This window comes from Gallinula chloropus (assembly GCF_964237585.1).
Source record: "Gallinula chloropus genome assembly, chromosome: 1".
Lineage (NCBI taxonomy): Eukaryota > Metazoa > Chordata > Aves > Gruiformes > Rallidae > Gallinula > Gallinula chloropus.
Genome location: NC_140085.1, coordinates 184,950,313 through 185,001,495, shown reverse-complemented (window position 1 = coordinate 185,001,495; position 51,183 = coordinate 184,950,313). Strand labels below are relative to the sequence as shown.

At 41.0% G+C, this 51,183-nt stretch overlaps 3 protein-coding genes across 3 annotated transcripts; 2 read left to right on the top strand and 1 right to left on the bottom strand.

Moving 5' to 3' along the window:
* Window positions 1-4,123: 4,123 nt before the first annotated feature.
* Window positions 4,124-15,903, top strand: NEK3 (NIMA related kinase 3; the record flags this gene model as incomplete). Its single annotated transcript, XM_084277027.1, has 14 exons — window positions 4,124-4,240; window positions 4,836-4,929; window positions 5,149-5,246; window positions 6,964-7,031; window positions 7,135-7,221; window positions 8,314-8,368; window positions 10,433-10,633; window positions 10,979-11,048; window positions 11,652-11,698; window positions 12,600-12,702; window positions 13,100-13,246; window positions 14,260-14,394; window positions 14,667-14,793; window positions 15,748-15,903. The coding sequence occupies 14 exons, from the start codon at window positions 4,124-4,126 to the stop codon at window positions 15,812-15,814; spliced, it is 1,416 nt and encodes a 471-aa protein (XP_084133153.1). The 3' UTR covers window positions 15,815-15,903.
* A 2,281-nt stretch (window positions 15,904-18,184) lies between these two features.
* NEK5 (NIMA related kinase 5) lies at window positions 18,185-43,231 on the top strand (the record flags this gene model as incomplete). The annotated part of the gene is made up of 22 exons (XM_084280393.1): window positions 18,185-18,301; window positions 20,224-20,320; window positions 21,316-21,413; window positions 23,337-23,420; window positions 23,528-23,598; window positions 24,177-24,263; window positions 25,093-25,147; window positions 26,695-26,895; window positions 26,983-27,064; window positions 28,262-28,398; window positions 30,740-30,939; window positions 33,207-33,273; window positions 33,597-33,716; window positions 34,967-35,050; window positions 35,169-35,270; window positions 36,951-37,031; window positions 37,443-37,511; window positions 38,262-38,385; window positions 38,576-38,707; window positions 39,718-39,855; window positions 42,484-42,598; window positions 42,991-43,231. 22 exons carry the CDS (start codon window positions 18,185-18,187, stop codon window positions 43,229-43,231), a joined length of 2,502 nt encoding a protein of 833 aa, XP_084136519.1.
* A 1,452-nt stretch (window positions 43,232-44,683) lies between these two features.
* ALG11 (ALG11 alpha-1,2-mannosyltransferase) lies at window positions 44,684-50,618 on the bottom strand (the record flags this gene model as incomplete). The annotated part of the gene is made up of 4 exons (XM_084279167.1): window positions 44,684-45,005; window positions 47,037-47,968; window positions 49,342-49,575; window positions 50,581-50,618. 4 exons carry the CDS (start codon window positions 50,616-50,618, stop codon window positions 44,734-44,736), a joined length of 1,476 nt encoding a protein of 491 aa, XP_084135293.1. The 3' UTR covers window positions 44,684-44,733.
* Between the last annotated feature and the right edge of the window lie 565 nt (window positions 50,619-51,183).

Below are 51,183 nucleotides of genomic sequence, written 5' to 3'. Positions count from 1 at the left end.
GTGTCATATTAAAATGATTTAAATGTTGCCTTAAGGACTAGGTTTAACACTTCATATAACAGTTTGTAGTATATTGCTAATATCTTCTGGTTTGCTGTTGCAATTTCTATAAATTCTTTAGAATTGCATGATTAATTTTTCATTTAAGAAGCAAAAATAACATAGGCATTCCAATAGTGTAGTATCTACTAATGCAACACTTTGGTTTGAAAACTGAAACCAGCTACTAAGATGTACACTAAGATTACGATTAAACTGTTGTATTCATTTTTCGGGGGTATTTCAATGAAACTGAATTTAATCCCTTTACTTGCTGGGATTATTAATCGTCATCACCCATAGATGAGGTATGCTACACTAATTGCTATGTGACTTTTCTAATGTTGATTTGCATTAGTCTATAATATGGTAAACTTTCAATTAAACTAATCAGTTGACTTGTATGTGGTCTTCATTTATAGGCTTTAGGCTAGAAACTAATTGTGGAATGTGACTATGGGCCCGAGACTGAAATGCTGAAATGAATTTTAGTTTGTTGGAAGTGAAGTGTCAGAGCAGAACATTGTAAATCTTTCACATTGAGCAGAAGCTGAGTGTTTCTGATACCTTTAGTATGCAGAGTTTACATCAGCTGTGACTAGCTAAGCACTCAGGTTTCAGTGTTAAATAGATCTTGATCCTTAGGGTTAGCTAGAATCTTCTGCTTCCAGCAGGCCTGTACTCCTTGCATGTAACAATATGAATCTAAGAATAAACCAAACTTGTGTACTATAGTGTTATGTTTTCTCCAGAGAACTCTCCTGAGGGGTGATGAGCAAGGTCAAGCATACGCTTGCAGCAGAGTAACTGCTGGTAGAGCAGGTGGAGTTCCCAGGACTGCATCCATTAAGCAATCACTTACACTACCTATGGATAATACTGGCCCTGTGCACAGTTATGTTCGCGCAAATCCAGAGCTGGATTAAGTTAAGGAAGTTAAACTTTCTTTTGCTGTGCACTGCTGTAACCAAAGGCAGAATTTTGTCCACAGTGTCTTGATCTATGGGACATGGTCTAAAATTAAACTGGGAAAGTTCTTACATCTTTCCACCATCCAAATGAAGCAATCAGTTTGCAGGGCTGCAATGAAACTTTGAGTGGTTTGCTTCAGGATTCACGGAGTGGTGAACTGGGAGTAACCTAGGCTCAAACCTGTCCTAGTCCAGACCTTGGCTGGGCAGGTGCTTCTGCTTCCCAGTTGTGGAGGATTTAACTCAGCTGCATCTCCCACTTCACATGCTGACCTGTGTCCTGACAGTTCTTTGCTGGGACAATGCTCCTGGTGCTATGCTCTGGCACAGTTAGTATCTTGCTAGAGAAACTCATTGTGAAGCATAACAGGCGTTGTACCCTGACTTGTGCAACGTGAGACTCTAAAATTACATTATTAACAAGCTTTGCACTGTGGTGCATGAGCATAGGCGGTGGGTGTGTTTCTTAATATAAGCCCGTTTCCTTGTTCTGAGGACGAAAGCGGTAGAGCCGCTTTAACGATGAACACTGCCGTGCTTGCTCGCGGCGCTGCCTCAGAAGCTGAGGGGGCGGGACGTCCGCCCGGCCTCTCAAGCAGCACCGCCTTTTCCTGGTCCTCCATCCTGAAGCTGGCCGTGCTTTTCGGCCCAGCTGTAGAGCGCCCACCGGGCTTGCCAGAGGAATCTTCCTCAGGTGCGGGAGGGGAGGCCCGGGCTCTGAGGTGAGTACCGCATCCGGGCCTCGCGCGTTGAGGGCCGGGCTCGGGGCGGCTTCGGCTTCCCCTGTTGAGGCAAACAGCCGTAGTTACCAGGTGTAACTGCTGTTAACGTGAAGCATGCACTGAGTGTGCCCGTTCCTCTGAAAAAAACATCATCTTTAGTCATTACCTCGGTGCTTTAAGAGTTTCCAAGCAAGTTAGTTAATGTTTATTTTACAGCCTCAGAGTCAATTGGCATTTTTATCCTTTCAGAAACAATGAAGCCATGCGGTGCTTTCTAAAACCAATTTGTCAGTCCACTGAAACACCATGTGCACACAGGTATATGCATAAAGCGATGTCTGACTTGCGGATAACTAACTTAAAAGTACAAACTTTGCAAAGAAAGCACACAGTCTGTAAATCCAGTGATAGGAATGGGAATGGTTCAAAGCTGCGCCAAGGGAAGCTTGGATTGGATGTTAGGAAGCATTTCTTCACCAAGAGGGTGGTCAAACACTGGAACAGGCTTCCTAGAGAGGTGGTCGATGCCCCAAGCCTGCCAGTGTTTAAGAGGAATTTGGACAGTGTCCTTAATAACACACTTTAACATCTGGTCAGCTCTGAATGGGTCAGGCAGTTGGACTAGATCATTGTATCGTCCCTTCTAACAACTATTCTATTCTAAATATGCCAGTAATTGAGGTCTTTGTGCATGAACATGGGTAACTTTACCATTTTGATCTTGCTTCTGCTGCTCAAGGTGAGAATTGTCACTGGAAGCTTGAAGTACTTTGTTCTTACTGTTGTGCCAGTGAGTTTTGTTTAGTACTATGAAACCACTTGCAGAAGTGCAGGTAACAAAAAGATTGGTCTTAGGTGTGGTGGTTTGACCCTGGCTGGAGTCCAGATGCCCACCAAAGTTGGTCTGTCACTCCCCTTTTCAGTTGGACAGGTGAGAAAATATATATTGAGAGGCTTAGGAATCAAGGTAAGGACAGGGAGAGATCATCCTGTAATCAACATGGGCAAAACAGACTCAACACAGAGTGAAGGAAAGAAAACGCTCTAATTTATTACACTGCATTACACACACAGTGAAACCAGAGTTGGATAATGAGAAGCGTGGCCAGATCTTAAAGAAGCAGGGAGGCACTGCTGGGATTTGAACCCAGGATCTCCTGTTTACCAAAATCCTCACACCACTTCTGACTAATTTTATAAGAAAACACAGAAGGAGCCCGTGTGTCTCTGTGTTGCCCAGGCTATGCTGCAGTGGCTATTCACAGGCGTGATCACGCTACTGACCAGCACAGGAGCTTTGGCCTGCTCCGTCTGTGACCTGGGCCTGTTCACCCCTCCTTAGTCAACCTGGTGTTCCCTGGGCTCCCTGGTGCTTCACCATATGATGCCGGCCTCAGAGTGGACACCCGCTCAGCATAGCACACTGCAGCCCAGAACTCCTGGGCTCAAGTGATCCGGCGGGCTTGGCCTCCCGAGTAGCTGGGACTACAGACGTGTGCCACAATGTGGAGGAAGAAGGGAGCGAGATCATGACTAAAGGGAAGTCTGCTAAGAATGGAGGGATGGGGAGAAGGTGCTACTGAGAACCCCATTTCCACAGTCCCTGCCCCCCCTCCCCCGTGACACAACGGTGGGGAAGAAGGGAGAAAAATCATGACTAAAGTAAAGTCTTTCTCTCTCCCCCTCCCTCCATAGGCTGCAGGTCCTGCCAGGAGTTTACTCCAACATGGGTCACAGTGTCTTCCATACATTTCTACTCACTCCAGCGTGGGGTCTCTCCACAGGCTGCAGGTGGGACCTCTAGTCCCTGTCATCTTCCATGGGCTGCAGGGGGACAATCTGCTACACCATGGTCTTCTCCATGGGCTCCAGGAGCGTCCTCTCTAGTGCCTGGAGCACCTCCTCCCTTTCTTCACTGACTTTGGTGTTTGCAGTTTCTTACATCTTCTCACTTCCTTCTCTGATGGCAAAATGCATCCACTTGTGGTTTTTTGCTCTCAAATATGATTCCCAGAGGCACTGTGACAATCGCTGATGAGCTCAGTCTTGGTCAGCAGCATTTCTGGCCTTGAGCCTGCAGAGAGCTTCTAGCTGCTTCTTGAAGAAGCCACCCCAGCAGCCAGAACCTTGCCACATAAAACCACAACAATGATATTTTAGGCTACTTTAAGATACTTTAAGTACAGCAGTTGGAAGTTCTATTTATGGTGATGTTGAACATTTGTAGGTACCTACATTTGTTACCCATTTTTGTTATTTTGTGGGGTTTTTTTCTCATGCAGATTATAGTAACAACACACTTCATGAAATGAATCCAGGTAATGACAAAGTTTAGATCATCCTGTAAAAGAGAGTGTTTGGAAAGAAGTGCTGGACCTAGGCCTACAAAGCATGGAAGAATACAAAGTGCTGAAAGTACTAGGAGAGGGATCCTTTGGCAGAGCTCTCCTAGTTCATCATACAAGCAGTGACCAGAAGTATGCGATGAAGGAAATAAGACTTCCTATGGTAAGTATGTCACGTACAAAACCTCATCCACTGCTTAAAAAAACCCAATGTAATCCTGGATATATTTTTGAAACACTGAACACTTGTGCTGAGAGTTTTGTGTGTTGGTTGCATGGTATGACTACTACCTGTCTGTTGTTGACAAGTCAGATTATGCTACTTTACTTAATGTTTCAGAAAGTGTGTGGTTGCATTTTGGGAAGTGGAGCAGGTAGAATGCAGATTTCATCTGCAATACCTAATGAAGAAATCAGCCTCATATTACTCCTGGTAATCACATCTTCAGGTTTCTTTCAATACCTGGGCACTTGGCTTTATACCAAGTTCCTGCAGCATAGACTGTCAGCTGTTCCAAAGCCTGTGTGTGCTGCTTTGTTACATAGTTCTGCATTTTTAAAATAGAAAAAGTCATTAGCTGATGTAGAAAAATATCCTCTCAAATTTAAAAGAACCTGAAGAAGCCATCAGCTAGTAATAAGTCATAGGAAAAAAATGAGCAATTTAAAAAAAATACTTCCCTTTGGGAAGGAGAGGTGGATTGTGTATATATGAAAATGTGATGTGACATTTATATAAGCAGACTTACATTTTTCAGTCTTCATCAGATGTAGAGAACTCTAGGAAGGAAGCGGTTCTTTTGGCTAAAATGAAACATCCAAATATCGTTGCCTACAAAGAGTCGTTTGAAGGTAAATATAAAATCTTAAAACAACTCCATTTGTTTAAGGTTGCATTCTCCTGAGGGATCAAGGTTAGATTCTTGTTGCAGTTTTAGTACATGTTATAAACAAAACCCATGTTTATTGTAATATATAATACATAGCATGGAGTCAGAGCTTTATAGTAAAAATAATATACTTACTCTGCTAACCAAAATACTAATTATTCTTATATTACCTAAAATATAGCTGATGGACACCTGTATATAGTGATGGAATATTGTGATGGTGGAGATCTAATGCAAAAGATTAAACACCAAAGAGGAAAGTTATTCCCTGAAGATACGGTAAGAAAAGACAGCAGTTTGAACTAAGGACCCAGGAAGCCTTTTTCATGTAAATTGGAACACAAATTACAGATATGCAAACGCCTTGAAGTACCTCCAATGAAATAGAGACACTTAAAGATACTATAGAAGCATTAATTCTTTGATAATTTTCAGTAGAACAAGATGAGAATTGGACTGTGGGGAATAAAAAAAAATAAATTGCTGTCTGTATCTAAGAATTGTGCAGGCACTGTGAAAAACAGAGTCAGGTTTGCATGCATAAATTTATGCAATTAAGTAAGAATTCAACACAAACTTCAGCCAGAATTTAAAACACAGTAAGGGGTACTGACAATGAAAAGTAAATAAAGCACTCTAGTAAGATAAATGAAACCAGCCAGGAGACTAAATGTTTGCATGTTATGTAGCAATTAAATGTTTAAGCCGTTCAGCAAGCATTAATTCCTTTTATCATGGAGGCTAGGAGAAGGTCCACACTAGTTCCTGCCACAGTTAGAAGCATCATCTTAGTTAAAATGAAAAGACCAGACTCAACTAATAGAGTATTTAGATTTGTCAAGCATCTCTTAACAACTGTCCTTTTAGAAACAGTATGTTAACTTGGTGTGGATTTTTTTGGGTTTTTAATTTGATAATTTACAATGAAATTGTAATTGACACGTTTATACAATGACCATGAGGTAAAAGTGCCATGTAGTGACTCCCTATCTTCCTTCCTGTTACGTGTTACTAGGATTCTTCAGACATGGCTAGCAGACATTCACTCTGCTGTATTAAAATATACTGTACCTTAAACAGTTCAGTCTTCTGTGCTGACAGGAGGCCATTATGCTAGAGTTAACTTTTAACTCCCATATATTCCGAACATGCTTTTTATTTATCTATTTTTTGAGTTTCTCTTTTAAATCAATTAGTAAATTATTCATTATATACAACATTGAGCCGTTATAACTCTTCATTACTCTTTTTAGATCCTTCACTGGTTTGTGCAGATGTGCCTGGGTGTAAAGCACGTTCATGATAAACGTGTGTTGCACAGGGATATCAAATCCAAGGTGAACAGAGCAAATTTTGTTGCCATTAATAAACTCTTGTCTGCATGCAGAACTTCAGCTCCCTCTTCTGCAGTTTCCTCTTACATCTGCATGCTGTGCTTTTCATCGAGGCTGAAGAATATTACATAAATGATATTGTTGAGTGTATGGGATGATGTAATATTCTGGGCATAAAAATCATGCAAGTATAGCTGTACCCTTCGTATCCACACTGCTGGTAGTGCCAATTGTGGGTGACAGGTCACTTCCAACTTAAAGCACTAACACAAGTAGAAAATACACTTGGAGGATGCAGCTTGTAATTATCTTGTCTCTCATTTCTTCTCTTTTACACTTTGCTAGCAGAAAGGCAGGAATTGAGGAGAAAGTGTGATTTCAGTGGTTTGGGTACAACATAGAGATTGAGGCATGTCAGAGCTCTGGTTCTTCCTCTGCTACTGACACTGGGGCTTTAGGGCTGTATAGCCTTTCCACCTCCCTTTAGACACAACATAGTTCTTAACTATTTTTTTGGTAGAAGTATTAGGAAAAGCAAGTAAAAGGAACTACAAAGATAAAATATCAGAAGTGATTGTCACTGTGTTTTCCATATATACAAACTACAGAAATGTTTCCTAGAAGGATATTTAAGTATGTAAATCTGTCCTCTTGACACACAGAATGTCTTCCTCACTCAAAATGGAAAAGTCAAATTGGGAGATTTTGGATCTGCATGCCTTCTTGCACAGTATGTAGATATCTCCACTGATCTCAGTGATCTAATGTTTTATTTTACAGATCTCTTAAATAATTACTTTTCATCTGGTCTTTCTTTTTTGTCATTTCAATAGTCCAGTGTCATATGCTTGCACATATGTGGGAACTCCTTATTACGTACCCCCAGAAATATGGGAAAGCATGCCATACAACAACAAAAGGTATTTGGGTTTTCAGTGGTCACAAACAATGCCTGACTGATGTGTGTCTTTTTATTGTTGTCTCCCTCTGGGTATGTGAGTTATCTGTGTTTAGTTTGGGGAAGACATTGAGGTGAGGATTATTTAGAAAGAGGTAATTGCAGGGTTTTTAAGATTAAAAGGCCCAAGTTCCTCTTTACTTAGGTATAACAACTTTACTCTTAAAAGCTGGAAAACTGATGCACCGACTTCTCTGTGCATTTGGGGGACTAAATATATACATTTAGCACACACGTGTGTGTATGCCTGTATATATGTGTTTGTGTCTTTGGGCTGAGTCATTTCTTGGGCTGGTTTTACTTCTGCCAGTCCTGATAATGTAGGAATGGATAATGGCTACAGAACCGATGACATAAATTCATAAAGCCCGGTTATTCTGGTTGTTATGCCAGAACTTCTGAGAGCATCATGATAGTATAGTGTTCACAGCTTGCTCCCAGACTCCAAAACATCGAGTCATTTTCTATCCTCCCCCTGTTAGATCTGTCCTGTTACCCTTACTGTACCTGAACCGAATGGGTTCATGGTTACACAGGAGAGAAGAGACCTTCCAGCACTTAAGATTTTTCTGCTCCTTGTACAAGACAGATATTCAGTTGCTTCTAGTGCAGGTGGCAGTACTCACTTTGGGGGGAAGATGATGGTTTTTTTCTCTGTAGCAGAATTCTCACTGGCAAGGCCAGAATTTAGCTCTCCGAATTAGGATAGTGGGGCTGCCATCTAATGTTAAGGGCCATGGAATACAACAGCTTTGAGATGTGGAACGATAAATATTGTTGCAGCAAATTGCTTAGGAGACGTTCTGTGAATAAAAAGCTAACTACAGCTGTATGGCAATCATCTTTTTTATGTCAGACTGGGATAAAATAAGGAAGATCTTTTCCACTGGAGAGGTTAAACACAGAATTGTATTGTCTTTTACGGTTACTCTTATTTATTTTTAGTGTATTCAGTTCAGTTATGTACACCTAATGAATTCAACTTTTTTTTCAGGCAGGATATTAAATTGTAGATTTTTGGCTCAAAATTTTGTATCTTTTTCTGTACCTACAGTGACATATGGTCCCTGGGATGTATTCTATATGAGCTGTGCACTCTTAGGCATCCAGTAAGTATAGCTTTATTGCCACCACATGATACTTGGAATTCCTTAAAATTTAATTTGCAGTTTGTTGTAGTTTGATGGATTCACAGCCAATTATATATTTGACTGATGTGTTTGATGCTGCTGCTTCTGAAAGAGGGAAGTATTGCTCCACACTTCCCACCCCTCCTCCATTATATGCCTTCTGTTTTTCAGCAGCTCTTGGGACCTATTGGACCCGTCTCTAAAACATTCAACTTTATACATTGTTAGAAAACACATATTTTTTTCTTTCTTAGTTAATTTTCCTCAATATCAGTGAGGTGACCTGGGGCTTATTAAGGAATCTGGCAGGTGCCAGGCTGGTTCCAGATAAATGCAGTGGTGTTGCACTGAGCGTTGTGTTTAATGAGAATATATTGTGTGCAAGCAGAGCAAAGTGTAATAAGCAATAAGCATTTTTGTACCTTGCGTCAGTGATATACCTGTTGAAAGCTGGAAAGGGACTATTTACAAGGACATGTAGTGATAACACAAAGGGCAATGATTTTAAACTAAAATGGGTAGATTTAGGTCATATATTAGGAAGAAATTCTTCAATCTGAGGGTGGTGAGGCCCTGGCACAGGCTGCCCAGAGAAGCTGTGGCTGCCCCCTCACTGGCAGTGTTCAAGGCCAGGTTGGATGGAGCTTTGGGAACCCTGGTCCCTGTGAATGGTGTCGCTGCCCATGGCAGGGGGTTGGAACTAGATAATCTTTGAGGTGCTTTCCAACCCAAACCGGCCTGTGATTCTGTATTGGGTTTGTGTGGTGAGGTTTTGGTTGCAGGGAGGCTACAGGGGTGGCTCTTGTGAGAAGCTGCTAATTGTTTCCCCTGAATATGTGAGAGGAACAACTCTGCAGATAACCAAGTCAGTGAAGATGGAGGATAAAGAGGTGCTTCAGGTGCCAGAGCAGAGATTCCCCAGCAGCCTGTGGAGGTTAACGGTGGGGCAGATACCCACCTGCAGCCCATGAAGAACCCCATGCTGGAGCAGGTAGACACACCTGAAGGAGGCTGCAACCCTGTGAGAAGCCCATGTTGGAGCAGGCTCTTAGCAGGACCTGTGCTCCTGTGGAGAGAGGAGACCACTCTGGAGCAGGTTTGCTGGTAGGACTGGTCACCCTGTGGGAGACCCAGGTTGGAGCAGTCTGGTCTGGAAGGCCTGTGCTGTATGAAAGGGACCCACATAGGAGCAGTAGGTGAAGAGCTGCAGCCCATGGGAAGGACTCACGTAAGAGAAGCTGGTGGAGGACTGTCTCCCATGGGAAGGACCCCACGCTGGAGCAGGGCAAGAGTGTAAGAAGTCCTCCCCTGAGGAGGAAGGAGCAGCAGAGACAACGTGTGATGAGCTGACCTCAACTCCCATTCCCTGTCCTCCTGTGCTGCTGGTGGGGAGAAGGGAGAGAACCCAGGAGTGAAGTTAAGCCTATCAAGAAGGGAGGGGTAGAGGGAGGCACTTTTAAGATTTGCTTTTATTTCTCATTACTCAATTCTGATTTGGTTGGTACCAAATTCATTTTCTCAAGTTGAGTCTGTTCTGTCCACGATGGTTATCAGTGAGCGATCTCTCTCTGTCTTTACCTTGACTCAGGAGCCTTTCATTGTATTTCTTCCCACCTGCCCAGCTGAGGATGGACAGTAATAGAGCAGCTTTGGGGGGCACCTGGCCTCCAGCTTCTAGTTGTACAAGCTACTGTTTACAATGCCCATGATGATCTGGTTTAAGTTAAACTTTGTGTGCAAACTGTGATGTTTTCATTCTCAGCAACTCATATTTCTGTCATTAACATAAATGCCTATCTAATAGCCCTACAAAATGTGAAGCAAAGTTACTGATGTGTTCACTCAGGGTCATTATTCCAGACCTCTGAATTAGAGCCCTGTAACTGTCAGTCTGGGAGCCAAATCATTATGGCAGCAGGGAGTCTATGTAGATATATACCATGCATTTTAATAGATTAAATGTTAAACTTGCTCTTTAGTTATGTCAGCTTTATAGTTCATGCTTAAACCCCGTGCTCTAATGTTCATTTATTTCTATTGCAGTTTCAAGCCAACAGCTGGAAACATCTTATCCTTAAGATATGCAAAGGGTTCTACAATCCACTACCATCTCACTATTCCTATGAACTTCATTACTTAATAAAACAGATGTTTAAGAGAAATCCCAAGAACCGTCCATCAGCCAGTACTATTCTTGCAAGAGGCTGCTTAACAAAACTTATAAAAAATTGTTTGCCTTCTGAGGTACAGTCTATTCTTTCTCTTAAGGAACAGAATCAACATTACAGATACTACATCAGTTTCTTTTGTCCTTTGTTAATGCATAACAAATGAAATGTCGTGTTGCATAAGTCCTACTCTAGAAGCTACAAATACCATTGTAGTCTTCTCAGAAGCCTGAGTTTTTAGAAGGGTTTGTTTTGAAAATAAGAGTTGAATATTGACATGGTGACCCTAAAATTAGATATGGTTAGCGGTTGGCTGTACAAGGTTTCTGTATAGTAAGTCTATTTTTGACAAATAGCATATACAATAATTTGGGAAAGGTTAAAATGGTACAGTACTGGCATCTCTTCATACACATTCCAGGTGACAAATGAGTTTGAGCAGGTATTAAAGGAAACCAAGAAACACGAAGGCACTGCAGCAAAGCCAAAGGGTAAGTCAACAACATTTGTCTTGACATAAGGAATGGCAAATGACTAGGAACTGTAAGTTCTTAAATACAACTATAACACATTAGTATTACATGTTCAAATCTACTTTATTTCAAAATGTAATATTATTGCATTTGTATGGGAAAATGCTTGAAGGCTGTAAATTACATCCCAGCATGAGAAGTACAGTGCAAAACTACAATACATACATGCATTGTAAGTCTTAAGACTTGTGCTAGACTTAAAAATTTCACTTTTAAAATGAGCAAAACTTTCGTCCTTTGCATAGATTTTAAATATGACAGGGCTTCTGTTCCCAGGATATGGTGATGCAAGTTATTTTCATGACTTAATTTTTAGAGAGACAGTTGGATTTTTGTTTCTTCTGCATAGATTTAGCTACACCCAAATTTGTACACATTCGGAACCGAATAGTAGAGGGGCTCCCTGTTGAGAGTGAGCTACACTGACGGAAGTGTGAAGAAGCTTTCACATACTTCTCATTGCTTGGCTCAGTGGTGTTGCTGTCATACCTCTGGAAGACCACTTCACCACAAATGTTTGCCAAGGATACTAACTCTTGAACCTGTTCCTTAACGTATCAGGTAACGTCATGGCTGGCGGAAGCTCAAAGAATAAGAAAGAAAATAGGGTAAGTATTAAAATATAAGTATAATATTTGTATCTTAGTAACTTAGAATGTTCTGTATTATAGAAAAGTTCACCTGGAAAATTATTAGTATGCTAAACCATAGATCAGCCTACTAGGTCAGCTGTCAACTTGGAGAGTTTTCCTGTGCATTTCCCACCTCTGCAAGTTTTTGATGCTTCCTAAGATTAGTTTAGTTCCAAGGTGCATTTCCTTCTAGCCCTGTCAGTATGATGATGATGATGACATTGTTATCATCACAAATAAACCCCCTCTCCTGTTTTTGGTAAGTTTTGGGATACTGCAAACTTTGATGCATTTTCTTTGCTTTAGGGACACATTTTTAACAGGCTGCTATGGAAACAGTCTAGTCTGGACATAATTCTCCCTAGGTTTTAGGGCCCGTGTGAGATTTCAGGAGGGGAGAATTAAGCCACAGGTGCCCAAGAAATCACCTGTGGGTAGATCATAGCAAAGCCTGGCTCAGCAATATTGTGTATATATTCAAGACATGTTGCCAGTAGGGGTCTGTTTTTTTCTATAGACATGTCAGTCTGAAAAGCTCAATAGTTGGGTGTTTCTTGTTCTTCCTGGGAATACGACTCATTTAACTTTATATGGCTACAGTTCTTAAATGTACAAAGTAAAACCACAGATTGCATCAAGCAACTATGTATGTGCTTAGCTTCAAAAACTCAGATTGTCTCACATTGTGAAATGTAGTCCAATGATCGATGCAGTGCAATTGCAGTTGGCATCATGGTCTCACTGGTTTAGTTTTCAGGTCTTTAGGCCAGATGTTTGTCTTTCAGCAAAACTGAAAGAATTGTCATGTTAATATTACTTTTTTGGGTTTTTTTGGATAACAAGGCTAATGATTAATACAGTCTTTGTTGTTTTAAAGCCAAGTAAAGATGAAGGTAGCGAGCACAGCCCTTTAGAAAGGAAAAATGTTACTGAGGATTTGAATGAAAGCACAAAGGAGCATATAGAATCTGATGCAGAGGGTAAGTTTTACAGTTCTAAGGCTGGTGCATTTCCTTCTATGTAGCAATATATAAATGTCAATGATCCAGCCATGTAAATATTTACAGCATACAAGTTTGAATCTACAGAAGGCCATGATGGTGTCTGTTCTGTAATTACATAGATTCTTAAAATTTATCTGAGATTTAAAAAAAACCCAAACATTCCTGGCCAAATTATTAAAAAATAACTCTCTGAAAACATCTGTTATGGAATTAATGTATGGGGAACATTTTTACCAAGTTCAGACTTGTACCCATAGCATCAAACATCGTTATTAATTAAGTGCTGTATGCTTAGTACTACCTTACGTGGACAGAGAATAGAATTAGATGCTGTTCATAATCTTTTTTTTCTTCTTTGTTGTTGCAATTATAGCAGAAACTTCTGACATCCTCCCAGGAATTACTGATTTGTCCCATCCCCACAGGAGGCAATGGGAAAAGAGGATATCCAATACTGTAGTGGATATCCTGGAAAACGCATCCTTGCTTTCTTCCAGCTTTACATCTGAAGAGAGTAAAAGTAAGATTTAATTAAATTTGGTTTCAGTTCAAGTGATACCAGTGGTTCTTTTAAAAGTCAAAACTTTACAGGACGTAGTCAAAATTCTGTAAATATAATTTTAAAGTATTTTATTAACACTCAAAAAGCCCACTGTGGTGAGAATTTTTTAGAGGTCTTGTATGACAGGAGGATTGTAAAGAGTGATGCCACAGATAACCTTAGCAACCCTAACATTATAATCATTGCTAAGAAATTATCCTACCAATCCTCCTCTTAATATACTATTGTGGGGGTAACGCTGAGGAATTCATTTCATGCAAAATGCAGCTGCCTGTCAAGTACAGCAGACTGTTGGGAACATACAACATCTGTACCTCTGCTTCTTGTACCATTTGAAGTACAGATGATGTTGATGACAAGAAATAGTAATGATATACCTCAGATGTGAGGCAAAGATTCTTCCCTTCTTCAGCATTAACAGCCTTTAATTCTTACATTTAACACGGGTGTTCTTCTGAAAAAAGTGTCAATTTTAAAATGCCCCACACTGTCTGTGATTGTTAGAGTTACTTCAGGTGATTATGGATATGTATTCTAAGTAAAAGTGAACAGATGCTACTGATAGTAGTAGTGCGGAAATTCCTGAGCTGTGGTAGGAAAGCTACGTGATAATTAGTTGGAAGGGGACAGAAAAACACCTGAATTTAGGCGTTCTGCTATTAAAAGGCACAAAAATGGACACAGGCTCCATTTTTGAGACTTACAGAGCCACCAAAGAACCTTGCAGAGCCTCTGGCTCCTCAGACATATTTTGCTGGCTCCCTGCTACCAGAGGGCTCCACTGTATCCCTCTGTCCTTCTCTTTCCTATCACTTGTAGTGACAACCTCAGCGTGTTGAGAGGTCAGCAGTGCGACAGATAGAAACCTCGGGACTCTTCTTCCTCTATTTCTCTCTTGAATGTGATCTTTGTAATCCACCCTGCTAACTCAATTTTGTCCAAGTAGTTTATGTTCATGATCTTACACCTAGGTGGCTGTGTAATAAACTACAGTGAAAATCAGCCACGTAAGCAGTGGAACAAGGAAACTCCTCAGACCCTGATGGACCTTCTCAGTAATGCAGATGTCAGCTTGGCCTTCAAAACGTACACCATTCACAAACCAGGTACCGCCGCAGCCTGCGGGCGCTTCTGCAGACAGGTTTCTTAATAAAGGCTTCATTGCCCCTGTGTGTAGAGATTGTGCACTTGGATTCATGTCACAACAAACTGTTCTTTTGGGTTGGTTTTTTTTTTCAAGTTGACTGACTGAAACGTTGAATTAAAAAAAGCCAGGACCTGAGGGCAAACTAGACAGACTATTGTATTTGTATTGTTAATAATTTTCTTTTTTAAATTGAAGGATTCTGATGACATTTTCATTTTTATACTTTCAAAGCTTCTGAAAACGTACTAAGAGGTCCGCTCTCTGATGAAACTGAAGCATCTGATGAAGCAGATGGTGCATGTGAAGCTATTGTCATAGATCCTGAGAGACTTGAGCCTCGATCAGATGACGATGACACGTATGTCCACATTACATCCTTGTATTTGTTTTCTTTGGTTCCTTAAAGTGATTTTTCCAGAAAGACATTTCCATGGGGGGAAAAAAACCCACAAACAACAAAAAACCAAAAACCCAGTATTTTTCTCAGCATCTTAAATCCATCCCACTTTTACACAGCATTAAAATTTAGTAGCGTTTGATATCTTCCAGGTTTTGCTATATTTATAGTTATTGATGGTGTTGAGACTAAACAGGTCACTTGTTAGCAGATAGGCCAGTAACTTGCTGATGACTTTACAAAAGTGGCAGGATGAGATGAAATTAGATATAAAGTGCAAAACCTTCTTGCATGGAACATCTTTATACTCTGACCTTGTAATCAGATAACCAGTGGTAAAACCACTTGTCTAGTGGTATGTTTGTTGTAGTTGTGTCTTATTCTTCCTGCTCTTTCACACATAGTGCAGTAAAATCACTTTGGTACCTAATAATCAAGGTTTTTTTGAGAAACGGTCTTAACTTCTATGTTCTGTTAGTGACCCACTTCGGTTTTTCAAAGAGTAGAGTGTACATCAACACAGCTTGAATAGAAATACTATATTTATAGAAGTGTGTATGTTTTGGGGTGTTTCTTTGATTCTCAGCATCTCAGTTTGTCATTGCTTCCTTTGTGGCACTTGGGCCTGTATTACTGCAGCTCAGCTGCAAGCTGTTTCTATCAACATTTTTGCCCTCTCTCAGTACATGCACTTGGGGTTGCTTTTGATAAAACTTAACTTGGGGGAATTCAAAGGAGAATATCTGTTGGCTTCTTAATCGCAGTTGTGCAGGAAGTGAGTTGTGATATTTTAACATAATTTCTCCTATTTGTAGGGTAGTTTGTTGGGGTTTTTTTGGGGGGGGGGAAAGGCAAATAAAGGTTTATAAAGTTGTATTTTGCTTTGCAAAATAACATTTTGGTATGTATTTTTAGGGACTTCGAGGAAGATGACCCAGACTGGGTGTCGGGACTGAAAATGGTACTGCAACACAGTGACTGAAAACTTGATTTTACCTACAGTAACTGAAAACCTGCCAGTATTTATAATCCAAGTCATTGCTGTGAATAGTTGTAGCTCTTAATAAAAATATTTCAGTAAAATAAATCTGAGTAGGCACGTCTTCTGTATCACAAAACTGAAGGTGAAGACATTACAAGCTTTTTTAGCTAGAATGCTTGCAAATAACTGAAGTCGATATTAAATCTATTTGGAGTTGGTAGTAGCTTTGCAGAAACATTCAGTCAGAAGCATTACTGCTAATAGTGTTGTTCAAATTGCGCCCTTGTCGTATCTCAAAGAGGTGGTGCAAAGCTATGAGAATGTGTAGAGTTTTTCTTCCTGATCACATAAGGAAATACTACATCCTAGGAATAACTGATCTTCACTGGAGGGATATTACGGAAAGCATTTAACCATGCTGAGTATTTGATGCTTTAGTTCATACAGTTATTAATCCTCTGGAAACTTCTGAAGCTGAGTTTTGTATCTTCATGTATCAGTGAAGTGTTTTATAGATGCCACTGCTTATGTGGAAAGAAGCTAATGTCATAAATAAGGATAAACTTCCCAATTTTGACTAGGAGAAAGCTACAGAAAGCATTATGGGCAATGTCACATTTGAGGGGTGTGTGCTGGTGCCTTGATACTAGTAGTTTCTATTGGAGAAGCACGGCAGGGGGGTGCAGGAATACTCTCGGCAGAGCTGGGGGAAGCCGTGCCTGACCATCTCCATGTAAAATTACTGTAGAATAAGAAAACCTGAGGGAAATCTGTACCTTTGGCCGTTTCCTGCCGCCCCTCCGTGTTGCACGCAGGCTGCAGCTCCAGGCTCTGGAGTCACGCAGTGGAGGCAGCCAAGATTTCCCTTCGGGCCGCACAACTTCCCTCGCAGGCGCCCGGCGCAGGAGGAAGGCGTAAGGGAAACTAGGAAGGCTCCTGGCCCTCCCGCCGGGGGCGAGGGCCGGGCTCCCCGCCCTTCAGGCCCCGCCCCGGGCCCGGCTGCGGGCGGTGCCATCACACCACTCCAAACGCTACACCTCCGGCAGAGGGGCTCGGAGTCCGGGGAAGGTTTCTCCTCCGGGCCGTGGGGGCTTCGGGAGGCTGCTGGGTGCCCGCAGGTATCGCGTACCCCGGCGGTGTTCCGGGCCGTGTCTGCCCAAGCCAAACCGGGCTGGGCCCAGGGAAGAGTGGCGCCGTCAAGGGCTGCCTGGCTGGCTTGCCCCGTCGTCATGGCGACGGCACCACAGCCTGGACGGGAAGGGCGATGGAGAACGATCCCCCAGCGCGGCGCGTACGGCGGCGCGCCGCCGGCTTCCCTTCTCCGCGCCCGCTGAAGTGCCCAGCCTCGGAGCAGGAGGTTGTAAATCCCCCCGTGGCTTTCTGCGTGCCCTGTTGCCAGGTGGTGGAGACCCACTGCCCTGCCCGAGGTCTGTCCCTGCCGCCCTCACCTCCCCAGCGCCCCACTTCTGCGCGCAGAGGGAGGCCTGGGTGCATCGCACCCGGGTGGGTGAGGCAGCTGGCGGGCAGTGCACCCCTGCCTGGGGGCAGCCTGTCATGCCTGTAGGTGAGGGACCATAGACAGAAGCTAGCTTCGACCCAAAAACCTAAGTTACAAATGCCTGGAGGTCGCCCTGCCTGCGCTGTCAAGCCATCCTCAGAACCCTCTTGGCGCAAGCTCGCCCAGGCTCCTGAGGTAGTCCACTGGCGACTTACTGTGTCCCTTCTGACAGGGAAAGGCTAGTACTTCAGTAAATCTCCCTTGCTAAAACTCAGGCCAACTAGTATCAATAGTATGCTAGTGTCTGCTCCTGTTCAGCCGTGTGAGTTTGCGTGTGGGTACATTGATAGTACCCAGTGACCTTACTGTTTCTGCCACAGGTTTCCAGATGCTGGTCAGTGCCTGACCATGCACTTGTCTGTGGTGTCCTACAAAATGCGGTGGCATTAGATTGCACTAGTGTAAACCAAATCAGCATCAAAGACATTATTTTTTCCATCAAAATAGCGAGTCTGCCATACTGTTAAGGAAATAATGAGTCAGACTTTCCAAAATCGTATTATGATCTTACATAGTACTTTCTCTTGCCTTCTCATGTTTTAACTTTTGGGTACACTAGGACTAAGGTTCAGGCTTTTCTTTATGAGCCACTCATTGGCGTTTATTGAAAGTTCAGATCCACAAGAGTTTGCAGACTTCCAGGTGGGGACATTTTGAGGAAGAATGAGCTGCAATTAAAAAAATGTGGAAAAATGGCAGTTTTAAAAGGTAGTGTTGTACTGGGTTTGTAGTACAAACTCACATTATGTATTGGGTGCAATATTAATATGATGACTTCTTTATTTTAGACACTGCCTTAAGACCAAGACATAATGGATAAATATGAAATAATTAAAAAAATTGGAGAAGGATCTTTTGGCAAAATATTCTTGGCAAAAGGAAAAGTGGATAATGAGCAGTGTGTTATCAAAGAGATCAATTTAACGGAGGTAAAATGACAAAACCTGGATGATAACAGCAGTAATTTACTTGATTGTGCTAACTGGGTTTAACTAGGGCATGAACTTGTGTTATGTTTTATCTCCTCTGTAGTTCCATCTTGATTATGCAGAGTTCAACTTTCTGAAGACTGGACTCTTTGCTAATTTAGTGATTTTTACAATCGTAGACAAAATACATATTTTGATATTAACAGTGTTTGCTTTCAATTCTTGTTCTCTTCAAAACTTACACCTACGATGTGTGACACTACCTAATTCAGACTGTAGATGATTCAACTACATCAAAACTATTGCCCCCTGAAATAACAAGTCACAATTTTGTGATACATTTCTCTAAACTTTTTAATTTCCTTTTTTTCCCCATGTCCGTATTTTCACACACGAGTAATTCCCAACAGTCTTTCCCGTTACCATGGGTATCTATGGCAGTTTGATTCATCTAATCTAATTTTACATTTCCATTCTTGTAGCTGTTAGCACACCTGAGCTGCTTGGCTAGGCTCCCTTTGTAGGAGAAAAGAGAAATACGTATTTTTAGGAAGCTGTGGATCATGTGTGCATTTTAGACTTCTGGTTTAGAATGAGCTGAATCAGGCCATAAAAGCACTCTCTTTCTTTCTTCTGACTGCAGAGGCACATTAGGGTCACTAGCTCAGGGACGGGGGGGAATACCACTCCTATTTCTAGTTCCAGAAAGGCAATTAAACTCCCATCTGGTTTCAATATGGGGTTTTCAACAGTCAATTTCCATGAGTACCTATAAACTCCTGACAGGTCTTTTGCTAATCAGGGCCACACTGGTGAATTTCTAGTAGAAAATTATAGAGGAATGAATTTGTATGCATCATTTCTAGAGCAAGCTGTGTACCTTACAGATTGAAACCCAGAAAAACTGGTATGCTAGTAATGACAGCTAAATAAAAAATAGTTTTTCTCTATGCTCATGGCCAATAAAAAAATTTATTGGATTTTGATGCACACAAAATACAAAAAATGGAAGTGGATAAAATACTGTTGTGGATCCCACTTGTTCAAAATCAGGATGTAGATACAGAAAAATACTACTTTGAAGTCCTAAAATACATTTTTTATATGGTAGAATGTGATTCATTCACTTTCTGATCGCTGAATCTTTCAGGATTATATGTCAAAATTATTTCTTAAAAATGAGGGTGAGAAACTGTCCTGGTTCCAGCTGAGACAATTTTCTTTCTAGTAGCCAGTGTAGTGCTGTGTTTTGGATTTAGGGTGAGAACACTGTTGACAACACCCTGCTGCATTTAGCTGTTGGTAGGTAGCTGTAGTGACTACACCAAGCCAAGGACTTTCCAGCTTCCCGGGCAGCTGGGCGAGCACAGCCAGGACAGCTGACCCAGCCCAGCCAAAGGGATGTTCCCACCATCAAACATCCTGCTCCAGGTGGAACTGGGGAAGCAGTGGGAGGTGGGATCCGTGCTCGGAAACAGACCAGGTATCAGGGCTTGGAGGAGTGTTCTGTATGTGGTGAGCCATTTCTTTTGTGCATGACTGCCACTTATGACGATGATGATGATGACCTTTTATTATCTTATTAAACTGTTTTTATCTCAACCCACAAATTGGGTGGTTTTTTTCTTATTTTCCTCCTCATCCCCTTGGTGTGGGGAGGGATGGGCAAGGGGCTGCATGGTCTGCAGTTAAACCACAACAGAACCATTTTATAAGAGGACATTTTGATGGATGGATACTCAGAAACATGATTTTTAAAGATACAATACTGATGAAAGTGTGATCACAATGAGCCAAATAAAAGTTTTCCATTTAATGCAACAGGGCAGAGTTTTTGCAGGAATGATTTGATGTTTTTGAAAATATTTTGGAAAAGAGTTAAATATGTAACTTCTAGCACACAGTTTCTTAATTCTTTGTAGATGCCCATAAAAGAAAAAGAAGCCTCTCAGGAAGAAGTCATTCTTCTGGCCAAGATGAAGCATGCCAATATCGTAACCTTCTATGCTGCATTGCAAGGTTTGTTTGTTTGTTTTATTTGTGATTATGGGACTGGAAGGCAGCCAAACTTACCTTGATAATATTGCCCAACCTGGAGCCTGTCCCCAAACCCCTTATTTACCCGTGGGCACAGGACTCAAATCTTTAAATGAACATGAGGTATCAGATTCAGTCAGCACTTGCCCTTTTTTGTGTGGGTGGGAGCTAAGGTGTTGTGTTATGAGTGCTAGATCTTGGGGTGTCTGCATTGCTCAAGTTGATCTTCAGTGAGTCTGGAGTTTAATGCGACTTTTCTAGGAGTTTTAGTAGAAGAGAGCTTTTGAGTATAGCAAGAAGTAGATCCTGATAGTCTTTTGTCTTGAACCACGTTTTGAGATATCAGTCAAAGATTCAGACTGAGAGAGATGGAAGGAAGTCTGTTCTCCATAAAAGCTTGCTCCCTGTATTTATTTTTCCTGCTGACATCTGTCATAAGCAGCGCCTTATGTAATGAATGCTGTAGTTACAGCTCGTGTTCAGTGGTTTCTGTGATCAGGATTGTGAATGTTTTAAGGGGCATGTAGATCTGGTAGCCTTCTGGACCCCAGAGAAGTAAGAATAGAGTGAGTTTCTGTATTAAGTAGCCCATGCTGTTTATTTCTACTGTTTGGACACTCTGCTTTTAATGTTTTCCTGAAGCTCAACTGTATATTTAGTTATTACTGGGGAACAGTCCCAACTATGAAAGATTCTGCCAAGCATTGCCTGTAAGAACATCTGTCTTTTAGCATGGTCTCTTGAGGGTTTTCTCATGTACCTAATGTTTTGGTGAATCTCTATTTAAATACATTTTCACATCTTAGTTTTGCATCAAGTTTCACTGGAAGCATCCATTTTTTTCTGTTACTCTTTGAAAAGGAGGAGTAGGATTAACTGCTCCCTTTGGAAAGAAAGGCCATACAAAATGGAAAGGATTTATTGCTTTGTTAATGAGTAATAAAGAAAGAGAGGAAAACTCCCACTTGTCTTTTCAGAAAAGAGCAAGCTATATATTGTGATGGAATACTGTGACGGTGGAGATCTAATGAAGCGGATAAATAGGCAGCATGGAGTACTGTTTGATGAGGACCAGGTGAGAGAAGTTATCCTTAGAGAAAAGAACATGCTGTGTAAAACACGTGGTTTGAATTATCCAGTTTCTTTCCCGACCTGTTAAAATAATTGAACATTTAAAAGAAACTTTGGTGATTTTCATGGGAGTTCAGAGTTTGCCTTTTACACTGCTTTAAGATCTTAAATCAATCCATTAACAGTATTTTGATGCCATTTCTATTCCTCCCCCAGCCCCTTGCTCCTTCCATTGTGGATGCACCTTTTCTTTGTATTACTAGTATACCTACTAAGTCAGAAAGACGTTCTTAATTGGTGTTTTAGAATTATTTGGATATGTATTATATACAAGTTTTTACTTGTTTATGCTGTTTTCATCATGCTTTATACTGAAGCCAGTGGTAAATCATTCATTTATTTTGTGTCAAGACTTCTCTGATGCCATTTAAATTGTTAAACCAGCACAGAGAAGTAAGCTCAGAATTCTGACTGCTTATGGAACAGGCTCACATGTATTTTATTTTGTTAATAGATGAGTATGATAGGTATTGCAATTCACAGAATCAGAATTTGCCAGTACTCCTTAAGTACTCCTTTATTTTTTTACTAACATTTAGCTTTATGAAGGAGATTTTCTCTTATATATTGGACTTTCTGTACTGAACTCTTGAGTTTTTTAAGTCATGGATAGTCTTCCACTTTTGCAGGTACAATGAAAATTTACCTAAACCCTAGCTAGACAGTATCAAACCTGCTAATAGAAATAGACTCTAAAGCATGAAAGTGGGGAAAAAAAAGAAGTGTTTCAACTTTTCTTTTTGCTTTAGTAATAAAAGAGGAACTCCTTAGTGTAGAATTCAGTTGGAAGTAAATTCCTGGTTCAGTAATCATGAATTTTAAGATCCTATTGGGAAACATACTAGCAGCAGAGAGAACATGAGAGAAAATAATGAGGGGATGAAACCACAGATGAAAACACAAGAGAGAGAACCAGTGCACACAAACCCCCTGACAACGAGATGGAATAATACATATCCAAAGAAAGGCAAAGGAAGTACAGATAGAAAAATGGATTATAGAACCTGAAGGTACATCTGCCAATCATGAGAGGACAGCAAAGGGCCCAATTTAATATAACATTGTTAAAATATCTTTATCTTTTCAAACATATGCCTAAGAAAGCCTCATCTGTGGCATCAGCCCTATTCAGGAAATAATCTGCTTAATGTGAAGCACTGCAAAATAGAAGATTGTCACTTGAATCAAAGTCTTTCATGACCATTAATCTTCCTAAATAGAGATGCATATAAGCACATTGCACTTTTGTTTCCAAACTAAGTCCAAAACCCCTTATTCAATAAAACACACATATATTTGAACTTAAGTATATATTCAAGAGCTGTACTGAGTCAAGGATGAAGTATAAACCAGTGTGCTTCCTGACTTTCTTCATAGCTTCCTTCTTTCACTGCCTTTCAGTCCTTCATCCCTTTCTGATTTTTTTCTGGACCACATTCAATAAGTCTACAAATACTGTAACTGTATGGTGTGACTTCCACTACTGAGGGTTAAGAAGACACTTCTCAATTTTGTCTTAGTTGTTCTTCAAACTCACTTGTTGCTAAATAAAGGGCTAGTAATTGTGCTGTTGTTTGACATGATTCTTCAGTCCTTGTTCAAGTGCTCATCCTGTCACAGTCAGTGAAAACGTGGTGGGGAAAGTACTGCAGGTATCTATTTCCATTTAGTTTTGTGGTAGCACTAAAAAAAAAAGGAAAATTCTATGACATTAATTTAAAAATATTATTTCTTACTATTTTATGTTGTATAAGATCTACATATTTTAGATTTTGTTGTTGACTTTATATATTTCAGTAAGATGCCCCATTGGACATTAGAGTCTCAAAAATTGATAGATACCTGTTCCCTTTAACTTTCCCTGCAGATTCTGAGTTGGTTTGTGCAGATCTCCTTGGCCTTGAAGCATATTCATGACAAGAAGATTTTACATAGAGATGTAAAAGCACAGGTAGTAAAAGCAGTACCCGGGGAGGGGATGATTTTGTCTCATAAAAATATGCTTAAGAAGCTCTGCCATCTTTCATTGTCGCCTACCAGTTTTGTTTTTATTTGCAGAACATTTTTCTTAGCAATAATGGAAAGGTAGCAAAGCTTGGGGACTTTGGCATAGCGAGACAGTTGAACAGGTAAGAACCTTGTTTAGTTACTCTCTGACCTACACCAAGTCGGTCTGTTTATAAATGGTTGGAATGCAACATGAACATGCAAATTGGGGATTGTGCTTGTTCAAGAGGTCTGGAATACAAAGGGTCTGATACCACATTTTTTTCTGTTATCCTACAACTACCATTGTGCAATGAAACCCCAGATACATCTTGCCTAGTAGCTGGGCTTCTGTTATATGTAGGACAGAGGGTGGGGAAGCCCCAGTCTTCCCATAATCTCTGCAGAGCTGACAGAAAGTGATTCTAGAGGCAGAGCTCCTGCTTTTACATTCCTGGTGCCTCATAAAAAAGGAAGTGAAGAGCATTAAAAACTTAGAGTAAGTTTTAGGATAAGTGCAGACACTCTCCACTAATAAATTGTTGGTCATTTTTACACAGAACTTCAGTTTTTCTTGGGGTGTTCAATTATTCAACTATTTGTTGAATACATCAACATAATATGATCAACAAAATAACCTCCCTCACGGCCTTTTCATCTAGTTCACTCACTTGTAAAGTTTGCCAGTGTGTAAGCTGTTTTGTTCATTGTGTTTCATTAGCACTATGGATTTTGCCCATACCTGTGTAGGGACCCCCTATTATCTGTCACCTGAGATCTGTGAAAATCGACCCTATAACAACAAAACGTAAGTCCCAGTCTTTCCTTCATACGCTTATGCATGAGGGTGTGCAGGCACAAGAGAACTTACTTTAGTAATATCATGGTTTAAATCAGTATTTCTGCAGAGCACCAAGAGTTTCACGTGTTGCTCTTTGTGAGATTTTGTATTATTGTGTAGAATAATTAGATGCATCAGTCATACAAGAACTGTTACACTACACAGCGCTGTTGGTTGTATTTTGACTCTCAGTGTCCAGAGCGTAGCAATCACAAATTCATTGGGATTCATCTACAAGCTTAACATAATTATGCTTTTTGGTTTTGTAAAGTATTTTATACTTTAAATTTTAATGTTTAATGTCTTTCTCTTTTAATACTCCTTTTTAGTAGTGGTGTGAAATGTAAAATGGAATTTTTTCCCTTTTGCCGTATCCCTCTTCCCTGTGTGTAGGGTATGACAAGCACCAAGTGCTCTGGACCCCAGACTAGTATCTCAGCTCTAAGGTGTTATTCACACAGTTCCTTATTGACTCCTTAACCACCAAGTCAGCCAGAGGTAGCTTTGCCTTTCATCCTGCTAGAAATATTAGGCAAGCGTTCTTTATATCATACACCTTTTCCAATGATAATGATGACACCTAGTTAGGTATCATAGAAACATTGGTACCACAACTATAAGAAATTTCTAATTGTTTTTCTTTTCAATGCATCTTAAGAAAATGCTAAGGTTGCATCAATATTAATCTGTGGTGGAATAATGGTGATAAAATTGAGAGCTGAGAAGGGGTTACTGAGTATATGTCTGAAAAGATTATAGTCTTTTCCCTGTAACTTTAATTACTTTTTATTCACAGGGATATTTGGTCTCTTGGCTGTGTGCTTTATGAGCTATGTGCACTAAAGCATCCTGTAAGTACCATAGAACCGGATCATTATCTTACTTTTAAATAAGATAGTGGACAGCCTGGAAAAACTGTAGTAATAACAGTATGCATAGTGGGCTGCTAGAATTATTTTCAGCTTATTTATTAATATTAAAGAGTCAGTGCTAGTGTTTAATTTTTCATATTAAGTGCATACTAAAATGCTATGGTTTATGTTGTATTGTTACAACTTAGATACATGTGAGTTTGTGTATATGTGCTTCAAACATATAGTTTATTCTTTAATAAATAATAAACTTTTTCAAAAGGCAGATGAACAATGGAAAGAATTAAAGCCAAACTTCAAGGTTAGACCTCAGGCATATAAATTGACTCACTTATATTTAAAAATTTGCATCTATACTTCATGAAGAGTTTGAAGCACATATTTCCCCAGAAAGCAGTTTGGGTCCCCAGAAAGCAGTTTGGGTCCCCAGAAGCATTTTCCTAAAGGTTTTGTTTTGTTTGGAAGCACATTCATGTTGGAAAATAACTGAGATAGCATCTTCAGGAAGCTATGTTGTCCTCAGCTTGATCTGAGCCTCAGATAACCCTCAGCCGGTGAGTATTATGTGGAGAAGAGAACACAGCAGAGACTAATCCTGACAACAGGAAAGGACCTGATTCCTGCATCCAGAAAAAGTTCACTTTGTGCTTATGTTGGATGTGGGGAAAGGCAGAACAGCATTGATACTAATTGTGCAGCATTGATACCAATTGTGCTGAGAGAAAGGGTATACTACTGAGGAGAACCTCGTATTTCACAAAGTGAGAAAATAATATTGTTTCTTATGAATATTAGCGGGTTTATTGCATATTGCTGCTCATTTTTTAAATTTGAAGTTAGGGACTTGATGGTGATGTAGGTAGTAAATACAAGTGAAGCTAAGTAAAATTTTGGTTACACCACCTTCAAAATAGCCATGTAAATAAAGTAATAAATAAAAATAAAATTAATAACTCGCTTCCAAAATTATTTTTACCTCTCTGTGGCCCTAAAAGTTGTATTGATGCTGACCTGTTGAAGACACTGCTGAATTGAGAGGGCTGATTTATCTGAGTGGCATCGGTTGTTCAAAATCAAGATTATATCCTGATTCCTGAGAGAACATGGAAGGAAAAGGTCAAGTTTTGTGGAGTGAGGTTTTGAACATGAACACTGTGAAGACAGTGTGTATTCAGGTCTCTGTTAAACAGCTTTTGGAATATAAATCATAGTTTCACTCTGGAAAAATTGCATCTCTGCCACCATGTGACAGCAGAGTATGAATAAAACTCTTCCAGGTACAAAAGCTGTCAGACCTCCTAAGTCATGCAACTGAAACAAGGAGAAAGTAATCAGAAAATGCAGTCAGAGAGGGGTCATACTTATTTTCCACAGGAAATGATGGTTAGCATGAAAGGATTTGTGAAGAGACTGCATAGCTTCTGTGTAAAAGAGGAAAAAAGTGTCTTTTTTCAAGTTCGGGTGTCTAGTCTGTCATTACCAAGCAGCAGTATTTACAGCCCACTTTTTCCTGTTTTCATTGATAGTTTGAAGGCAATAGTTTGCACCAGGTGATGCTGAAGATCTGCAGAGGATATTTTTACCCAGTGTCTCCCAACTATTCCTATGATTTGAGAATATTAGTTTCCCAGTTGTTGAAAATCTCTCCAAGAGATCGACCATCCATCAATTCTATTCTAAGGAAGCCCTTCTTGCAGAAGCTGGTTCTCAGGTATTTGCCCCCTGAGGTAAGTGCCTGCACTGCTGCTTGCTGAGAGGAAAACATGTATCAGAGTAGAATAAACAGTTCTATCAGATACCTTTTATTCTTTTAGATAACAGAGGAAGAATTCAGTCACACTGTGATGCATAGAAAAAGGCCTTCACCATCGGAGTCTGGAGCCAAGCAGATACAAGGTGATGATAATACTATTTAACATTAGTTTTACGCTCACATTTCTTAGTTATGACATACATGATGGTTCTTAATTTTCTCCACTCTTTGCTGCCTATTTGGGAGTTTCACACAGGTTAAAAATAATAAGAAGAGGGAACTGCAGCAGCATAGACATTCACCCTAGATAGTGCACCACTGTCCTGTTCAGGAAAAGACAGCTTTAAGACCAGCTTGTTAGTGATGTTCAGCTAGAAAAGTTGCCATAGGAAAGTGCTGAAACATTAATCTTAATTCTTTTAAGCACAGAATTTACAAAACTGAGAGGCTTTGGTCTAGATGCAGTTTAGGTCTGTCACATGAAAAACATCCTTCCTTAATTTTGCCCATCTGTGTGGTAAAATGCAAAAATCTTGCAAAACACAGTCCATCATATTTAACAAAATAACATAAATAAAATGTATTTTAAAAATATTATAAGTGAAATATATTTGTGAGAGACAGTAAGAGACTTGGTTTTGTAGCTCATGATAGATCAGATTGTGTACAGATTCTTAGAAAACATCAATAAGACTAAATGGTGATTCTGTATGAATGGCTGAATATCTGGCATATTTCTGGGAGCATAACCTTTCCCTGATTCTACAATCTTTGGTATATCATAATTATTCCTTAAATTTATATTTGGAAGTATTAAAGTGGTTCAAACAGATTTGTGAGAATAGTTACTGGACTACACTGTGGACTTTTTTTTTTAAAAAAAGTCTTCAGTAGTTTAGGAACCCAGGTTATTTTGGAAATGACTTTCAAGGAGATTTATACTACAATATTGGCTAGCAATTTGTGGAATACTGAGAGATAGCTTTAGAAGGGCAATGCCTAAGCAGGTAGGCACCTAGCCTAACAATTAGGCGTCCTGTCTTCTGTTGTAACGTGAGGTCAGCATTCTAGTTTAAGGAGGTCTCCCCTTCATTCAACCAATCAATAAGATCCACTTTACATCATAATAAAAGCATGTCATTCTAAGAACATTCTAAGAGTTCTAGGAACTGTGAAGTACAGTGATGAGGTGATGATGATGATGAAAGGACATAAGGAGTGTTTGTTAGCCCAGTCTGTCAGTGTTAGGTGTATGCACCATACTATGATTTGCAACTATATGATCATTAATTACATAGGGAGCACATAATATAACCTTTTAATCTTTCATAATTAAAAAGCATATAAACTTCAAAAAAGGAGAGTCTGGGACCAAGTTTCTCCAGAATCTGGAGTGGGGATGGCTGTCAAGAAACAGGAATTATTTCAAAGAAATGAAAGGAAACCTCCTTCAAGAGGGCAACAGCCTATTTTTCAGGTACTGTACATCTGCATTCTCATAATACTTAATCATCCTTTGAAGGCAAATTCCTGCTCTTAGAAAAGACCCTTTAAAAGGCCTCATTAAGATGCATTAAATATAGCTTAATGCCTACACTAAATCAGTAAAGACAGTTGAGCACTCCTGAAGACTCAGGAGAGGTGTTTTAGAAAGTCTAAATGGGAAGCACTGACTTTAGGCTGCTTCAGTACGGTCCTTTGTAACAAAGGGAGTCAGGCATGCTTTGCACTTGCATTTGCACCATAGCCAGCAAACTCTCTATTTACATATTTGCTATAGAAGCAAATACACTGATCCTTGAAACCCTCCATTCATGGGCAAACCCACTAGCACCCACTGTCCTTGTCTCAGATAACTTATTGCAAAAAACTGGGATCAAACCCTACAGCAGAAATTCCCAGTTTTTCACAACCACTTGTGTCCCTCACTCATATTCCACCTCCTTCTTTCCTCAGGCTGGGTATCAGCTGTATGCTCTGTCCAGCCTCTTACTTGGCGTCACTTCATACCTTTATGTTTATCTTCAAGAGCATGTAGTGCTGTCTTGGGTGGTGGTGAACACAAAGCAAAGCACATTTTAGGGACTGGGAGCTCACAGCAGTAATTGTACAGTTGTGGTAGAGTAGCTGGTGGTAGGGTATGTGGAGTTCCCAGGACTGCATCCATCAAGCAATCACTTACACTACCTGTGGATAATACTGTCACTGCACAGAATATAGGACTTATTTTTCCTCATAGTTACATTTGTGCAAATCCAGAGCTGGATTAAGTTAGGAGGGTTAAACTTCCTTTCACTGTGCACAGCTGTAATCAAAGGCAGAATTTTGTCCACAGTGTTTTGATCTATGGGACATGGGAATACTGGGAATACAGGGAAAGTTCCCTCATCTTTCCACCATCCAAATGAAGCCTGGTGAAACCATTCTGACTATTCCTGATGATTTTCTTGTCCTTTACATGACTGGAAATGGTTTCCAGGATTAGTTTTTCCATCACCTTGCTAGGCATTGAGGCGAGGCTGACCAGTTTGTGGTTCCCTCCTGCTCTTTTTGAAGGTAAGACACTTGCTTTCCTCCAGCCCTTCTCCCAGTTGCTGCTATGAGCAAGAAATTATATTGAAAAGTGGCTTTGCAATGACATCTCCTAGCTTCCTGAGTACTTGTGGGTGCATCCCATTACTACAGTCTGCTTGTGTATTTTCTATCCTTTTCCACCAAGGGTACATCTTTCTTGTTCCAGATTCCCTGGTCTCAGGGGCCTGAAATTCCTGAAGGCCAGTCTTGCTACTAAAGTCTGATGCAAAGGCAGCATTCAGTACCTCAGCCAGGGCACCAGGGCACCTGCTTCACTGGCCACAGTTCTCAGATGGCCTGATTAGTTCTCCCTGTTGCCCAGGATTTCCATACTTCTTTACACCATACTGCAAAACTTAATTTGATGAAGGACAAGATGAGGACTTTTTGACATTACCTCTTCCTTAGGAATATTACTGGCAGTGGAAAAATTTACTCTTATATAGATAATTCCTTTATATTCTACTGTAACCTGGACTATACCGTAGGTAGATGAGCCTATTTCCAGTGTTTCTAAGAAGGAAAACAGGAAGGAATATTCAGTGTATTTCTCATCTATTGAAGGGATACTTAGGTGATTTAAAATTTATTTGTATAGACTCCCACCATGGAAAAGTTTCTGAATGTCTTACCAGACTTAAATCACACAGTGGCAGTTAGATGATCACTTTCTCTCTGTTGTTCTTATGATAAATGGAAAAGATGGTCTTGTCACACAGTAGAAATACAGGGATGTTTCATCACTGTAAGGACTTTGAGAAATGAAAGGCAAGCTCCCACAGGCACATCATCAGAGAGATGGTGAAATAAAGTAGCACATTGCTCCCCTGAAAGCAGCAGTCAGTGCCTATACTGCCCAAAACTACCTCCCAGGTTCCCCTTGCTCTCACATGGCAAAATGAGACTCTCCTGGAATTAATTCAGTGCTTTAGGCTTCAGAGCAATGAAGTGACTGACTCTGGGGCAATGACACTAGCGAGTACAAAGCCCCATGCTGATTGACTTGCACAACAGTATGAGCTGCTGCTTAATGACAGGAGTTGATGAGACAGGGGACAAGCAAAAGGTAAGTTAAGAAGTTTCTTGGTTATATGTGAAAGGATTTGGAAAACTTACACTAACTATACTGTAGACAGCCTTCATTGCCAGCCCCCTCAGACTGGCGAGAGGGACAGGAAGTTAATTCAGATTGGTACCGATACAAGTATGAACAGGGGAATTAACACCCTTTATTCTATTTTCAGCCACAGACCTCTGGATTTCAGATGGCAGAGAGCCCAGCAAGTATTAGAGTGCATGGCCATTATGGTCATTACTATGATAAGCTCGACAACTTGCAGAGGAAGGCTAATGTGCATTATGACCTTTCTCATATCAGCCAAAGAGTCGAGGAATACTATAAACTAAAAGGACAAGTTGCACCTCCACCCCCACCACCTGACTGGTAACTTTTCTCACTCTGTTAGTGGTGAAGTGTCATGCATGTTATGAGTTACCAGCCTTCCTGATTAGGTAAACCTGGACATGGCTCATTCAGTATAACTCCTTCTCTGCTTAGTCTTTGATTCTTTTTTAACCAAAGTTTATTGTACAATAACATAATTCCTGTTCCTGTCAATCCAGAAATTCCTTCTGAATGTATTGTCCTGATCTTTGACATTTCATTGTGTCTTGGCTTAAGCCAGCAAGCAGCCAAAACACCACCACAACTGTTTGCTCACTGCCCTCCCCCAGTGGGATGGGGGAGAAAATTAAGTTAAAACTTGTGGGTTGAGATAAAGACATTTTAGTAGAACAGAAAAGGAATAAATAAATATATAAAAATGGAATATCCAAAATTAGTGATGCACAATTGCTCACCCAGTTACATACTGAGCATGGCATCATATGGCATGGAATATCCCTGTAGGTCTGCTGTCCCAGCTGTGTCCCCTCCCAGCTTCTTGAGCATCCCCCTCACCTTGCCACTGGCAGGACAGGGTGAGAAGTGGAAAAGCCCTTGACTGTTTGGCAACAACTAAGCCATCAGTGTGTTATCAATATTATTCTCATCCTAAATACAAACCACAGCACTATGCCAGCTGCCAGGAAGAAAATTAACTTGATGCCTGCTGAAACCAGGACACATTGTCAAAATGTCTCCCAAATCTCAGAATTTTATTGGGTGAGAAGTACAACACAGGCTTTTTGTAGTCTTCCTGATTGTATCAAGGATAACCACCACTTTCCTTCCCACCAGGACCATTGCGATATAAAGACCAAAAGCAGTTCTACCCTGTAGGGGACAGAGGGGGAAACAGGCCATGAAAATGTTTTTGGGTTTTTTTCTGCTGAGCTTATTTTTTGGTTTCAGCTACAAAGACCCTTTCTCTAGCAGTTGGTTTACTTCAAAGCCTTTCTCATATAAAGTAGAGATACAACCCTTTTATTACTTTAGAGTTTATCTTTCCATTCCACGATGGGCCATTTTAGTCATGGAAAACCTTTGAAAACCTTGAAAAAGGAAGGTAAGGAATTTTTAATACTGCCTACTTTTGGATCCCTCCTTTACGGTTGCCCGAATCATTAACTTTCATTCAGTGATGACAGTGGCTAAAATGTTTCAGTTAAGGATCATCAGCTTTAGAACATTGTGTCTGAGCTGTTTCTAGTGCCTTATTTAAGGAGGGAGTCAATCCAGATTGGCTCTCCAGGGTGTAAGTGGATTCTGAATGTAGGAAATGAAATAAATAGAAATCAGTGAGCTTAGAGGGACTGATGGTTATTTATATATACATATACACACATATAAAAAAAAGGTAAATGGAAACCATAAATCTACATAAATACAAAGTTTGGCTGATAGGCACAGAGGAGAAAAGAAATATAAAAGTTGTTAAATATATCACAGAATCACAGAGCATTAGGAGTTGGAAGGGACCTCAAAAGATCATCTAGTCCAACTCCCATTCCAGAGCAGGGTCACCCAGACTAAATCACACAGGAACACATCCAGGTGGGTTTTGAACGTCTCCAGAGAAGGAGACCCCACAACCTCTCCGGGCAGCCTGTGCCAGGGCTCTGTCACCCTCACAGTGAAAACATTTCTCCTTATATTCACATGGAACTTCCTATGCTCCAGCTTGCACCTGATGCCCCTTGTCCTGTCACTGGCCATCACTGAGAAGAGCCTGGCCCCATCCTCCTGACTCTCACCCTTTACATATTTATGAACATTAATAAGGTCACCCCTCAGTCTCCTCCAAGCTAAACCAGCCCAGCTTCCTCAGCCTGGCCTCATAAGGAAGGTGTTCCACTTCCTTCATTATCTTGGTGGCCCTGCACTGGACTCTTTCAAGGAGTTTGATGTTCTTCTTAAACTGAGGGGCCCAGTTTCCATTCTGACAATTTTCACTTTTTTTGAAGATCAGGAAAAAGAACTTTATTTTCATTAGCACTGTCACGTACCATTTAGCAAATAAAAGGTGGAGAAGGACTTTGCCACGTTCTACAGAAAGCTAATGTAACTGAACTCACAGGGAGGAGAATGCCTGAAGTGGATATGTTTTCTTTTTGTTATTTTCCTATTGTTCTGTATTTTCTGTATTGTTCATATTTTACCCATATTTATGTATTCATGCAGTACAAAGAGAGCTCTGTTTGTCATATGTGATAAAACCTGTAGAACATTATTTCTGCAGCAGATCTGTGAAATAACATTTCTTCTCTCAGGTCTGCAGAATATCTTCAGAGGTGTTTTGAAGCCCAACAGTACAAGATTAAAGTGGAAAAACAGCTGGTAAGTAAATACTAAATCACAGAATAAAATCTATGAAAGGAACGGAATGACAATCCAAAAGGTGAACTGATGTCTTTCTAACAGCTGGTGGGTAGTTCTGCTCTCTTGAGTTCACTGATCTGCTCTGCAGTGCCTGCTCATCTTGAGGTTTTATTTTCCAGTACAAAACTGTAGCAAAGGAAAATTCTAGTATAAATTTTTCCTTCAAAACTATACACTTCCCTTACTGCACTCTTCAGTGAAACCCGGAGAGTGAATTGATTGAGTACCAAGGATTCTAAATGGAAATTCCTTTGCTCTGGGGTTTATTTGTACATCTGTAGGGACTGAGACCGTCCTCTGCTGACCTGCATCACAACCAAACACAGCAGGAGCAAATAAAGGAAGAGCATCTCAAAAAACATCAGCAGGACATGTCTAGAAAGAATGAAATGAAAGAACAGGTAAATGAATTATCTTCCTTAGCTCCTTAAACCTGTCTTCTTACACTCAGTAGTAATAGTACTCTTTACATAAGGAATGATTCTTTTCCATCTGACCACTTGGAAAAATATAAGCTATTTTCATTTGGTTCCATCGTACGTAAACCAGTGAGGACTTGCACAAAAGTTGGTGCCCATAATTATTTCATAAACCATGACTTCGATTTTGATGTCCCTTCTACTGAGATTAGAGGAGTTACATCACTGGAAAAACTAATGTTGGAGGACAACAGATCACTACATTTACAAATTAGAGAAAATAGTCATCCTTGCATTATCTATATATGTATATTCATTGCTTGTAAGTCATACTATGGTATTTACAATGCAATGTAATAGGATGTGATGCATGCTACTTCCCTGGTGTGTTATAACTTTGGGAGATTATTTTGTAGAAAAACAATATACTTTTCTGGTTTTGCTTTTGGGTGACAGAGAAAACAAACAGATACTTCTTACACGAGCACATGCAAATACATTTAACCATTCTATCTTTGATTTATAAAAAGTTCTAGAATAAATATGAATATATTAACTCATATAATGATCAGGCTTTGGAATAAGAACATGCTCCTCATGTACACATTCTTCAGAGACTGTTGCTCTTTAGTTCCACGAAGTTTGTACTAAATCTGCCAAAAAATGAAATTTTACAGTTTTGTCCATTTGTAATATGGGAAAATAGAGATAGACTCTCACATAAAAAGAAACAGAGATGTCTTTAACACAAACATTACCTTTTGGCCAAGTTTGAAGTTTTTGCTCCAAAGCAGGAGAATATTGAAGTTTCTCCAAGAAAATATTACCAGGTTTGAGTTCATTTTGGGGAGCAGATTGCAGTATAATAGATAATACTATTTTTTTTTCCTCCTAATTTCTAGTCCTCTATTTTTGGATTGCAACCTCAGCATCATTACTCAGACAGTGCTTAGGTGATTCCTGGAATTAGCTGTTTCAGATGTAATTCTACAGAACAGCTACCAGGAAACAGTCTGAAAAACTTAGAAAAGGTTAAATTCTGAAAAAGTTATAACTTCAAAATGTCCTCTAACAGGAAGTATCAAGCCATCTTTAAAATTGGCATTAAAGGACATTGATCCCCTTTTCTCATACATACATGGCTTGATACTCATAGAATGTATTGCTTATCTAGTGTTATTTCTGTATGCATTTCTAATACAGATGTATTCTACCTTACTGTTTTTTAATAGAAGTACCTGCAAGAGTTGCAGAAAATTCGGGAAGAATACCACAGCGATATGAAAGAATTGAGATTTAGAGCAGGACTACTCCAGGTAACAAAGCTCAGATATACTCATAATCATTATTTCCTTTTTCTTTTATCTTTTTTTTTTTTAAGCTAGTACACTTGATTAGAAATTGAAATGATCATTTTATAAAAATGTTCTGTAGGAGAATCAAAAAATACAAGATAAAACCTATCTTGTGAGGCAAGGGAAAGCTGAGGACCAGTCTGAAAACAAGGATCCAGCTGGAACAGAAGAATCACTTCCGGTATCAATGCCATCTCCCAGTCTTAACAGAACTTTTTATGTTTTATGCAAGTCCTGCTTGGTCTTTGATTCACTCTCTGTGACAAATCTGAAAATGGTAAAGCTTAAATCTCACTAGATTCTTGCACCATGTGTGGAGGTCTCCCTAGGTTCCCCTCATGAATAACATGGAAGGTTGGTCTCTTTGTCTGTGTACTGACTTGATTAGGTAATTCTTTTTCATCTGTAAGTATCAGGGTGTACCCTTATTTAATTCCTTTTTGTGGTATGTTTCTTTCCCTTGCTTTCTGAGAGAAGTAAAGAAGCCACTCAGAGTGTAAATCTTTATAAGAATTCTATGCAGAAGATACAGCAGTTGTGTCAGCTCAGAGTAGCACTTGTGGGAATTAGAATCCAGTTTTATGTGGAGTCCTTACTGAAAGAAAAATTTGGGATAAGCAAGAGGAAGAGGCAGAGCCAAAGCTTTACAGATACAGTACTCATTGACTGCTTTCTCATCAAAACCTACCAAAGCAGCTACTGGAGTGGAATTTCAGAGTTCCACTTCTATTTTGCAATATTGGCATTGTGAACACCAGATGAGCTTTCCAGAGCACATGGAGTTCTGCAGCAAGAAGTCCACTTCAGATGAAATGAATTTATGAAAATTAATCTCAGTGTGCAAATTCCCAGTCTGTTCTGGGAGGGATATCAGCTCTGATCTAGCTAGCAGGATTCTTCAGTCAGGATTTGCTTCATGTGGTGTAGGACTTCCTGCACTGTTCAGGAGCATGGGTCAACCTCCCACATAAACTGGTGACAGACATCGCTGCCCCATTGCAGCTGGAACTTGGGTCAAACCTGCCAATATCAGTAGGATTCTTTTCAGTGGTTTTCACAGGTCCTGGGTCTGGTCTTTACTAAAATGAATTCACACATCACTTGATGGGGTAAGGTAGGCTATAGGCAGCCAAAGCCATGAGAAAACAGAAATTACATTCCCAGTGATTTAACAGGAAATGCATGATAATCAAAAATAGCCACTAGATTTTGCATCTGGTTGATGTCACCTTAGTTCATGGACATTCCATCTCCTGGAGAAACCGCATGGATATTTTTAATAAGTAAAATCTGGTAATTGTTGTGGTTTCACCTGAGGTTGAGAATGTGCCCTAATTACAGCAGACTGCTGAAGGAGCTGCATGCAATTATTTACTTTGCTTTTATCTGACAGCTCCTAACACAGGAATATGAAAAGGAGTAATTAAATCTTTTTAGGTGTAACCAGAATATAAGATACTATGAAACATGGCTATACTTCCTACAAGCATAGGTTTCCATTATAATCTTGATTTTCATAACTTCCAAAGTTTGCTGGAATGAAATCAGCCTGAATCATCTTGCATAACATCATTAAAAAAATATTTATTTCTTGACACACCACTGTATTGTCCAAACATTGGGTTTTTTAAAAATTGGAGGTTTGCACTTTATGCAAAGTTCACTATTTTCAGTTTTGCCAGAATTATAATGACTTTTGGTATTAGGGTCCAAATAAGGCAACAAATTGAATATTCTTACAGATATAACACATGCAAGGAAATAAATGACTATGGTTACTCTTTAAACAAGGTTTTTTCCACAGGGTATATTCTGGTTCCAAAGAGTATATTTTAAAGTTGGGGTTTGTTTCTCCTTCCAGGACACAGAAGAAAACTTTAAGCAAGCCAGACTCCTGGACAGGCAAGACCAAAGAATCTTAGAAAAGAAATATACTACAAAGGTATTCATCCTTATGGCTGTATTTTTGTCCTTTGAGTGCACCCTCAGCAAGTTTGTTGGCTGCACCAAGCTGTTTAGTGCGGTCAACACGCTGCAGAGAAGGGATGCCATCTAGAGGGATCTTGAATGGAAAGGCACATAAGATAACAGGAAGGTTTCTGACCATAAGGTCACTGAGACATGGGTGGAGAAAAGGTCTATTATGAAAACATCCATAAACTATATTTAGAAAAGTCTGTTTTTGACCAATTAGTTAAATAATCTTGTTAAACAGAAGAAAACTACTGTAAAATAGAAGTGATTTTTAATAGAAGAATAATTTTCAAGTTTGCAGTTAGTTTAAACTGTGTACATTTAGTACATTTTTAAAATTTAATAAAATAAATTAATGAAGTGTGTGAATTTTCTTTAGGGAGGAGTGAAGTTTGAAATTGATTTAGATGTATGTGTTCCTGAGGAAGACAGCATTCAAGAGGCAGAGGTACGTTGTAGTTGGTAATCTGAAACCATGACAGTAGCTCCCTGACCTATGGTTTGTTTTCATTGCCATCATCCTCTACCATCGTTAGAATGAAGTTTCCTATTGAGGATTTGTTGACATGTTGCATATTTCTGACTTTCCTCAAGAGGAAGGAAATTGGGAAATATCTTTCCTTAGTAGAAAATTGGATGATATCTGGGTGAGTCTTTCTGTAGTAAAAGATGGAGTGCAGACGTTTAAATTGGGTAAACTGAGCTTAAGGGGAAGAACTCATCACCAAACTGACTTAGTCTGCAAATGCTAAATTTCATTTTTAAATTGTCTTAGTCCATTTCTGTTTCTTTTTCACAACATTATGTGATTTCATTTATTAAAATTACATCTGTGGTGGATCGACATGCAATACTACCTATTAAGATTTTTATTAGTACATTTTATTTTCTTAAAAAACTTGTCTTTTACAAGTTATTTTTTAAATAACAGCAACATTGAAAATACAATTCCTTTCTAGTATAGATACTCTTAATGCCTAAAGCACTCCTTTGTCATTCTGCTGTTTCCTATCACTGCAGAGGACCATGCAGCCCTCTGAGACACAAATCACAGTGTGACTGACGAGTCCTGCTGCTTCCCTTTCTGTTACACAATTTTCCTCTGCATATGTGAGAATGGCTGGCAAACCCAGTAAGGGGAGAAGTGATTAGTTATGGTTTGTTTTCTCTTTCCAGAGTAACCTCTTGTATTTTTCAGGTACTAGATAAACTCAGTAGGACTTTAACTTTTATGGATGGTGAGGATCTTAAGGAGAAGTTGGTGGATGTTTATGAAGATCATACAGGTAGAGCTTTGGAAGAACTGGCTGGATACCAAACAGGTGATTCTTGGGGAAATGCAATGCTGATAATTAATCCAGAAAATTACTTGGGAGTTAAGTAAATTCAGTAGCTCCAGGCTACAGCAAGTTTATCTGATGAGCTCTTTCTATATCACTTAATATTATAATCACATTGAATTCTATTTAAAGAAAATTAAATAACGTTGCCTTCCCTTTTTCTTCCCATTAGAGGCCAATGACATAGATTATACAAAAGCAAACAGAAAACATTGGCAACCTGGAGCTTCTGAGACTCTACTGCGTTTTTTAGCTGATGCTGATGTCACATCTGTATGCCCTACTATGGCTGAAAATGAACTTGGTAAGAAAGTTTTGGGTTTCAGTGAAAGCAGGGAGCTGCTAAAATGCAGCCAGACTACTTACAGATCTTTGCCAAAACAATTCCATGCCACAGTGTTCACATGATCTGACAGGCTTTTAATTGCAGGACTTCAAAATAAATGAGGTTACTGTATGTGTTAAACCATGGAGTGCAGTCATCATTTTCCTCTCTGTATGATCCTGTTGTGCTGCTCATACATAGTAAGAGGACTGCATTTTATGAATCACGCCGTGGCCTGGCTAACAACAGCTAAAAATGCCAGTCTGTGCAACTAATCAACACCACTTTTTCAGGTCTGGAGTTGATCAGACACTAGGGCAGTAAGTGGCCAACGTCACCCCAGAGTGGTGGAGTTCTGGTTTCCTGCTCCACACACGAGTGTGGCTACAGAGTCCACAGGTGCTTGCTCACAGAGGTGTAGCCATGGTGGTGTTCCATTTCAGGAGAGGCTAATCACTAGGTTTCTTACGGTGCCAGGGCACGTATTCCCAGGCAGCCAGGTATCTCCAGTGACTGGTTGCTGCAAACAAGGAGCTTTTCCAGCATTACAGCATGTTCCCAACATGGCCAGTGAAGACAAAACAGAATATGCCACTTCTTGCTCATTCTGCCTTAGATGAAAGAGTGGAAGGGAACAGGAACTCTTCTCTGAAGCTTTGTCAGCCCCAAGAAGCAAACATGTTGGAGAGCAAGGACTGCGTAGTGAAGCTCAACCTGTCTATTCCAGGCTTAACAAGCAGTTTACTGAGCATTAAAACTGGTGTCAGAAATTTTTAGTGAAAAACAGTCCAAAGTCTTTTTTCTTTACAGTATCAATCAGGTAAAATACTTTAAAAAAAAGGAGCATTCCTCAAAGGAGGAAAGAAGCAGGTTCCAGCATTACCCAAAGGGAAGGCATCGGTGTCAAGGCTAGAAAGTCTGAATCTGACACAAGACAGTGGCCAGCCACCGTCATGCTTTAGTGACCTGACAACTTCCCTGTTCTTCAGCTGACTGTGCTATTCTGCCTGAAGACATCCCAGAAAACAGGAAGCAGTGGAAACAAACCCCACCGGCAACACTCCTGAACATCTTAGCAAAGGCAGAGCTGTCTGATGATTCCTTCATCCGTCTTGAAGAAGAAATAGGTAGGATGATTGTTACTGTGAGTTCTGGGTGTTTTTCTTTGGTGTATTATTATCTCTAAATTGGAGAGATGTGGATTTGATGGGTGGACCATTCAGTGGATAAGAAACTGGTTGACAAAACGTAGCCAAAGGGTGGTGGTCAATGGGTCTGTGTCCAGGTGGAGGCCAGTCTGACAAGCGGGGTCCCCCAGGGGTCTATCTTGGGACTGGTGCTCTTTAACAACTTTATCAATGACATCGTTGATGGAATTGAGTGCACCCTCAGCAAGTTTGGGGATGACACCAAGCTGAGTGGTGCGGTTGACACAATAGAAGGAAAGGAAGCCATCCAGAGGGATATTGACGGGCTGGAAAGATGGGCCCGAGGGAACCTAATGAGGTTCAACACTGCCAAGTGTGAGGTGTTGCACTTGGGCCAGAAGAATCCCAGACATAGATACAGACTGGGAGAAGAGCTCCTGGAGAGTAGCCCTGCTGAGAAGGACCTGGGGATTCTGGTAGAGGAGAAGCTTGACATGAGCCAGCAGTGTGCTCTTGCAGCTCGCAAGGCCAACGGTATCCTGGGCTCCATCAGCAGAGGGGTGGCAGCAGGGACAGGGAGGTGATTGTCCCTCTCTCCTCTGCCCTCTTGAGGCCCTTTCTGGAGTACTGTGTCCAGATCTGGGGCCCCCAATACAAGAAAGATATAGAACTGTTGGAGAGGGTTCAGAGGAGCCATGAAGATGATTAGAGGGCTGGAGCACTTCCCCTACGAAGAGAGGCTGGGGAAGCTGGGCTTGTTCAGCCTGGAGAAGAGAAGGCTGCGGGGAGACCTCATTGCAGCCTTCCCATCCCTGAAGGGAACATACAAACAGGGGGGAATCAACTTTTTAAAAGGGTAGACACTGTCAGGACATGGGGGATGGATTAAAACTAAAGGAAGGAAGGTTTATATTGGATATTAGGGGGAAGGTTTTTAAGGAGAGGGTGGTGAGGTGCTGGAACAGGCTGCCCAGAGAAGTGGTGGATGCCCTGTCCCTGGATGTGTTCAAGTCCAGATTGGATGGGGCCCTGGGCAGCCTTGTGTAGATCCACCCCTGGAGGTTGGTGGCCCTGCCTGTGACGGGGGGTTGGAGCAATATGATCCTTGGGATCCCTTCCAACCCATGCCATTCTATGATTCTGTGATTGTTTCTTCTACCATTGGCAGAGGGTCTGTGATGAGAACCAGCATTTGAAGCAGTTGGCAAACTAGGAGAATCACAGAATCACAGAATTGTAGGAATTGGAAGGGACCTCAGGAGATCACCTAGTCCAACCCCCAAAACAGGGGCAGCCTGTCCCAGCAGCCACTGCTCTGTGCTGTGGCAGTGAAAGGCCTTTTTCAGGATGATGCTGTTCCCAGGGACATTGCAGGGACAAGGACGAGCCCTACTTACTGGCTATTGCTTTCAGATGTAATTAATTCCTTCATTGGCTCGGGTAGAGAGGTAGGTGAGCTACTACAGCCACTAAGTTGACAGGTAGCACAAACCTGGTTCTAGCCCCTGTGACTCTTGAAGAACCCAGTAAAAAGCATCAAATACACAGATTTCTGCAGAACAGCTGTAAACTGTAGTGCACGGTGACTTAAACTACAGCGGTGACTTACTTCCCAACATGGTCCTGCCGCTGCAGCTGGATGGAACTCGCTCACACTGCAGCTCAGTTTCCTAAAGGAGCAGACTGTTTGAAAAATGGCATTTGCTTCACGTCAGAGTGGTTAGCTAAAAGCCCAGAGTGTTTTCCACAGGAAGATACCGTAAATGTAACCAGACATTGTGGTTTTATGCACAGTTGCCAATCTGCTGAGTGTATAATTGGATGACAGGACTTTTAAGCCAGCTAAAGTGTACCTGCCAAGTTCCAACAGTTTTAATAGATCGTGAGAAATATGTTTCATTTGGAACCGTGCAGTCAGCACTCTTCTGCTAATTATGCCTTGCATACATGTGTTCTCAGAGCCTAACAAGCTCTTTGGAAAAACAGAAATTCAAACCACATTTTTGCAAATGTTGGCAGTTCACAGAGCTAAAGCCAGAGTAACTCAGACAGGTATTCTAATTGCTGTTGCTTTTATCAAAGTAAGGCACGCTCTCACTACCCAGTTCTGCCCTGCTGCTCAAGCTGACATTGTGGCATACGGGGCAAACTGACAGATTTCTGTTGGATCACATGCTGAATTCAATCTTCATACTAAAACAACAACTCTTAGTATTGTTCTTACACCGTCAGGCTAGGGTTACCTCTCAGTCTTTGAAAATGAGTTTTAGGTAGCCACAGCAACACTTAGGTAGCAATTTTCAGTCCTTCCCAAACAGTATTCTCCTAAGTTTTCTACCCCACATGCAGACCCCTGGATTGGGGATTTAAACCTACTAACATCAGATCACCTTTCCTGCATAACCGTTATAGTCCTTTGGTTATGGTCTACAAACCACTAAGCAGGAGTTACAAACCAGTGACTAAAATGGTGTGACTGAGACCAACAGAAGCAAGGTAGTTGCCTTCTTGTAATTTGAACAACAAAAAAATCTCAAGCATTTACTTACTCACTATTACTTCACATACATTTTCATAATTGAAATGAACATTTCTCTTCCTTTCCAGAAGGGAGATCGACTATGTTGCCAACAAAAGAAAACAAGGAGGATGATCTGGAATCCTACTGTACTGCTGCTGTTGATGGAGGCAGGCCTGAGCCAAGCTCGGATGGTGAAGATACGTAAGTCAAGCACATGAGAGGAAAAACCCATACGGCTGAAGAGTTCTCATGAAAGGACAGGCTGCATGGCCTAAAGCTTTTCTTACGTTCTGTTACGTTCATAAATGAAGAAAGCTTGTTTTACAGAGACAACTGATTTAATTTCTAATTCTGTAATGAAATAGGTCACATGCCAACTCTGTCATTAAAAATGTTATGCAGAATTATTAACATGGCTTTGCAGTGCCTGTTCTCTTATGTTACAAATAAGCAGTCTCAGAGAAAGAAGAAACATCATGCATGTTGCTGGTATAATCTTTATAAAGTGTTTAAAAAAACATCTCAAATATCGTGAAAGGAGAAAGGCTTGTAACAAAGATATATTTAATTAATACAATCATTTTACTTTACAGAAATTTTGAAGATTCTGAAGATGAACTCAGACATGAGCTGGAGGAATCTCTGGAGAAAGTGGCGACTTCTCCAGCAGAGAACACCTTGGACTGTCCCATCCTTTCAGTAAATAAAAGTCAAATGGATGAAGAAAATATGAGTACAGCTCACGAACTACTTGGAAAATCTGATGAGGACTTAGAAAATAACCATGGGACACACAGTGTGGACACACATAATGAAAAAGGCAAGTGGGTTTAACTGGCTTGAAATTTCAGCCACATCAGTAACAAAATTTAAGGATAGCTGACATTAAATGCCAAGTAAATCAGCTGCTTTTCAACTGTGCTTAATGCTCCTTTAACATTAATAGAAAGTTGTTACTATTTTGTTTAAAAGAAAAAACCCGTCAGGCTACTTTTCAATGTCTAAATGTTGAAAAATCCTCATCCCAGGAGGAAATGTGCCTTCATCTTTATTATTCTGAAGTCCTTGGGACATCCCTGGCAATGCTTGAGCGAACAAATTTCTGATTGCATATTCTCTTCAACCAGTTTTCTGTCATGTAGGAAAGTCTCTGAGTCAGTACACTATTTCCCTAGCTCAGTCAGCTCATTTTAAGAAGCTCTTTCAGCTTTTCATAATCTCTACATACTGCCACTACAGTTTTGTCATCCAGAGTTCCATTTACACAGTGCTGACCCTACACAGAATCACTTAACTGCTCCGCAGTTTCAGGCAGCAGCAGTAAAAGGGTTTGTAAGTACAGTGACAATTGTGTGCTCCCAATTCCTAGGAAGACATGGTGCAGTAGCTTCTTCCAACCATATCTTTTCATATACAAAATTTCATATAATCCAGGTGGAGCTTAGAGGGAAATGACTTCAGTAGCTTTTTGCACTTAACTTGCTGAAATAGAAGATACTGCTTTTGTGGCTCAAAAAAGGACAATATGCTTTTCCATTTTTGATACAAAAACAGCTGTCCAGTTTTTGAACATGTTCACAGCATTCTCAGTTTTATAACAAGCAGTAGTTTAGGGCTTTAACGTTTGTGTTTGTAGAGCACCTACTGATGCCCTCTAATCTAGACCCTTGTATCACCTAGGAACAAAAAACCTTTCAGTAGAGTAGGGTTGGAAAAATACCATTAAGTTGTCATACCGTGAAAGGGCATAAGGAAATAGCTCATGTAAGGATCACAGACAAGTTCAATTACTTAATAAAAAGCAAACTAGCAAAATCACAATATTGTTAATTGAAAGGAATCAGTGTAGGTAATGAAATCTCCAGAACCACAATTAAAATCCCACATAATAGAATTCTGCCACACAAAGGGGGGACAACAAATGAAAATGTGCTACAGATTCTGGAAAAAAAAAATAAAATCTGTGTACAAAAACATGGACGTTAAAAAGTGTGATTGGGGGTGAAGAGTCATGAAGTGGGTGGAGACTGAACACATTGAGTAAATCACAGAACTTCCAGATGTAGTTCTGTTACCAAGGAAATATGAAAGCTTGGTGAATCCAGAGGGTTTTGCAGTTCACTGTGCTGTCATGTCGTCAACACAGAAAATTTTCTAGACCATTTCTTTCCCAATAAAAAAATATCTCTGTGACGTAAAGCAGATACCCCAACAGAAAGCAAGCAAACTCTCTACTGAATGGGACCAAGGGAACATAAATTACGTGCATTTACAGGTGACACACAGTCAAATATAAAAAGTTAATTTTATTCATACACCTTTTTAATCATAGACACTTATTTAAATAATGGCTCCACGGATAACTGGAATGTCTCTTCAAAATGCTGGTCAGAAAACCTGTGCACCGAGCGACGAGCGTTTTCTCTGATCTCTAACCTTTTTTCAGGAGACAGAGAGAGGATATAAGCCATCATCTCAGCATAACTGTCCTCATTTTCTGCTAGGAAGCCTGTAATATGTCCATCATAGGGTACCACGATATCTAATTTGGGGCCTCCAGAGTTGTGAGCCAGGATAACTGTGCCAGCTGCCATACATTCAACTACTCCTGTAAAAGATACAGAACATGACGATATGAATGTGCACATCCCATAATCTGGCTTCCTATAAAGCATGTGAAAGTTAAAACCACAGTAAAATTCACCCAGAATTGTAAGTTACTGTAGACTGCCATTCTAGATCAGTGTGAGAAATACAGTAATTTTCAAAGATAGATTTGAAAAAAACTCTCGTAAGAAAAATGAAGTCAAGTGTCTCAGTCCTACCCACAGTTTCTCCTAAACACAAAATGGAAATAATCAGATGTCACTGGATAAGCTGTGGTTCTTCTAACATACAATCTATCTCAGATAATTCAGGTATCACCAGTGAAAAACAAAAGGCTGGATATCGAGACAAATAAAAGCTAAACATGGAAAGCAGCTGTGTGAAAGATCACCACAACACGGGTTTTATGGTATGGTGGCTGCTGCACAAAATAATTTAAAAATGAAGTTGGATGTAACTGTACTGGTTTTCTCACTCACACTTCAGATTTTTTACATTTAGAAAGATACTGAGAGAAAAGCTGACTATGCTCATTTCAAGCAGATGATATTCAGAAGTTTTGTATTTTGCAGATTAACAAACCTTTTTAGCTTCTGACAACTCAGCAAGACAAACCAGTAAAACGTCTTACCACTACATCTGTATTTTTGATGGAAGAAGTTGAAATTAAATGGGAATCTGATGGCAAACTTTCCTCAGCCAAAAGCAGTGGGATAGGAACAGCATATAATGTATACGTCAACTTCAGTTCTCCTCTGTGATTCCACAGCAGACCTCAGAAATCCCTTTAACTGCTGATCCTTCTCAGGTCTGATTTGATTTTTAAAAAATCACCTAGCTCAGAAATTGCCAGCTATAAATAATGTTCCAAAGTTTTGGAACGTGTTACTTACAGGTAAAAAGCCATTAGAGATGGAGGTGAGATCAGGCTGAAATTCAAAATCACAGTGTGACTGTATAGCTTTTTAAAAATTAATTAATTAAACTGTTTTGTGCAGGAAAAAAATATGATAAACCATTACTTCCACTTGGTGGCAGTTGCTTCTGGGAGACACTTCAGACTAAATTTTTTTTTACATTACGTTTCTCCAGACTATAAACTACTACTCCTGATACTGAACTTGTTTTCTAATAAAGTCTGATGACATTAACTGCAGCTTAGTGACATAATAGACAAGTACATCTGCTTAGCTACCAATTTACCCCGTTGCACATTTACGGCAGAGAGGCAATCTTACATTCCCTTTCAAGGTCTGGACTTAAATAATCCCAATAAACCGAGCCCGATGCTTTAATGCTGCGTGACAGTGCACCACAAGCCAGATCCCAGCTCCTCCTCGGCATTCTGCTCACCACTACAGCAACTGACCTGAGGACTTGATTGAACTGCCTGAGCACAGGCACCTAGTGCAATGAGGGAACCAAGGGTCGCTTGGGCATCTGCAAGGCAGGCTCTGTGGGAAACTTACACCTCTCCAACAGCAGCCATGACATATATCACCCATTTCAAATGGCGGCTGAAACACAATCAAAATCTCTACACACAGCTGTCTGCTTGTGAATGGTGTCTAAGCTCTCCCTGCAGTCAGTGGAGCCAAGGCACAATCTATGATGTGCCAACAGAAGTACCCATCGCCTTTGAAGGCTCCGTTGGGTCTGGAAGGCGGCTGTGCAAGGCTGACAAACCTAACACAGGACCTTAGGGGGACTCATGACCTTGCAGAGCGATAGCTGGAGGTCAGGCAGAACATCCTGGGCAGTACAGATGTCTGTTTTGGTGACTACAGGGTGCCCATAATTAACAGTCTATAACAACACCTCAGCACTTGAGCTTGCACTACAGTAGCACCTTGTGGTCTGCCATCTGAACTGATTCTGTAGGCTAGATTGCCTCTGATGAGAACAGGAGCTGGACACCTGCCTCGCAGGCAGACCTCTATCTATACTGAGAAGTCTTAATAACGAACTGAAGCCCTCCCCAACTGTGTCTGCAGCTGTGACAAAAGGCGGAACATTGAGGAGAGATACTGACCGATCCCAAAGTGTTCATTCCACATGGTGTGCAGGCCGATGGTGGCCTCGGCCAGGTGTCTCTTCAGCTCCTCAAAGGGAACATTTATTCTGAATGTCACGTTGTTACTAACACCCAGCTCTTCACAAAGGCGTTTCAGGTTATTTACACGTTCTTCATCTTGCTGGTTACGACAGCCTCCGATTAAGATGAGCTTCAATGATGGCTGCTGTCCCAGACTCCTCTCTTTCAGCAGTTTAGCAAAGGCTCTGATTTGCAAAGGATGATCTTTTTCAGGCCTGAACTGGCTGACGGAAACAATGGAGTACTCAGTGCTGCTCTTTTCCTCTTCCAATGGAATATCCAGGAAGGTCTGAACATCACATGGTGGATACACAACGCTAGTGCAAGCCCCAGCTCTCCAGAGGGAAAGGATGTGATTTAGTGTCCAAGAAGAATTAACCATGATCACATCACTGCAGGAACCAACCAATCCATACATGAAAGCAAAGAAGTAGTAGTAAACAAGTTTAAACTTGCTGAGAAGAGGGTTGTTTGTAATGAAGGCTGCATTATTAAACCGGGTATCCTGATTCCTAACAACAGAAAGCATATCGGTGCTGATAGTGGGGTAATGGACATAGCAGCCAACACGGCAACCTCCTAAATATTTAAAGAGGGGAAGCGTAAAGGCATACCCCATTGAGTCAATATAAATATCTGGAACACACTTCAGGAGAGCTTCCCAGCCAAGAAACACTGATCCTAAACTTTGTCCCAGCAAAGTGAAGTGAGGGTAAAGAGAAGCTTCCACAAGGTAGCGTTTTTCTAGAAATACAAACTTCACAGGATGAGTTAATTTAATATTGAATCTTCTGAAAGCGCCTTCTACTATTTCTTCTCCAGTGGCATCTCTGTCTCCAGTGTAAACAACACACGTTACGTTTCTGTACCTGTGAGAGTAAAGAAAAGGAATTTCATACAATCTTCTCTTCAATTTTTTTATCATGAAACTAAAATATCACCTATTCCAAATAACTCAAAAAGTGTGTAGGAACTGGCCTAGCTCTGAAATGTTTCTAATTAGATTATACTTTTCCTTATACTTTCTCAGGTTTTTTCTGATCTGCGGAAAAATATATGGCTGAATGTTTGGTATTAGAGTAAAATAGAATTTAATACAAATAGTATGTTAATGTTAGTTAATTATTCTTATAAAGGAATAGGATTAATAGGAATGGGTATTTACAGCTGTAAATATCACAGGTCGTTTTAAACAATAAGCTCTAACCATACTAAACTGCCTCAGTGTCCCTTGTATAGCCCTTTCCATGGAAGGGAGTTAGTCCTCAGCCAAGTTAATCAGTAGATAGCTGTAAAAGAAGGATTGACTAGGGTAGGTGCACAAATATATAAATTATTTCAGTTTATTAGAAGAATAAAGTATTTTATGGTTAAGTAGAGTTCTAAGAATTTAGATGTTTAACACAGAATATCGAATCCCTGGGAAAGATGAAGAGGAGGCAGTGACCTCTGAGATGGAACAGCAGAATCTGAGATCCAAAGCAGAACTGAGACTGAGTCATCACCAATACCCCAAGAGAAGACAAAGGCCAATTAAGGACTTTGAGCCAACCAAAACAGGGGACTTTGGCTATTCAAAACGGGGGACTTCGTCTATCATGTAATTGTGTTAAAAGAGTATATAAGATCATAAACATAATACTGAGTTGCCACTCACTAAGGTGATGGCCCAACTCTTGAGTTGCTAATAAAAGCAAGCCTAGAGTAACCCCAAGTCTAGTGAAATTCTTTAACACTTGAGGAATATCTTTTTTTTGAGCAAAACATAAAAGCAACTCAGTATTATACTACAGACTGAAGAACACGTTGTCCTACATTAGGAGATACCCATCTTCTTCACAGCATGAGTGCACAAAACTCTGCAAGCCAGTGGATGCACCAATGTTAAATCCACTTTAGATATTGACTGCTTTCTCCTCCTGCACCAAGAGGCAACTATCAAGATTAACAGTTTTCCACTGAAGAGTTACACCTATACAAAATTCTGTCTTGGGAATGGGAAATTGATGAAAGAAAAGGGGATCTCCCAAGCTGAGAAAGAAGTGAGAGATGCCACAGCAGGAAAGATCACAAGCTGGCTATAAAGTGATGTAGTGGAATGGTGCAACCAGGTAAAACTCAGATATAAAGAAAAGCCACAGGACTAACGATACCTATTCAGCTCTATAAAACGCCATGATATGCATAAATACCAGGGGTAGCCAGGAATGAAATATGGTATTTGATAAACATACATGCTTACTTTTTCTGGAGCGTTCTTATGGCACACCACAAGACTCTCTCCCCTCCACCACCTGCATTGCAGTAAGGGTGAAAAAAGGCAACAACCAGCGGCCGCTTCCCATCATTTCCTGCTGCGTTCAGCTGCTTCTTCCTTCGTAGTATCCAGAGCCGTATTCCCCACAGTAGCACCGCCAAGCAGACACACAAAATTCCACTTAGAAATAACGCAGGGATTAACAATGAGCACAGTAATCTGAAACAAGCCAGAAATTTTAAAATGTAAAATTATCTTAAATACTATGTACAAAATTGTGAGAGAAGGGCTTACAGGCAGAGCTACAGGGGGCTCAACAATTTCTTGAGTTCCTCTAATCTCAGAAATCATCAGTATCTGTATATCATTTCAACAGTTTCTACACTGTTTATCTAGTTTTTTTTCCCCCTATCATTACCTCACAATCATTTATTATTGTTTTATTATGCCATGTATCTACATCTATCTCCATGCACTACAGAAAGATTGCATGTCCTTAGCAATCCTGCCAAACACAACTAGCAGCAAAGTTATTTCTATCCTGCTTGGGCTGCCTTAGTGTGAACTGCATTCGTGCGGAGTTACTTGGGCCAGAACCTGCACTTTCCTTTCCCCTGAGGTTCCACAAGCTATGTCATGTGTCCAGAAAAGCTCGGAGCAGTTTTTCCATTTAGAGGGACGTTTCCTCGGGACTACGAAGAACTCTGGCAGGGGCATTCCCTTTGCTCACCAACCCCTCCCTGCACAGCTACCCTAACCCTGCAACAAGAGGCTTCTCATGCAGGACTCTTGAAGCTCTGTAGGCCAAGAAGAAGCGCCACAGCCTGGATCCTGATGCTGCGCTTACAAGTGAATGACAAACATCATTTCCTCCCCATCAAAGGGGGCGCCCAGGGCGAGCCACGCACCACCACTGATACATCACATAAGAAAACACTTTCCATTTTCGGGCTGGAGAGATGGAAAAGCACATCAACCGCTCCGAGGCCAGCCGCAGAACGAGAAGGGGCCGGCTAGGGACGTGTCCCGCCCTGCCCTGCCCTGCGGCCTCCAATCCTCAGGGAGGACAGCGGGGAGCGGGCGCGGACACCCGACGCCCGGGGAGGCTGAGGGAGCGCGGCCGCGGCTTAGCAGTGGGCCACTGGGGCGCGGACTCCCCTTCTCCCCTCCCTCTCGGCCGCCAGGACGCGCCGCCCCCACACACGGCCCTCACGCCCCCAGTACCTGATCAACCCACACAGACACAACCCTCCCACCACCATCTTGGACAGCGCCGCGACGCCTTTCCGCCGGAAAGGGTGGCTCGCAGCAGGGCGGAGGCGGGACCGCCGGGGCGGGAGCTCACTCTCACTGGCTTCTGCGGGAGATAGACGGAGCGGAGGGCAAAGGGGCGGGATAGGAGCGGCACGGGCCTGCCGGGTGGGCGGGAGCGGCGAGGGGGCGCGGCCGTGCTCGAAGGGGTGGGTGAGGCGCGCGGCCGCGCGGGCTGGCGGCAGCCCTTGAGGCACCGCCTCCTCCCCCCCGCCTCCTGCTCCTCCCTCCCGCTCCTCCCTCCCGCTCCTCCTCCCTCCCGCTCCTCCTCCCTCCCGCTCCTCCTCCTCCGCCCCCTCCCCTCTCTCCTCGGACATCGCGTCCTGCCCCTTGACCCCTGGGCACGGCCCAGAGCTTGGCCGCCGGGCAGGGCACGGCGAAGCCCGGGCACCGCAGCCCCTGCCGCAGGGGGCGGTCTCGTTGCGGTGTGTGAGGAGGCAGAGGCTCCCTGTGGCGGGGGGCTCTGCCGCACCGTCATGCCCAATGTGCCTCTGCCCCTCTGGCCAGAAGAGGATG